Source organism: Candoia aspera, chromosome 3 (assembly GCF_035149785.1).
Source record: "Candoia aspera isolate rCanAsp1 chromosome 3, rCanAsp1.hap2, whole genome shotgun sequence".
Lineage (NCBI taxonomy): Eukaryota > Metazoa > Chordata > Lepidosauria > Squamata > Boidae > Candoia > Candoia aspera.
Window position 1 is genome coordinate 29,589,473 of NC_086155.1, and position 72,089 is coordinate 29,661,561.

The 72,089-nt window shown below is 38.2% G+C and overlaps 2 protein-coding genes across 5 annotated transcripts in view; one reads left to right on the top strand and one right to left on the bottom strand.

Moving 5' to 3' along the window:
* Positions 1-5,727: 5,727 nt before the first annotated feature.
* NCOA6 (nuclear receptor coactivator 6) lies at positions 5,728-52,178 on the top strand. 2 transcript variants are annotated; one of them, XM_063297206.1, is made up of 15 exons: positions 5,728-5,841; positions 7,658-7,794; positions 9,461-9,743; positions 12,347-12,502; positions 13,462-13,584; positions 14,588-14,716; positions 15,920-16,756; positions 24,762-24,908; positions 25,576-26,695; positions 36,059-36,180; positions 39,194-42,166; positions 44,567-44,620; positions 47,401-47,437; positions 48,374-48,522; positions 51,591-52,178. In XM_063297206.1, the coding sequence occupies exons 3-15, from the start codon at positions 9,509-9,511 to the stop codon at positions 51,635-51,637; spliced, it is 6,129 nt and encodes a 2,042-aa protein (XP_063153276.1). In that variant the 5' UTR covers positions 5,728-5,841; positions 7,658-7,794; positions 9,461-9,508; the 3' UTR covers positions 51,638-52,178. The 2 variants fall into 2 exon arrangements, with proteins under 2 accessions (XP_063153276.1, XP_063153277.1); XM_063297207.1 differs by having other exon boundaries at positions 36,059-36,123.
* A 10,880-nt stretch (positions 52,179-63,058) lies between these two features.
* The window catches only part of TP53INP2 (tumor protein p53 inducible nuclear protein 2), a 16,911-nt gene continuing 7,880 nt past the window's right edge, over positions 63,059-72,089 (bottom strand). The window contains exons 2-4 of one of the 3 annotated variants that reach the window (XM_063297209.1): positions 65,457-65,495; positions 65,147-65,285; positions 63,059-64,162 (exon numbers count right to left, since the gene is read on the bottom strand). In XM_063297209.1, the coding sequence (XP_063153279.1) occupies positions 63,913-64,162; positions 65,147-65,285; positions 65,457-65,495 (428 nt within the window). In that variant the 3' untranslated portion in view covers positions 63,059-63,912. Of the gene's footprint in view, positions 64,163-65,146; positions 65,496-72,089 lie in introns of all 3 variants that reach the window. The other 2 variants (XM_063297210.1, XM_063297208.1) reach the window with 2 other exon arrangements.

Sequence of the window (72,089 nt, forward strand, 5' to 3'; positions counted from 1 at the left end):
CACAAGTTACAAAATTATTATACTCGTTTCATGTGTAGGCCTGTATATATGCATTAACAGTGTTCCTAACCTACAAATAAAGAATGAAACTTACCTCTTTAATGAAGTTGCCTGAATTTGAAATAATTTTTTAAACAAATTGTGATCTCCAGGGAACCCCTATTAACCTCTCCCGGAACCCTAGGGTTCCATGGAATCCTGGTTGAGAAATCCTGGTCTCGAAGAAAGCAAGCAAGCAAGAAGAAAAGGTATTTTTGCCTGGAGAAGAGAAAATTCAGGGAGACATGAGAGCTTTCTTCAGGTATCTGAAGGACTGGACATTAGCAGGCAGAATACACTTATTCAGTATTGTTCTAGAAAAGAAAAATGAAAAACACTAAGTTTAAAATTACAAGGAAGCAGATTTCAACTAGGTGAGAGGAAGAATATCCTAGCTGTACGAGTTGTTCAGCAATGAAACAGACTGCCTCAGGTGATAGTAGATGCTCCTTCACCGGAAGTATTTAGGTGAAGGTTGGATGGCCATCTGTTGGGGAAGCAGTAGTATTAGATTCTTGCCTTGGAGAAGGGGTTGAACTAGATGATTTATATTACAGGTAGTCCTTGTTTAGCCACCGCAGTTGGGACCAGCATCTTGGTCATTAAACGAAGCCATCACTAAGTGAAAAATCACATGACAGTGACTGTGCTTACAATTTTACTTCAGTTTTCCTTTGTTTTACAGCATCAGAAGGATACAATCCCAAACAGCCGGGTGAGCCCAAATGGTGGGGAAGGTTTCCTGAACTCAATTCATGAGGAAGCCACATAAAAGGGCAAACCTTATAGCCCTTATTCCCCACTCCCCTGCCCTTTGGAATGCTCATCCCAGTGCTAGGATAATTAACAAGAAGGGAATTGATGTTCGTATTTACATTCATTGGAGAGGAAGGGATTAAAAAAGAGTAAGCAGGCACACAGTGTGGGAGACTCATTAAAAGGAATGCGCTAGTGCTGGCTGTGTGTGTAGCAGGCTGTGATCCACTTAGGAGGCAAAAAAGTAAGGGTGAGACTGACTAGGGTCTTGTCAATTTCAGGCAGCAGCTGCTAGTTGGGGGGGGTTCTAATCAACTAATTAAGGGCACAGAGCTGAGCTAGTTAACTTGCAATTAGCACCGAGTAGCACTTTTTAGGGAGGTGCTGCATTGCAGAGAAAAGCAGCTCAGGAAGACATAGCTTGCTTAGGCAATCTCTCTGCTCTGCAAGGGGGAAGAAAAAATGGGTCAAGCACAGGACAGTGCGTACTGACTGACTGTAAGGGTGAACACAGGACAGAGATACGCTGTGAAGGTCATCAATGTGGGCATTGGTCACAAAGTTACCTTTTCAATCACTTTTGTAACTGAACGGTCACTGTCTGAGGCAGTTGCTAAATGAGAACTACCTGTATGTGAAACCCAGTTGGTCTTGTGAGAGTACACGTAGTTCTTGCTTACTGGCCATTCATTCAGTGACCATTCAAAGTTATGACAGTGCTGAATAAGGAGACTTGCGACTGGTTCTCGAAGTTGTGGCTGTCGCAGCATCCCCACGATCATGTGACCACCATTTGCGACCTTCACAGCCAGCTTCCAACAAGCAAAGTCAGTGGGGAAGCTTGCAGGAAGTGACAGGTCACGGTCATGTGATGTGCTTAACCTGTGGTGATTAGCTTAACGACTGCAGCCTGAACTACCTATATTAACTGAGACAGTAGAAAGGAATGAACATTCTATTTTTTTTTTAAGTTTGGTGAAAAGGATAAACTCAAATTTTCCAACGAAAGTATATGGGTTTTTTAAAAAAAGCAATTTACTAGTAGTTTCAAAAAATAATTAACCATAATATCAATGTTCTATTATACTAAATGTTCAGAATCTGAGAAAAATAACTATGCCTTGCCTCTTCTCTGATTTCCTCCCCCTCCTTTTTTGTATTCTAGTTGCAATGCAATATCTTCAATAGAAATTTGGTAATGATAAAGTGAAAGATGTATATGTTTATCTCAATATATTAAGAATGCAACTTTTTCACAAGAAAACTTCCATGGGGGTGATTTTCCTTCCCTATTTTGCATTCCATGTTCCTATGTACACAAAAACTGTTAAAGAAATAATTGCAGAGAATAGAACATCCATAAATACCCCCCCCCATCTACATATAAGCTTATTCTTAGGAATGAAAATTATCCATATAACACAGATAAACCTTTCCTGTTCCTAGTTTTTGCTGGGCCAGATTTGGGTGGAGAATGTTAACTGGTAACACAGGTTAATGTAACATGGCTTAATGCTGATACAAGTAGTCCTTGCTTGCCAACCCTAATTGGGACCTGAATTTCCATCACTAAACAATGCGGTCATTGGGCAAAACATGTGACTGCACCACTTAGTGACGGCAGTGTTGGTAGTCCCAGTTACAGTCATTAGACCAGGACTGCGCTGTTGTTAGGCCAGGACCTCATGCTTCTCCTGCCCTGCTGTGCTTGCCTTCACTTCAGCTCCCTCCACCTGCCTATTTTCACTCCATCTCTGCCTCTTTGGCTGCCCTGCAGTCTGCTGCCTCCGCTGTGCTGCACTCTGCCCTGCACCCTTGCCACCCTGCACTCTGCTGCCGAGGGAAGGCTGCATGACACCAGCAGTTGCCTTGCAAAGTGCCATGCTGGGTACACCTCATCAGCAGTGGGAGGAAAAGGATGGCAAAGATCAGCTGGGGGTGGCAGAGTGCAGGCAGCAGGATGGCAGGGGCAGTAGAGGGCAGAATGGCCAAAAGGGCAGAGATGGGGGGAGATAGGTGAGGGGGGAGTTGAAGTGCACCCTATAGCCATAAATGTGGGTGGGCTGCCAAGTGCCTGAATTTTGATCATATGATTCTGCAGACACTGCAACGGCCATAACTTCGAGGACCAGTTGTAAATACCATTCGTTCAACACTGTCGTAACTTTGAATGGTTGTTAAGTGAGGACTACCTCTACTGCATTCAGAAAAATACTTCTAAATATTTTAATATATGCCATCATAGTAGGTCATAGGATGAAGCAAAATTATTCTGACATTGACACAAGACCAAATATATGTTAAATATGAATGTGGAGGGGCAATCTTTCTATGCAGCAATTTCATACATACCTGATTGTCAGGACTTTTCTGATTAAGGGAGAGCTGGTAACATCCTTGCTTTTTCTCTTAAGATAGGCAAAACCTGGCATCTCTGGATAAAAGAACGTTACCATTGAACTTCAGGCAGTTGCAAACCACTTGGGATTGCTTTGTACAACGATGGGAAAATGAAATCACCCCTTTTTGTTTTGTTTTTATTTCTATAAAAAGTTTTGTAGTTATGACTCAAAACACTTTATACAAGAAATGTTCTATGAAGTGCTTGTGTAGCTGCTTGTCAGCCCTTGGAAAAAACATAGAACAGTCTTAATGAGAGATGTAGCTGTACTTCCCTTGTGTAACTTGGCTGTTCTTATTCAGTTTCTGGACAAGCAATTTGGTAATTTGATTTGCTGTTGTTTGGTTTACATCTCCAATTTAAAACTGGTTTTGGTATTTTTATCTCTGGTCTTGGAGTTAGTGCCACTCAGAAGATATAATACGGGGTTAGATGGTGAAATTTTATGACGCATGAAAAGTAATAAAAAGTCACCTTCTAAGAGAAGCTTTTCTTGAAAACATAATACGTGGGGGGAAAACCGTGGCACATATTTTGTGTGTATGCATGTGTGTATTTCTTTTTCAGGGTAAAACTTTGAGCTTTACAAAGCTATTACCACCTAAAATGTTTGCTAAGCCAACATTAATAAGTATTATTTTAAATAATATATATTAAAGAAGTTCTGAAAATCAGTCTAAAGTAAAAAAAAGAGTAGGTGAGCCACTAGATATTTCATGTATCTCTAAATCTTTTCATTCAGTTCTCTTTTTTAGAGACCGTTATATTTGGTATATCTATCTAAGTTCGATGTGTTTGTTCCAGTAGTAGTAAAACCTGTTTACATGTTCAACAAATCAGGATTGCTAATAGTATGGAATCACTTTTGCTTTGTTATCAAGCATGCACTAGGAGGTATGGCCAGTGGATGCACCAATAGTAGCAGTGATTTGCAGGTTCCTGGATACTAGTTATCATGCATTCATTGAACATGAGAGGGGGGTTGCCTGATTATCCTCTTCTTAAAATATCTCGCAGTTTGTTTATGTCTGAACAATGGTTTGAAACCTTATGAAAGAGGATGGGAATTTTGAGTAGAGAAAGATTTAAATACTTCTCCCTTTTCTGTTGTTTTACTACTCTAATGAGGTTTTGGTTTCTTTAAAAAAAGCTTTAGGCATTATTTGTTAGCATTATTTGTCAGCAGTGATAGATAGCAACTGGCCTGGAACATGAATTCATATTTCACAAGTTTTCTACAATTCTCTATTCATTCAACAATACAGGTAGTCCTCAACCTATGACCGTTCAGTCAGCAACCGTTACAGGTTACGATGGCACTGAACGAATGGTGATTACAATCAGTCCTTGGAGTTCCGGCCATCCCAGCACTCCTGCAGTCACACAGTTGTGATCTGGGTGCTTGGCAACCCGTTCGCCAAGCGCCCTGCGATCATGTGATTGCCATTTGCAACCTTCCTTGCTGGCTTCCCCAAAAAGTCAAGGGGGAAGTTGTCAGGGAAGGTCACAAGTCACTGGGGTAAGTCTCCCTCACCCGCGCACCCTCCCCCAGCCCCTCTGCGCTCACACCACGCTGGCCACTGGTGCACCCCTAGGCACCCTCCCTGACCTGTGCTGCACCCCCGCAACCCCTCCTGAACCACATGGTGCCTCTTGTGCACTGTCAGCCCTCCCAGGTAAACCAGACAGGAAACACAACCAGATGAGCTATTTCTACGTTATTGTTAGGCTACATTAACAGAATTTTGCAAATCTGAAAGTACAAATCTCCTGCTGTCCCTTTTTACTGCCTGATCAGTTAGGGTAGATCCTTTCTAAGTTTCTTCATCTGTCTGTTACTCAGTCGCGGGCTTCTCCCTCTTTTATCTGATCATTCCCTAGGTAGCATCTCTTCCCCCCCGTCTTCCAAAGTCATTCTCACATTCCATTATATGTACCCTCGTGCACCCTCCCTGACCATTCCACAAACCCTCCCTGTGCCATGCCTCTCAAGCATCCTCCCTGACCCATGCGGTGCCTCACATACCCTCCCTGGCCATCTCTCACACCCTTGCACCGTGCCTCTCACACACTCTCCCGGTGCTGTGCCTCTCGTGCAACCTCCCCGACCTTCCCCTGCACCCCTGCACATCCCTTTGCTCCTTCCCCTACCCGGCAGCAGCCACTTACCTGCCTGCTTGGGACTTGCAACTTCCTGCCAGCTTCCCCACTGACTTTGGTTGTGGGAAGCTGGCAGGAAGTTGCTTTGCCTAACGACCATGGGATTCAGTTAATGATAGCAACCAGGACTGCAGGGATTGCCGTTGCTAAGCATTGCAGTTGTACTTTATGACTGCATCACTTAGTGATGGAAATTCCAGTCCCAACTGCCGTCATAAGTCAAGGACTACCTGCAACTGTAATATAATAACTGTAATGTAATAACCTGTAAGAAACAGCCTTGAAGTAATTTGGTTTACTATTTTTTTGTTTTGAAAGGGGCTTGTGGAAAATTAATTGTTTCCTTTTCTTGAAAATAAAGGTCCTTATCCAAGGACAACAGGACCTCATCCAGAATCTAATCCAGCTTTAAACTATGTTGAATGATTTTATGGATAATGCAATGGCTACTCAATTCAAGATGATTGTGGATTTATGACTAACAGGTATCTAACCTCATAGAAAAGCAAATTTATTTGTTTTATTTAAACAATTTATATGGCTGCCCATCTCCCAAAAGTGACTCTGGGAAGTGTACAAGGGTTTTTAAAAAGCAACAATTTAACAAATATTAAAATTTAATAAATACTAAACTAATAGCAAACCATTGATATTTACAATGTGAGATTTTATTTTGTATATATAAAAAACAATATAAGTGCCTTATATACCACTATTGTTTATTAATGAAATTATTGTAAGTGACATTGTTCAATAGAGAACATTTGGACTGCTTAACTTTGTACAGTGCATTCATTAACTTAAGCCTTGTAGTGTGCTTCAAATTACAGTTTAGAAGCTCAGACCTGTACACAGCTACCTCACCTGGGAATAAGTACCATAAATATCAGTGACACTTACTCCAGAGTAGATAAGATTACATTTTAAGTGAGTCATTATTAACATCAAGGAAGGAGACCTGAACTGTCATTGACCTAGAAAAATGATGAAAATTATAATTTTTTTACACAATAGAACAGGGACTGCATGGATTTACATTTATAGGATTTATAGAACCTAAAATCCATCAATTAAAGCTTGATGCAAAAGCCTTGCACTTTTAATTAATGAAGCTGTGTTCCAAACTTTCAGAACAAAATAGATCTCACCATCCTATCACATTAAAAAACATTTTTTTTAATACAACGTGTGCAGAAAGCTCTAGTATGTTTGGGAGGAGATATACATTTTATTATTATTATTAAACAATTTAAAGTCAGAATTCCTTGCCAAACTATAAATCATCCTGAAATATACCAATAGGTCTAGAACTATATTCTGCCAACCCATAGGTTATAGTGTGTAATTTATTTATAAAAATAGGTATAATGGGTGTAGGGAAACTTCTTTGAGTGGGAATTGGGAAATATTAGTTTTATTATTAGAAAATAATTATGGTTAGCTCTTTTTCTTAAACACTCTTTTGTTTTTACCAAATCTTTCTTTAATGAAAATGGAAGCAGGATATAGCCAAATATTTTGACCATCTCCTAAAAGCATGCACCAGCATTATCTGAAAAAGTTTTTAAAAATAACTCAAACAAAGCACAGGAATAACTGTTGCTTTTTTTCATCTAAACTGGAAGTGAGGAACCTGTATCTTCCTAATATTGCTAAATTACAATCCAGTCCCCTTCAGTACTGTGACAAGCGGTGATGGATGCTGGAAGCAATATCTGAACCAATATTTAAAGAGTTACAGATTACTTAATCCTATCCTGAATTACTGGGATAAATAGTTGGTGCTGATATTGTCAACTTTTTAAAATCCAATGTGCATCATTAAAATTCCTCTGCTTGAGGGCGTTCAACATTCAGCAGTGCACTGATGATGTTACCTAGTTGGGTAATGAAACATCTGCAAGCAAACAACCAAGTTTAGAGAGCACCTAGGACTCCACAGTTCAACCCTGAGCTACATATATTATCTTCTATTGGCATTCAACACCTCTCAGTTCTTAACTTCTAGATCAGGAAATCTTTGCTGGTTTAACAACTTTTGCCTCTTGGAGTGTCATTCTCTACCAAGAAAGTCTTCTCTGCATTTGTAGATTCTAGGAATTGGCTAGACATAGGATATCAATTGAATTTTTGAAATTCAGATATAATTTTGGAACTGACATATATGCTCCTTTTAAAAACATGTCTTTAATTTTCCATTTGATTTAACAATAATGTCTTTAGAAAAGGCATGCATGTGTTTTATTGGGTATTACTTTGATACAGAACTGAGAAGGTAATTTTAATTGGATACATTTATAGGTTTGTCACAGGTGAAGAACAAAGAAGATTGGATTTCCATAGTATGTTCTAGCAAATCAGCAACCTACGTGCTGCTATGGCTCAAATGTTATGGACCTGTTTCAGTTCTCATCAAGCTTCTGATGCAAGATCTCCTGGTAGGCTGTTTTTTCTTATTAACCACATCATTCATACTCTGTGATTAATAAAAAATACTTGCCTTTTATATTACTTGATATTATTAGCTAAGATCTTTCTTGAAACATATGTTCTCCAGGAATGAAAATGTATCTCCATCTAGTAAAGGTAAAGGTTTCCCTTGACGTAAAGTCCAGTCTAATCCGACTCTAGGGGGCGGTGCTCATCTCCGTTTCTAAGCCTTGGAGCCGTCTCCATCTACTCCTTTATTAATGGCTGTACTTAGCAGTGATGTCCAGTACGTGTTTATTTCCTATAGGGATGGATGGATGGAGATATATATATATATATATATATATATATATAATTCAAATTTATATTACTGCCCATCTCCCCCCAAAGAGGGGGACTCTGGGCGGTTTACAATAAAAATTGTGGACTAGGTACCTATTGGTGGACTAGATACAATATTATAGAGACAGTGGTGGCAATTCTAGTAGCTTCTCAGCAATTGCAGATGGCAGCCCATGGTTGGTAAGCAGTGATATGTTAGTTCATTGTAGTCATTTACAATAAGATTCTCAGAGTCTTCTTTGGTCAGGTTTATTGAAAGGGAAAAGGAAATAAGATTACAAAAATCTTGGCAACTGAATGTGTTTATATAAATACCCAATTTATCTCAATATTCATTAAAGCAGTGCTTTTTCTTCCTAGCAACCAGCTGATTCACTAGGAAGGTAGCTACCATTCTCCTGATAAGGAAATAATGTGCAGAAGTCCTGTACTTGTAATATTTTGCAGATTGCCATCCTCTTCCCCAGATTTTGAGAAATCTGTTACATTAGTATAGGAACACTTTTTGGATAGATACCTGTTCCTTCCACCTTGGATAAAGGTTTATTACATTAGTAGCATATCAAAAATTCTCTAGTTGCTCAGTTCATTATCACTTTATTTAATTTTTCATAATTATTCTAATGTAGTTATCTGTATTTTTCTTTTAGAAAAGAGAAAGGGACATTTATTTTGAGTGATTTTTAGTGAACAATATATTCTGAAAACATAAAATGGAAGTCACTCTCTCACAGCCCAACCCACCGCACAGGGTTGTTGTTGTGGGGAAATAGGAGGAAGGAGGTATGCTTGCCGCCTTGAGTTATTTATAAAAATAATAAAGGGATAAAAATAAAATAAAATAAATACATAAATAAGTGATACTAGAAACAGAACATTATTAAGTGGCAATGGTAGCACTTTAAGAAGCTTTCATATGCTAGAGTTTCTTTTCCTTTCTTTAAACAAGGAAAGTACAGGTAGTCCTTGGGTTATGATCATTTGTTCAGTGACCATTCAAAGTTACAGCATTGCTGAACAAATGGTGCTTACAACTGGTCCTTGGAGTTCCAGCTGTCACAGCATCTCCATGGTCACGTGTTCTCAATCTGGGCACTTGGTGCCCAGCTCACAATTACAACATCTCAGTGAGCCACGGTCACATGATTGTGATTTCCGATGTTCACTGCCGGCTTCCCACAAGCAAAGTCAATGGGAAAGCCAGCAGGAAGTCAGAAGTCACAGCCACTTGAGGTCCTTGCTTATTGACCCACACAGTCCTAATTTAACAATGGCAACTGGGACTGCCGGAATTGCCGTCACTAATATATATTTTTTTCTTTTCTTTCATAGATTCTCCTTAGTACCTGATTAAGTTCCAGTGCAGGATATTATATTACCATGGTTTGGGGTGACACACCCAATTTAAAAGATAATTACAGTTCATTGTGCTCCTCAGTCATGGAAGAACTGAAAATGGATCTTGATTCTGTACAGAAAGAAGATGGTGTAAAACATAACAGCCCTTCTGATGATTCTACAATCTTTGTAGCTTTTAAGGGAAATATAGATGACGATGACTTCAAGCAGAAATTGGGAGTCATTTTGGATAATGTTCCTGGCCTTTTACACATGGGTACTTACTTTCTTATAATTTGAATTTTAATATTTGCTTTATATATGTAAATATGTTTGTTTGTATGTGTGTGTGTGTGTGTGTGTATGTATGTGTGTGTGTCTGTGTGTGTGTGTGTGTATGTATAGAGAGGGGGGGGTTCAAATTGCTCCAGAGAATTGGACTACTGGAATTTTTTTTGGTAAAAAAATACTGTATTGTAACCATTAGGAAGGTCAATAATGCTACCATTCTCCATTTTTTTTTAACATATACTGTTTGTTTACTAACCCATATGAACTGCTATGATGAGCAGCTACACATTTTATTTGCTATGAGAGGCGTCAATGATTTTTGAGGTTTTCTCTTTTTTAGATCTGAAAGCAAATAATACTTCATTAATGGATTTTTCTTATGTCATCCTCTGTTAGATGAAATACGTTCTTGCAGTTGCTCCATTTTTAATTGCTTTTTTATTTGAATCAAGCAATATATATGATATCTGAAACATTCATATATAAAACCCATCAATGTGTAGGATCTTAAGAATAACAAACATTTTAAGCAATCAGTATTTCTACTCCAAATAGATGCATTTCATTAAGCAAGCTCAAATCATTAATTTCTTGTTTTGGAGAAAAGGCTTTCTGCCGCACATTCAAAAAACATTTTGAGGAAATGAAATTATCAGTTATATATCTTTCCTAGGCTTAGCTGTCCTAAGAGAAAAATAAGGACATATGTTGTAAAGAAAATAAACCTTTATGTATGCATAATAAAGTATTCCTTTCCAGTACAAATTCTTAAGCATTTGTTGTCAATTTCTGAAATGTTCAAGTCTCCCCACTGTTTTCCTCAGTCCATCACAGCAATAGCATCAAAGGAAGACTTCTCTCTGTTTGTCATAACTGAATTTACTTGATTCTGTTCATTTCTTTTCTTCTTTATTTGTCAAAACAAAAGACAGAAGAATTTGGATGTTGTGGATATTCTGCTTGTATTTTGAGCCTATTATCTGAACCTTCCTTTATAAATGTGCTAATTGAAGGAGCAGATTACTTCCATGGACAAATACTTGGGGAATGCCACCCTGTTGATTTATCTGCATGTTATCAGGGCTTTAGCGGTCAAGTTATTGTAATAAGTTCTTGTGACTTTGAACTCCTGTGTTTCAGTGTTCAACACTTTACTTAACAGTTCTGAAAGGCTTCATGAAATGATTGATTGTAGCAGCAGCCCATCTGCAACTGCCAAAAATCCATGTCCTCCATACCCAAAACAAAGATCATCATTCAGTCTTTCCCCAGGTCTCGCAATATATACAGAGAACTCCCTTACCCACCTCCATTACCATATTCTCAGTTTAATTTAAGATGATCCTCTCATTAAAGGCAAGCCATTTAGGGAAAAATACTAATTTTCTTTTCAGATAAATATACCTGTAGACTGGTTTATATTCTGGTTCCTAGTTGACCCAGCACCTTCTTCTCAAGGCATCGAGTTTGAGTAAATTGGGACAAATCTGCGCTACAGTTCACTTATTTTCTTCAATTCATCAGTGCCCATCTTGATTTTTTTTCTGGGCAGTCTTTTCATCAGTAAGGTTCTGTTATTGATTACTGTGGCTTGTGATTCTTTAAGGAAGGGTTTCTTACATTATGTTCTGTGAAATATGTGTTTCCCAAATAATTGGATGGTGTCATGAGTAAGGATGGCGAGCAGGGGGCTCCCATCCAGACTGTTAAGCGCATGCGTAGCACTGAGAAATTAGGTAGCCATTCAAAGAGACACAGATCGGGACCGCCTTAACCTTTGGGGTTTATATGGCTGGGTTTTTCCCACGCTTCTTCAGTTTGTTAGGATTCCTGTTATGTACAAGCAATAAAACATTAGAGACCAGTTCCTTGTCTCAGCGTGTTTCCTGGCAGTTAGGACAGATGGTGTGCTACCAGCTGAAAATTTTTTAAAAAATCATGACTAGAAGACTTTTGGATAAAAATTTATAGAGAATATAAGCTTTTAATTGAAAAGTCATGTTTTCCTTCAACATATCTGTACAAAAATAGATTTTCAGTAGTCTCTGCAACCAAGGCCACATACCAAAATAAACTAAATAGCATGCTGACTTCCTTTTACAAATCTGATGACATAAGTTTATGTAATATAAATTATATGCAAGCTCACACAACCTAGCAAGATGCATTAAATGTAAGAGAATACAGGTATAGATATCTTCTGCCAATTAAATCTAGCTGCTCATGGAAGCCAAATTTCTACAATTTTCACTCTTTAACATTGCTTCAGATAGAACAAGTTATTGAGATTGGATCTACAAAAGTTTTTTTTCTCATGCATATAGGTAGATTCTTATGAAGATAGCAGCTAGCCTTAGTTTGAGAATTAACCACAGTAATTTTCTGTTACATTCAATGGTCTCATTTATAAACTAACCTAGAGTCGCTGAGATATTTTCTTAGTCTCTTGTTAATAATTGTTTTTAGAGAAAAATACCTGTCTTAGTAAGAAGCAATTAATAAAAGTGAACAAAGCTTTCTGACTCCTAATCTCATATATGCTGGGTTGCAAATCTTCTAGTTTATTTTCTTTTTTTATTCTGTAACAAGAATCTAACAAGTTAAAATTGAAGAAAGTGGAACCCTGGAACAGTGTACGTGTTACTTTCAATATTCCTCGTGAAGCAGCTGAGAGGCTACGAATGCTAGCTCAGAACAACAACCAACAACTTCGTGACTTGGGAATTCTGTCTGTCCAAATTGAAGGTAATTAAAACTACTTTGTGGTTGTGGCTGAACCTTATAAAGTAATGCAGCTAATTTTCTTTATGCATTTTTGTTAGCTTTTTAATAATTTGATTAAAACAGTGAGGCCAAATAATCTTTTGGGATAAGCTATACTCTCCAAAATTCATTTCCTATCCCACATCTGTATTGTTAATGTCATTAATGTGAATGCTAGCTATGAAACAGGACCTGCTGCAGCTCCATGTCATTTGTGGTTATTGGATAAGTGGGAGAAATCATCTAATAGGTAAAATTAACATGATGCATGGCATTAAATTATAGTCTTGAGAATAAGGTTAGGAAATGTAATAGTAGTGCTGTAGTAATCTTGCTTTCTGTGACAGCTTTCTCTCTTTTTTCTACATATCCTTTGTCATCTAAATATCATTTGAGTAGTTCTAGGGAGAAACATGGGCTGCCAATACAATTAACAATTGTTTTTAGAAGTGACAAGAATATCAGTGTTTATAGGTCCAATGATACCTAGATCATCTATATAGCTTTTTGCACAATGCCATCGTTAATGGAATGAAATTGTTTTGAAAAACAGTTGCTCTGTTTGAGTGATACATGAATTATTGGGCTGACCCATTCATTACTAAAAGAAAAGAAAAATGGTGTTTTCCCTTCAATCAGTTGAATGGAGAAGCATTTCTAGGAGGTTTTGCATATGCAGCAGAACATCTGCACATGTAACAATTGAAGGAATTGATTACACACCCAAAGTGAAGTTCTCCTGTGGTTTCTTTTTTTTTGGCAGGGGGGAGGTCAGGAGTTGCAAGAAACCTGCTAGTCCTATCCTCTCCAAGCTAGTTGTTTCAAATTCATATGCTTTTAACCTGCATCTGATATAAGACTTTTGAGCTTTTTAAAAAAGCTGTTTTTTAACTTCCTGCCACATGAAAGCCGCATTTATATTCTCTAATTATTGCTCTCAGGTGAAGGTGCCATCAATTTATCATTAGCTCAAAACAGGGGTCAAGATTTAAGGATTAATGGGCCTGTTGGACAAGGCAACTCAGTACGAATGGAGACAGGATTTCCTATGCCAGGAAGTCAAGGCAAGTTCAGTTTTTAAAATTTAGACAGATAATATTCCATGAAATTTGCAAATAGCTTATTTAACAACTCCAGACTATGCCTTTCTGCTTGATATTTCCTTTGACATACAGTATTTCTTTCTGGAGACATGCTAGTGAAAAAATGTAATACAATGTAATGAGATAGTGGTATGTGGTAGATTGGAAGCACAACCAAATGGACTTGGGTAATTCAGAAGTGGATGTCAGCTATGAAGTAAAAATTTGATATAAATAAACAGCTGATTGATGTGATGCAGTAAAAATAAAGCATAGCTCAATTACAAGAAGATAGAAAATATAAGGAAGAGGTGAAAATCTGGATTTTAGGTTCTATAAAAGAAATACAGGAAAGGATCCCTTCATATAAAATGTATAGACACCTCAGAGAGAGAAAGAAAAAAAAGTTCTTTGGAAAGTTTAAATTGTCTAGGTCATAAATTACATTAAGAAGCATATGGATCAGTGGTAGTCTTTAGGAACAGAAGCGCATAGATTGTTGGTAATGCAAGTATTTTGTAATTCTGTTTGTAGTTAATGAGTATTCAGAGATCACTATATAGGTGAAAATGTATGCGGTATTGCTGGTGAAAATCCACTTACCACATTATGAACAAAGGAAGATACGGATTTGTTCTTTCTTTGTTGGCCTTCAGCAACTAAAGTGAAATACACTTTTGTACTAGAAAACAGGAAACTCATACATTAATCGTAGAGTGTGGTGTTTATGTTTGTGAGATATAGACCTGTGTGTGGTCTAACAGATATATATGGTTATGTAACAGCTTGGGTTTTCTTTTTCTTTTTCCATTTACTTAGATCCAGTAGGAAATGTTTTGCCATGGCTTAATGAGTCCAAACTATATTTCAGGAACGAAACCTTTCAGTGATGAGTTTTAAGATGTTACCATTTTATGTTGTTATATTTTGATGTTGTAATGCAATAACTGCAACTTTACACAATACAATGTGTTCACATTTCTAGGTTTAATTCGAATAAATAATCCTGCATCTGTGATGATGCAACAGAGTGGGAGTGTATCATCCTCTATGATGACAAATACGGTTAACACAGAACTGCAACCCAGAACACCTCATCCGGGATCTCAGTCAGGTAGTTAATTTACACACTGCAAATTCTAAATGCCACTATTTTTCGTGTTGGTAAATATCTTCATGGAAAAATATGTGTGTAATCTTTCTCCTGTTCTTAATTAATTTAGAAATATTTTGCATGTACAGAGAAGCATTTCTGCTTGAGCAATATAGCCCCAATGATTTTTTTCAATTGTGCTATCCCAGTACAACAACTGCACGCTATTCGGAGGACTACTTAATACTCAGAAATGCTGTGGTAGATGATTTAGTGGGATGGGTGGAAGAAAAGCCCCATTTCAAGAGCAGAATTGCATTCTTGAACCACGTTGCAATCTAAACCAACCTTCCACCGAGCTAGAAAAAGTACAGAAGTGGCAAACTCAGTGATCAGGAGGCTCAAACACATTCCCTGCAAGAAAAGGGTAGAATACCTGAGATTCTTTAGTGGAAAAGAGTGACTGAGGAGGGATATGATCAAGGTGTAAAATCATGTATGCATGAAGAAAAGAAACAGGGAGAACCTTTTCTTCCCATGTCAAAACAATGATCTGAGGTTATAGTATGAATTGATTAGAATAGACAAAAGAAATAAGATTTCCACGCACAGTGCACTATTAGGATAGATTAATAGAAGGTAAGTCTTTGAAGACTGTTAGTCTTTAGACTCAGTGTTACTTCTGGGTTGGAGGTAGCACGCCTTCAGCTATTAGTTGCAATGGATTAACAGTAAGAGAGGAATATGTCTCTACCTGCTGTTTGAGGGAACCCCAGAGTTTTCTGGTAGGCCACTGTGACAAACAAAATTTGGATTAAAATTGGTCTTGGTCTAATTGAGCAGGGCTGTTCTTACGTTCTTCCCAAATGCGGTGTTGTGCTTCTACTGTCATCCCTAGATAAGATTAGAAATTATGGGTCCAACGGTTTGGAAGACATTAGACTGAGGAAGGTATTTACCAAAGCCGCTGTCCACTTTTATGAGTGGAGTGAGCATTTGCTTTTGAATTTTCAAATATTTGTACAGATTTTATATCGATACTAACCTCTAACACCATAAAATTTGAGTGAAAAATTATTGAAGAATGTTACAGTGGAGGGAATGTATATAAAAGAAGATGGAATATGCTTGTTCCTCTGAATAATTGTAGAGGTATACATTTGTTCTGTTGCTACTTCTATGGAACTAGTTACCAATGCCTTTTCTTTTTCATTTTTTTCATAGACACAGTGGATCCACTTTTATCAAGCCTCACTATTCAACAGCAGAATCATCCATCTGGATCTGTGGTGCCTCAGCTCCATTCAGTACAATCAATTCCTGTTAATAGGCAAATAAATCCTGGCAACTTTCAGCAGATGCAACCTCAGCAGCAGATTCAGCCACAGCAACAACTGCATCCACGCCCTCCTCAACAGCACCAACAGCAGCAACAGGCCATTCGACCTTCATTTACAACCCCAGCTCAAGTTCCAGTTCCTCCTCCTGGTTGGAACCAGGTGCCTTCTGGAACAGCTCAACTTCCTCCATCCCAAGGAACAATGAGTACATTGACAGTTAACCAGGGTTGGAAAAAGACCCCTTTGCCTGGACAAATGCAGCAGCAAATCCAAACCAGACCCTCATTAGCAACAGTACAAACACCCTCTCACCCTCCACCCCCATATCCCTTTGGAAGCCAACAAGCTTCTCAAGCACACACAAACTTTTCTCAGATGAGCAACTCTGGCCAATTTACTGCTCCTCAAATGAAGAGTCTTCAGGGAGGACCCTCACGGGTTCCTACTCCACTACAACAATCCCACCTGTCCAGCAAGTCTCCTGCCTCCTCTCCCTCATCTTTTCAGCAGGGTTCTCCTGCATCTTCCCCAACAGTTAATCAAGCACAGCAGCAGATGGGACCAAGGCCTCCCCAAACGAATACCCTCCCCCAGGGATTCCAACAGTCTGTAAATTCTCCTGGTCGTAACCCTATGGTACAGCAGGGAAATGTACCTTCTAATTTCATGGTGATGCAGCAGCAAAACCAGGGTCCACAAGGTTTGCATCCTGGGCTAGGAGGTAAGTTATCCTGTTTATGGAAAAATGTTTATGCCAGTTTTTTATAGTAAATTGATATGTTGTAATTTCACGTGAATTTACTTGTCTCATAAAGCATTATATTGTCAGATAATAAATGCCAGAAATTTACCTGTGCAGGTTGTATTGTATCTGCACAGCAGGTAGACGACAGTGAATTTAAAATGATCTTTGCCCCAAAGGAAAATTACATAAATAGGGGTTGAACTGTGAGGATGTTTAGTTTGGCACCTGAGGGGAAGGGTACTTTTGTTTTTAACCATGGTTTTATGGATTGCTGTGAGCCACCTAGAGTCATTATATGAGGTAGGCGGCCATACAAGTCTTGTAAATAAACAAAGAAACAAACCCTGGAGTTGCCAACTCCAGCTGAAAGCAGTCCTGGACATCTTTTCTCTCAACAAATGTACATGTGTGTTAGAGGAAAAAGAGATGAAAAGATACGACGTGTGTGTATGTACACACACTGTATACATGCTAGCCAGAAGATGTGCCCCCCCCCATTACAGGTCCAGGACAAAAACAATAAATTAATATTAATTGAATTAATAAGTACTTACTAGAATTAATGTCCTGTAAAATAAGCAACCTGTTGTGTAATTAATGGTTTACCCATCTACATATATGGACCCAGCTTGTGTCTTATTTAAATTTCACCATGGACTTTATATGCATTTTTCCAGAGTCCTTTAATCTTGAAGAGAAAAGAGCAGCTGTTTGGTGAATGTAGGTTCTTACTACTTTAAAGGCAATTATTTTGAGCAAAAAACAAGTCTTCCTTAACTTCTTCTTGATTGATTATGTGCCATCAAGTCGGTGTCAATTCTTACTGGCCACACAGATTTTCTCCATAACCATCTGTCCCTACAGATTTTCCAGTGATGCACCCATCACCACTGTAACTGAGTCCATCCACCTTGCTGCTGGTCATCCTGTTCTTCTCTTTCTTTCTACCTTTCCCAGCATTATAGACTTCTCAAGAGAGCATAATGTGTCCAGAGAATGATAATTTGTGCCTAGTGATTTGTGCCTTGACTGAGAACTCTGGGTTGATTTGTTCAATGATCCATTATATGTTTTCTTTGTTCTTCAACACCAAAGTTCAAAAGCATCAATACTCTTTCTATTGTGGTTCTTCAAAGTCCAACTTTTGCTTCCATAGATGTCACAGGGAATACCATTTCCTGCAGTATTCTGATCTTTGTGGGTAACTGCCCAGAGTCTCTCTTTTGGGGTAGATCGGTGGTAACACAATTTGAATAATAATAAAATAAATAGACACATCACAGCATCTGAATATCTTTTCAAAGGACTTTATGGCTGCTTTAACCAGTGCTATTTGTGGCATATTTCTTGACTACTTGTTCCTTTACTGTTAATGGTTGATCCTAAAGGGCAGAAGCTATCACTTCAGTATCTTGAATTGTCAGTTCTAAGGCTGGTTGTTGTACCTTTTGTCATCAGTTGGGTCTTTACTTGAAGTCCCTTTTTTTTCACTGTGCTTGTTGACTTTTATTGCTAGAGTTAGCAGGTCCTTTTCATTTTCAGCTATCAGAGAAAGGTGTCATCAGCATAGCACAGGTTATTGATGTTTCTTCCTCTAATTTTAAAACCATACTAATTTTCTTCCAATCCAGATTCCCTTAACATGTATTCAGCATGTAGGTTGAATAAATAAAGGCAGAGTAGACAGCCTTATCTCATTCCTTTGCCAACCAGTCTGTTTCATCATGTCACGTTTCACATGAGGACAGTGAGGTGTTCTGGGATTCCCTTTTCTTTAAGCACCTTCCACAGCTTGACCTGATTGACACAAAGGCCTTTCTATAATCACTGAAGCACATACAGACTTATTTTTTATATTCTTTGGTTTTTTCGATTACCCAGTGTACATCAGCAATAACATCTCGTGTTCCTTGGTCTTTTTTAAAGCCAGCTTGAATATCTGACATCTTCCTTCCATGTAGGGCTCTAAGCTGTATTGGATGATCCTAGGCATTACTTTGCTAGCATGTGAAATTAAGGATATTGTACAATGGTTTGCACACTATGTTAAGTCTCCTTTTTATTTTGGAATTGGAATGTAGTTTGATCTCTTCCAATCTGTTGGCCGCTGTGTCAATCAGGTCAAGCTGTGGAAAGAAACACATTGCTGGCATAGCTTGGTTAGATTCTTTACTGATTCTTCTTCTATTGCTTGCCATATTTCTGTGGGTATTCCATCAGTTCCTGTAGCCTTCCAACCAGAGTGCTGATTTAACCTCATCTTCTAGTTTATTTATTTATTTTGTATGGCATAGCAGAATACAGCATTATTGCATAAAAGTTCACAGAACAATATATAAAATGTGTATAAAATATAAAACATTGAGACAGTAGATTATATTAAAAACATGCAATACAAATAATGAGTAAAATTATAAGTAGAATTAAGTTATGTATGAGCAGTTACTAGAGTGGCTAAGCCTATAGCCGTATATCTAGATCATTTAGCCATTGGACAGCAGTGCCCTTAAGATGATGTAGTTCTTGCAGGGAGCCAGGGAACCTTCTGAGGGGGCGTTCCATCGCGATGTGATGTAAAGTTTGTGGGACATTCTTGCAGCCACAGTTAGAATTATTGACCAGCCCCCATTTTTGTTTCCAATATTGGCACCTGCCATGATTAGTACAAATCCGCTTAAGCACTGTCCAGTTTTTCCCTGGGAGATCAAAGCCATAGGGGCGTTGTGCTGGATCAGACGCTAAGTTAAACAGATCTGCATTAGAAATTGCCCACTCCTGGTGCCATGCAACATAGACTAGCCTCCTCATGGTGCACCCTGGGCAACATGACTTGTCACGGCTAAATAGTCTACACATCTGGCTGCTGGACCTTACAAGGATTTCCCAGAAAGAAAAAGCAGCATGAACATCTTCTAGTATTAGAAGTTCTTGTAAGTAGGGAATATCTTCTATCTTTGAGGTTGGAACCTCCTTCTATGTTTAGAGATCCTTTGGAAGACTTTCCTTGTTTTTCCATGTCTGTTTCCATCTTCAGTTTCTTTACATATGTTGTATAGTACTACATCTTTTTCTAAAATCTCTTTAAAATGCTTTCCTTTCTGAGATTTTGGTCTTTCTTGGCTTTGGCTTCTCTTCTCTTCTTGGCAATTTCCATGATTTGTCTGATACCCAGTTTACTTTATTCTGTTTTTCATCTTTGGCAGCTCTTTTCACATTCATCCTTAACAATTTCTTTAAGTTCATTCCATAAGTTCTTCTGTTTCTCTATCAATGAGGTTCAAGACTTCAAAGCGGTTCCTGATGTTCTCCTTGAAAATGGTGGATATATGTTCAAGATCATACTGTGGAAACAGGTTGGCTTTCACTAGTTGGCTTTCTTCTTTAGCTTAACTTGGATCTTGCACATGAGCAGTTCGTGGACTGTTCCAAAGTAAGCACCTGGCCATGTCTTTAATGTTCTAATTTAACTCCTCCACCTCCTTTTAGCAGTAATAATTTCTATGTACTCCATTTGGTGATGTCCATGTATACAGACGACATTTTGGCTTTTTGAAGACAGGATTAGCAATGAAGAAATAATTGAAATGACAGAAATTGATAAGTTGGGGCTTCCTGTGGGGAATGGCAGACTGAGCGGTACTGATTTTTAAGCAGGCCAACGGTGCAGCATTTTCTCTGCACAGGCTGGGTCCCTGCAGCCTGAAGAATTCTCCGGGTAAGGAGAATCCAGGAAATCATCCACTTTGCTCTCCGGACAGCATTTTCTTGCAGGTGGTTCACGGAACGGAGTCCCTGTGATCAGTCTGTGACTGAGAATGCTGGGAGGCACAGATGTCATCAAGTTTGGGGCTGCACCAAAGCCGTAAAACGGGCACTAAATCTTGCCACCCCATTTCTAAAACGCCAAGGGTTTTTTTTGTTTGTTTGTTTATTTGTTACCGAAGAGAGGCCTTTTGCAACAAAGAAATGTGAAGCTCTTGGTGATTTTTATTATTTTTGGAATTTACTAATTTGGAAAGTTAGCCTTTTTAATATTTAAATTCTGATATTGGGATTTAAAGGTTTTTGCTCTTCTGTTGCCATTTTCTTAATGTTTTGAGGATTATAAAAGATTTACCTACTTTGTTGAATCTGCGTAGTTGAATTTTGAGCTATCTGCTTCTGCTTTCCTGTGAGAACGACTTTTGTTTACATCTTTTTTCTCCTGATAACACACTGTGGAAGAAATGAAAGCGATCTTTAAAGAACTCTATCTTGACATCACCCAAGGCCTGGATCATCTCTTAGAACTTGTGGAGTCTGAAGCCTACCAACAACTTGAAAAGGAAGACAAGAGTGAAAACTACTTTGAGAGTAGTACTCCTTTAAAGAAGAAAATGAGGATTAACGTTTCCAAGTCAAAAAGGGAAGGGAGAAAAATTGGACTGTGGAGAGTTAACATTGATTCTGAAGAAAGAAGAGTTTCAGGCACAAAGGGAGAGATACGATTGGCTGTGTTCCTGGAAAATAGAGATCAAGAATCAAGGCTGGCTGCTGAATTTGAGACTTGTAAGGGGACAGCTTTATGTGTAATACTGAGACATGTAAATGCCTTAGTCTATTTTGAAGTTGGATAATTGTTTAAATGTGTTTATCAGGATGGTCTCTTAAAGGTTTAGACTGATGTTTTTGTTTTGGGGATAATGATTTTACCTTGGGTAAAAGGATATTAAGCAAATGTAGATAATTTATTTTTTGTTATTTTAGTAGGCAGAGAGGAGTAAAATTTTTGTGAAGTAGGATAATATTTGAGCATTTGCTTATTAGGTGAATAATTATGTTAGAAAAGTTTTTTAAATTTTTTAAGAGGGGGAGAGAGTTTGTTTTAGAAGAGAAGGTCATACAGAGATGGAAATGCTTTATAGAACTAATGTTTATCTTAGTTTAAATTAGAGTAAGAGACTGATAATGAGTTACATACATCTTTGTTGTAGAAAGTCGGAAGCCACCACGTAATAGTCTTCTCTGTATTTTCGCACTTTTTTGGTTTTCTTTTTTATTGTCGTAGTCTTTGTTTCATTCTTTTTAGTTTTTATGTATTTTATGTATATGTTGAAAAAAAATTAATAAAGCTTTATTTAAAAAAAGAGACAGAAATTGCTAAGTTGTTCTTCTTCATTTCAGTTTCCTAAACCATACATTCCAACTGCATTTTCCTTCTATATTTCCAACTTTGGCATTCCATTCTTCAGTCACAAGATGTCAGGATGGTGCATCCTGCCATGGTACCAAGAAGAAGCATCCCGTCATGGGCATAAAGGGGGGAACCTCCTGCTGATCAATCAAAGCAGGAAGTATGGAGCAATTGGTGAAAAACCACCAAACTTGCAGAGTGGGTGTGAATGCGCACGGAAGGATTTTAGCTTAAGCGCAAGGCTGCAGGGATCAAAAGACTGTGGTGCGAAATTCAGCACCAAGGACAGATCAAAGGGAGAAATCACTCGCTTGAATGCCTGAGGTGGGGAAAGATCTGAAAATGGTGAAGGAAAGAGGGTAGGGGAACTCGCAGGATGCTGGTGGGGAGTGGGAAATCCTGACAGTTTAAACCACCAGCCACGCGGCTTTCTTTACTCGAATCTTTGATGTGTAATGGGTCTCTGGCTCTAATAAAGATTCCTTCATATTCCTAAGCGACTTGTGTAAGGAGTTCTAATTTAGTAGCCAAGGGATCAAGGGCATCACACAAGCAGCACATCTTGTTTGTCAATTTCGAAGTGAACTTGATCATAAAACGTCTCAGTTTCCTCTTCTTGGAGTATAAACTTGAATGATCATTCATATTAAAGCGTTGTCCACAAAATCTAATTGATATCTGATCATTGATTGTATTGTAGTCAAGTACTGTTCTTGCTATACCCCTCCTAACTATTCAAACAATGCCATTTCTTCTTAGTTTTTCATGTCCTGAATAGTAAACAGTGTGATTTTCTGACTAAAAGAGTCCAATCCCAATCCAGCTCAATTCGCTGATGCCTAAGATATCAATTTGTAGTCATTTCATTTCATCTTTTACTATGTTGAGCTTTACTGTATTCATGCTTTTTGCGTTCCATGTTTCTGCTGTAATTCTCCCTTTGCAGCATCAGATTTTCTTTTCCTGCATGACGTCATCAACTGGACATCCCAAAGGGTATAATCTAGCTGCATCATAAAAACCATTAGTATTCTGAAAGACCCTCCATTCTTCTTCAGTATCATGTTGAGTGCCATCCAATCTCAAGGACCCATCTTCTGGCACTATATTTTCAATCATTTTATATTTTCTATCCATTGGTAAAATTACAGGAGTGGTTTACCATTCCTTCTCCCAGGCAGTATTACCTGAGGGATCATCTCACCCCCATTACATCAACCCGTCCCACCCGGTTAGGCAGAGAGGGCATGTTACAGACCCCATCCATGAGAGAGTATGGATTGGCGGGGCCCAGGAAGAGAGCTGTGGCACCCACCCTGTGGAACACTCTTCCCCCAGAAGTGAGGCACTCCCCCGGCCTTCCAGAAAGGGGTGAAGACCTGGCTCTGCCATCTCGCTTGGGGTGGGAGGAGGAGTAATCAATCCTGGGGGTGATTAGCGCCCTGAAGAGGCCCCCGTGTATTCATGAATTTAAATTAAGAACTTTTAATATCTCCATCTTGGATTTTATATTTTATATTTGTATTTAAGAGGTACTGTTTTGATTGTATTTTGATTTGTATTTATTTTTAGTTTTATTGTAAACTGCCCAGAGTCTCTCTCTGAGGGAGCGGGTGGTGACAAATTTTGAAATATAAATAAATAAATAAAGGCCTTTGCCATTGGCATTAAAGGGAGATGGGAGGTGACAAAATTTGAAATATACTGTAAATAAATAAATTTGATGCCTTTGCCATTGGCATTAAAGTGATCATCCACCTCCAGCATCTTCCTATATCACCGCTGCTCAGTACAGGTGCCTGCTTGCTTTAGCTGGACAGCAGGAATGACCTTTATACCTTGGATGACCCTTCTGGGAATATAAACTCTTGACAAACATTCTCTTCATTCTTTTCTCATCCCTCTCAGGAACACTCCTTCTCCGTGATGAGGCAGCCCAGCAGGACTTGCGGGGAGGGGGGTAACTGCTTCTTTCTTTCAGATAAATTCAGTGTATGTTTTGTTTTTGTTCTTTATATGACTAGCCTTGTCTACCCTGTCTGAAACTAACTAGTAAGTTATTCTCTGAGTTGAGACAGGCCCCTTCACTCCTGGACTTCCGCAAGCAATTGAAAACCTGGTTTTGCCATCTTGCCTGGCGCAGGAAGGAGAGCAGTCACTCTTGGGGGTGGCTAGCTCCCTAAAAGGACCCTGTTTTACTTGGGATTTATAGAGAACTTTTTGCCATCAGATTTTTATTATATTCATTTTATTGTGTATCTTCATTTATTGTATAGTTTTATATTGTATTGTTTTAATTCTGTTTTATTGTAAACCGCCCAGAGTCCCTCCTATGGGGGAGATGGGTGGTTATAAATTTAATAAATAAATAAATAACCATAGATGTCTAATGCTCATCCCTACCAGATACCTGGCCACTCTTTGTTTATATTCTTCAAGGGACAAGATCCCACATCTTTTTTAAGCTGTTTGTTCAATATTCTCTCTCTCTCTTACATACACAAATATAATAAATATATAAGTAATGAATATATAAATATTCATTGTAATAGCATTTTCTAATGTGAAATCTCTGGGATTGCGATAATGCACCTTGTTTCGATATCTTAATATGTTGAACCAATTACTTACTTCTTCCTTCAGTAATAAAAGCCATTATTGTTACTTAACTTTTTGTCTAGTCCTATATTGTCTTTCATAGCTTACCTTCCAGATTCCTTTTCATTCTTTTATCTTTCTTCTCCTAGTACTAGAATATATTAGTCAATATTAATAAAAATCTTCTAATGAACATTACTTTCTGTCCAGGAATGCCCAAGCGTCTTCCAACTGGCTTTACTACAGGGCAAGCAAATCAAAATTTCATGCAAAGTCAGGTGCCTTCCACAGCATCAGGCACACCTGCAAATGGTGGCACAACCCAATTGCAAGCAAATCAAAGTGTGCAGCATACAGGTCTGTTGTATTTTGTTGGGTTACTTGTTTGATTTCCTAGGTTGTGGCAGCTACTGTAATGGCGGTGTAGTTTTGCCTATGATTGTCTATGACCAACAGCCATTTACAGTTGTAAACAAAACAAATTTTTGTATTAAATAATGTAGAACTGTCAACTTCTAATACGAAGTAAAGGAGATAAATGCAAGATACTCATTGGTTTCAAACATTTTTGCATTCCTTTATTTGGTCTTACAGATTTCAGCAATGATTAGACCTATGAATAGATTTATTAACTGAAGATAGGTATAACAGAGAGCCTATGAAAAACGGGAAAGGAAAAGACCATCCAGGTCTTTGTAGTTTGTTTAGAAACTTGATAGAGACATGTTAGAACATTTAAGTTATCCATAGATAACGTGTTTAGTGTTTTTTTCCAGTTTTCTTCAGTTGACCAATCTGTTGCATTTTAACTCTGCATGCTTTCATTTTGTGTTAATTAGCATAAATGTTAGTAGAAAATAAATATTAGAAATCAATTCTATTTCATCCCTCCTATCATATATTTCAGATCCTGCTGTCACAGATAATGCACTTGTAGCAGTATAATGGATGTTGAATGTATTTAGATATTGTCTATTAAGATATATGTATTGCTATTAATTCAGTTTATGATATGATTATTAAGGTGGTCAAGGAAATGGTCCTCCTCAGAATCAGTTACAAGTTCAACATGGCCCATCAAACATGATGCAGACCAATTTAATGGGACTTCATGGGAATGTAAGCAATCAACAGACAAACACCAATGGAGTTCCACAAGTTAATATAAGCAACATGCAGGGACAGCCTCCACAAGGACCACAATCTCAGTTAATGGGGATGCACCAACAAATAGTATCCTCTCAAGGACAGATGGTTAACATACAGCCTCAGGGGTCTCTAAATCCTCAAAACCAGATGATACTTTCTAGAGCTCAACTCATGCCACAAGGCCAGATGATGGTAGCTTCCCAAAACCAAAATCTGGGTCCATCACAGCAAAAGATGACTCCACCCAAACCAATGGTTCCCCAGCAAGGCCAACAAATGATGGCTGCACATAATCAGATTATGGGACCTCAAGGCCAGGTGCTGCTGCAGCAAAATTCAATGATGGAGCAGATGATGACCAATCAAATGCAAGGAAATAAACAGCCCTTCAATGCTCAAAGCCAGTCTAATGTTGTGACGGGGCCAGCTCAAATAATGAGAGGACCAACTCCCAATATGCAGGGAAACATGGTGCAGTTCACAGGGCAGATGATGGCTCAACAGGGCACTGTAAATAGTAATCCTTCTCAGGTAATGGGGATTCAGGGACAAGTTTTGAGACCTACAGGACCTGCCCCTCATATGTCTCAACAGCTGGGTGATCCCACCACTACAACCAACAATGATGTGAACTTGACACAAATGCTACCTGACGTTTCTATGCAACAAGGAAACATAGTACCTCCTCACTTGCAAGGGATGCAGGGAAACAACAACACATCAGGAAGCCAATTTGCTGGACATTCAATGCCTTTCAGTGCCCCTTTTAGTGGAACCCAAAATGGGAATCAGATTACCTGTGGACAAAATCCAGGTTTTCCTGTCAACAAAGATGTCACGCTAACAAGCCCATTGTTGGTAAACCTGCTACAGAGTGATATATCTGCAGGACATTTTGGTGTGAACAGCAAACAGAACAATCAAAATGCCAATAAGCCGAAGAAGAAAAAGCCTCCAAGAAAGAAGAAAAATAATCAGCAAGCAGAACAAATTAAGTAGGTTTAACATTTTTGTTTCCTATATAAGGTTTATTTCTCAGCTGAACATAGTCTTCAGTGTGGTAAGCTATTTTAAGCATTTTTTTTTAATTCCAAAGCAATGACAGGTTTTTTCATATAAGAACTTTATTTATTTTCAAAATACAATTAAAATACAAAATATAGAATATATAAAAGCTAAAGCATAGGACTAAAGAAAAAAGGAAGAACTATAAAAGTGCAAGCAGATAGAAAACAGAAACAGAAAGTGACTTCCAACTTTCTCCAATACAGATATAAATAAGTTTACATATATAATCTCTTACCATTGATTAAACCTTAGTAACATTATTTCTATCAAACCAAACCATTTAATCACTAAAACCCAAAATCAAAGCTTCACTTTTTCCTAACACAAGCAAGTAATCTAAAAGTGGTTGCCAAGTAGAAATAAATCCAGAAACAGTGTTTTCTCTTATTTTATTAATTTATTCGTTCGTTCGTTCATCAAATTTCGCCATTGCCCATCTTTCCCCCAAAAGAGGCACCCTGGGTGGTTATTAATGCTGTTAATTTGGGCCAAGTCCATTAGTTTAATAATCCAATCTTCCACTGTAGGTATTTGTGAATCTTTCCATTGTTGTGCATATAAACGTCTTGCTGCTGTAGTCATATATAAAAGCAAAGTCCCATACTGTTTCTCAAGCTCCTTCTCCATCAAACCTAAGAGGAACAGTTCTGTTTTTTTTTTTGTAAGGACACTTTGAGAATCTTTTGTATAGTAACACATTTGATCCCAAAATTTTTTAGTCTTCTCACAAGTCCACCATAGATGATAAAAAGTTCCTTCACCTTGTAAACATTTCCAACAGACATCTGTGACACCATTATACATTTTTGACAACTTATCAGGGGTTAAATACCAGCAATACATCATTTTATAAAAATTATCTTTCAAGTTGTAATTCGAATTTCAAACCTTTGTTCCACATATTTTCCCATTGCCCCAACATATTGTATCCAAAATTCTTAGCTCATTTGATCATACATTCTTTAACATATTCATCTTCCAGATTCATCCATAACAACAGTTTATAGATCTTTGTAATAACATGTTCATCATTTGTACAGAGTTCCATTTCAAATTGAGTTGTTTCATTAACAAATTTAAAATTCTTTTATCCATTTTAAAACATTCTGACAATTGCAAATAAGTAAACCAATGACATGTAAAACCTTCCAACTCTAACAGTTCCCTTGTTTTGAGCTTTGGTTCACCCTCTTCAAAATTTAACAAATCTTTACAATTTAACCAACTTGTTCTTCCCACATTTTCTCTTCTAACAAATGCTTCTTGAGGTGACAACCATAATGGTACATTAGGAGACAATCTTACCTTATATTTGTTCAAAACCCTCAGTATGGCTCTCCTAACAAAATGATTTTTAAAATCCTTATTAACTTTAACTTTGTCATACCACAAGTAGATGTGCCACCCAAATCTCAAATCATGTCCTTCAAGTTGTAATAATTTCCTGTTCTTCAAAGTTTTCCATTCCTTCATCCAAAGCAAACAACAGGCATCAAAATACAATTTTAAATCAGGCAAACCCAAACCTCCTCATTCTTTGGCATCTTGTAACAATCTATATTTAATTCTTGGTTTCTTGCCTTGCCAAATGAACTTCGAAATATCTCTCTGCCGTTGTTTAAATGGTAAATCTGTCATCAAAATCAGTATAGTTATATACAGTATTTTATGCCTATTGTTTTAATTGACTACTTTTATTGTAAACCGCCCAGAGTCCCTCTGGTGGGAGGAGATGGGCAGTGACAAATTTGATGAATAAATAGTCTGAAAAAGAAACAGCATCCTAGGCAAAACATTCATCTTAATCACAGATATTCTCCCCACCAAAGCAATGACAGTTTTGTGATAAACACTTTTATTTAAGGATTGAAGAAATAATTACCAACAATATATGTGTTTATGTTAGTTGTTAAAATCAAGAATTTGTGCCATACATGCTGACTTATTCAGGAGTCAAATTCTTATTTATGAGGCTGATATAAAAGTAATTCAGGAGCAATCACAAAAAAGAATGCTAAGGAGGGTCTTAATCAAGTTATCACCCAGAATGAATATATGTTTGTATTTCAAATATCTTCTTCACTACTCAGGATTTCAGTTCAGTATTTCAAACAATGAGAGAAGATCATTGGACCTAGTAATGGAGATACTTGTTTTGTATAAGATTATAACTGTAAACATTTATACCAAAACGCACTCAGCAGCATTAGGTCACAGCTATCCTGTATCCTCTTTTAATTTTGCCTCTCTTGTACATATCATCATTATCAGCATCATTAAAATGTTTAAAAATTGGAGTAGTTGACAAATGAAAATAAAACTACAGAAAACAAAAATAAAAACAATGCAATACAATTCTACAAACCTGTCAGCAGCACATGCTTTAAAAATGAATGAAATCAAACTATTTAATTGGCCCAAAGAACCACCAAAGTAAGGAAATTTCTTAGCAAGCGTTCTTGGATTTTATTTATTTATTACTTGCTAATGTTTATATGCTGCTTCAGTCCAGAGCTTTTAATCATCATCTTAGACATTATCTATTGGTGGCATCACTAGGAAGGCCAACATCAAGCATCCAACAGCTAAGCTGTTATTTGACAGCACAGGAATTCCCACTGTGTGTTCCAAACAAACTCCCTTTCATCTTGCTTAACAGGAATGCTTTACAACCTTTGCAGGGCTGGAATGGATATTTGCATTGATAAATAATATGTAGTTTTCTTTTTGACCTGAAAAAAATTGGTAGTCAAGCTAACTAACAATAACACTGTGGCATTGAGTTGTGCTAACTGCTTGATAATATATATAGGATTTTTGATGGGACAAGTAACTGTTTCCTTGTTATTAGTGCTTTAGGATTAGAATAACAGAAATACGTAACCATTTTCAGTTATTTTTACATTGTCTGCCTTATTTACATTGAGGAGCAGTAGATTTGTTCTCTTGATTAATAACTTATAATGTCCACATAGGATTTACCACACTAATAACAAAAGCTGTTCCTACCCACGTATATTCAGTGTACCCAAAGGGTTGGTTTGGATTCCAGTTGGCCCAGCAATTTTCCTTGTATAGTACAACACAGATTTCCAACTGTATATGTACAGATGGATTTATGTTTGAGGCAGAGCTTACACAAATTGGCTGATTTCTACAAATTTAATTTTCTAAAGTATGGGAGGTGTACATTAGGCAATTCATGCATACAAGTATACCTGTTAATACGTTGGCCACATCCAATTTTCTGTGTGCAGGTTTGGAAAGGCCATTCTGCAGACTCTGTCACACCATTATATACTGTATATGAAATTGCTTGGCCTGCTCATTGGTTTCCTTCAAAATAAATGCTCTCTTCTTTTTGAAGACTTAGCATATTATAATGATTCACTTCAAAGGTCTTTGCATGCAAAGAAGTTATGACTGTTACTAGTTTAATTGAAATTAAAACTTGCAGAACATTTTGGATAAAGTGTTAAAACTAGATAGAAAATGTATTACTCAATAAAAGTTGAAAACATATTTAGGAAAAAAACACCTAGATTGCTAACTGTAATAGAATATTGATTTATCTTTTTACAGAATGATTGGAAAAAATGATTGTTATTTTGATATGAAGGAAGAGCTATTACATCTTTCTATATGTAGTTTGATGGTTATTTTTTTTAATGGGCAAAGCTGTAAAAAGCATTCTTAAAAGTAGGGGTTGTTAACCTTTTTGTGCCATAGATGCCTTTGAGAGTCTGGTGAAACCTACGGTCCCCTTCTTAGAAAAATGTTTAAATGCTTAAAAGAAAATGCATAGATTGTATTAGAAAAGAAACCAGTTATGCTCCAATGCACTCTTTTTGTTGTTGTTGTTGTTGCTCCCCCAAAACTTTCAGAACCAATTTATGGTATATGGAGATAGGCTAGGAAGAATCCATTCTACTAGTGGAAAAGCACCATTAGATAACAATCCTATGTCTGCGTGGGCTAATTAAACAGTCTGAGGTACTGATAATGATAAGATGAAAGAAACAGTTTAAGGCACAGTCTCATATATAGTTACTCAAAAGTGCCATTAAATTCAGTTAGTTTAATGCATAGAATTGTAGTTTTTAATCTAGTGTAATACACACAGAGGCAACAAATGTGTATTTAAAGTGGTATCATTGTAAGTTACTTCAGATTCCTCTCTGAAATATCTTTATACTTATCAATTTGTGATGTTCAAAGTGCCTTTTTTAAATAATCGTTGTAGTAGCTAAATACTAATATGATTCCAGCCATCATTTAGCCAGTCACAATTGTTAACTTGACAGTTTTATTTTGCGGTAATTTAAGTTTGGGGATATGTTTCACATATCCCACATATAATGCATTGCAGTGATCCATCCAAGAACTTACAAAATATGAATAACTAAAGTTAAAGTTATCTCTGTTCAGGAAAGGTCACAGTTAGTATATCAAGTTTTCTATTCACTAGCATCTCTTGTGTGCCCGGAAATACTAATGAAAGCAACAACTTACACAGACTCCATACCTGATATTTTAAGGGAACTTTAACCCTCTCCAGAATAGTCTAAACACTATTTTCCAGGGTATTTAGCAACCATAATTTAATCTTATCTGATTTCCTAGTAGCTTGCTAAGAAATAAAGAAAAAAATCACTTAATACGATGGAAAGATCTGATTTTTTTTTAATCAATCCATTTACTCAGTTGCAGGGAATACTAGCTGCTTACACCTACCAGGTGAATTAATAAATGTGAGGCTGTATTACCATTATAGTACCGCTGTGGGACTATTAATTAGAAAATAATATTGTCTTAAGAGCTTTCTCAGTGATAAAATTTCAGCATAAATTGACATATATGGATAAGCTATTCTGTTTAGTTGGAATCAAGAAAGTAAATAAACAATGCATGCAAGAGAGAACTAAGTTTGGTATGCACGTGGCTGGAAGGAATGAATGGGCTTATTGTCCTGAAGTTTTAAAGAAAAAAGCTTCAAGAAATGATGAAGTGTTAATGGTTCCTATTGTATAATATAGATAGGATTCAAAACCCACTAGAACTTTCTAGCATTATGGTTATCTCAGCAATGGAAGGATTACTGTCATTTTGCCATTACAAAATGCAGGATAACAAGGCAGTGTGAAGCAGCCACCCTGCTGAAGCTAAGATGAACTAGGTCTCACTAGTGTCTGGGCAGAAGAGCAGCTGGGATCCCCAAGTATGCCTTCTTGTGTTTCGTGATAGAAAAAAAGACAGGATGCAAATGCACCAAAACAAATAAATAACAGTTCTCACATTATTTATCATTAGGCTGAGCAATAGAATACCAGGAGACACATTTATGTGTCACCCATGTATTTGCTCTTAACAGATTTCCTGACACAAAGTTGACATACTTTTATTAAAAAAGCAAAAGATAACAAAAGAAAAATGCAAGCATTACATTTGATACTTTTCAAATGTTACCAAACCATATGGTTAACAAAATTAATAACAAAAGCACCTTGTGTAATGTGTACTTTAAAAAAGAAATAAAAGGAGAATTTGTTTAAAATTTTATACACACACACACACACACACAGAATATCTTGAAGAAATTAGACCAGATTGTTCAAACATGCTCTTCTTTGCTCTCTGTTGAAAAAGATATAGTTTAACCATTGCTGCAGATCAAGTGTAGATACTTATTTTTCCAAAGTGATAATAATTATTCCTACTTCCAGAGTTATTTTATAATGGTAAGCTTCCTTTTTTCCTCTTCCCACATTTTTACATCAGCACAGAAAGAAACCAAAATCTTTGTATGTATCATACTACAGTTGCTTATTTAAATAGACTGTTTCCACTAAAGAAAATGGTCTCTGTCAGCAAAGCCAGAGAAGAGCTAGCTCTCCTAGCTGTGCATTCTGCACCCACTGTCATACTAGCATCTGCCTAGGACAGTTCTACCTGTTTTTTTTTTCTCTCTTCCAGAGACAGTGGCCCCCCAAAGGACCATGATTGGAAATCAAGGTCTAAAAATAAACAACATGTACAGATATTTCTTTTAAAGTCAACAAGAGGGAAGAGTAGTTGGATAAATGTTATTCAAAAACTCAGGTTAATTTAGCAGTCTATTTTATGGTGTCAAATAAAATAATGGGTAAAAGACATACTGCCTCATATAGGTAGAACACCATTTATTAAATTAATATATGCAGTAGTTTTTTTAGCAGTAAATGCTACAAGAATAACCAATGCAACTTGTAATTAATCTTCTATCTGTTTTAAGAGTACTCCGTCACAAAAGTTAATATGTCCATAAACCTAACTACCTGATCCTTTGAGTGACATATATATATGCATGCATACATGCATGCATACATACATACTGTACATACATACATATATAAAACTATGCCTGGCCCCAAATGTCAAACTATAGCTATAAAGCAGCCTTTCTCAACCTTTTTACGCTGGAGAAACCCTTGAAATAATTTTCAGTGCTCAGGGTACCCCTGTATAAAAATGGCAAAAAATATGAAAACTTCACAGTACAATTCAGTTCTAATCTATGCAATCCATGTTTTACCACATTTAAGACAACAGCAAAATGACAGGCCAGCATCTGACTTGTGGCATATAAAAATTATGCAGTGCTGAAAGTTCAAAAAAGAATGTTTATTTTTTTCAATCATAAACTCTTACAGAACCCCTAGCGACCTCTTGTAGAACTCCATCTGAGAAGGGCTGCTTTAAGGTATAGCAATAAAGCAAACACCTCAAAAATATCTGTCAGAAAATATTCTGTCAGAAGGAATGATGACAATGCCCTGCCTATTGCCTTAAGCCACCAAGAAACAAAAAAGAATGAACCGTGCATGAAAAGATTGTCTACCCTGATATATAGGTTGGGTTTTGTTTTTGTTTTGTGCCTTTAAGTCAGTATTGACTCCTGGCAACTGCCTGGACTAGTCCCTGCAGTTTTCTTGGCAAGATTTTTCGGACTGACCCAAGGTCACCCAGCTGGCTTCATGCCTAAGATGGGCCAAGAACTCATGGTCTCCTGGTTTGTAGCCTGGTGCCTTAAACCACTACACCAAACTGGCCCTCATAGTCATATATACAGTTGTAATCGAAATTATTCAACCCCCCCCAAATTATTGCAAATCAGGTTGATTGTCAAAATGTACAGACTTTCAGCTGTTTGCAACGAACAAATCAAACAAAAGCAATTGAAGTAGCTCAACACAACAAATGGTTCAAGTGGTGTCCCCAAATTCAACTAAAAATGCAACTTATAATGTCTTCTCCCTTCTCAAAATTATTCAACCCCCTGAATAGAATCCGTTACAACAGCACACATACAGTATGCAAAACAGGTGTTGTCTCAAGCACACCTGATGCAGCTAATCAAGGGCTTAATTAGTTGCACCAGGTGTGCTTGAGCTGGAACACATGAAATACCTGAAGTGGCTAGGGGCTTGTTGACTGTCACGTTTGACTGCATGTTAGAAATACCGTATGGCTAATTCAGAAGAATGATCCAAAAAGGTAAGAGAAGAGATCATCGACTTTCACAAACAAGGAACAGGATACAAATAGATAGCGAAGGCACTGAATGTTCCTAGAGACACCGTTGGAAGCATAGTTCACACGTTCAAAGTTAAAGAAACAGTGGTTACACTACCCGGATGGGGCAGAAAAAGGAAGCTGTCAATGGCTGCAGCCAGATTTCCGAGAAGGCAGGTTGAAAGAAACCCTTGAGTGATTGCAAAAGACCTGCAGCAAGGCTTGGTGGCAACAGGCACTGAGGTTTCAGTGAGCACAGTAAGGTGCGTACTAAATACAGAAGGTTTCCATGCCAGAACTCCAAGATGTACACCACTACTGACCCAAAAGCACAAGAAAAGTTGGTTCTAATATGCTCAAAATCATACAAATAAACCACAGAAGTTTTGGGATTCTGTTCTGTGGAGCGATGAAACAAACCTGGAACTTATCGGCCCGATGGATCAGCAGTATGTCTGGAGGAAGAAGAATGAAGCATATGCTGAAAAGAACACTCTGCCTACAGTTAAGCTTGATGGTGGCTTGGTGATGCTCTGGGGCTGCTTTGCATCTTCTGGCACTGGAAACCTGCAGCATGTAGATGGCAAGATGGATTCATTGAAGCATCAGGAAATCCTAGGAGAAAACATGCTGTCTGTAAGCAAGCTGAAGCTTGGGTGTCATTGGACCTTCCAACAAGACAATGATCCCAAGCATACCTCAAATTCCACTAAGGCTTGGATGTAGAAGTAGTCCTGGAAGATTCTACAGTGGCCATCACAGTCACCTGACTTGAACCCCATAGAGAATCTCTGGTGGGATTTGAAGAAGGCAGTTGCAGCATGCAAACTCAAGAATATTACTGAACTGGCGGCCGTTGCTCATGAGGAATGGGCTAAGATTCCTCAGGAATGCTGCCAGAAGCTGGTGTCTGGCTATGCATCTTGTTTGCAGCAAGTCATAACAGCAAAAGGGTGCTCTACTAAGTACTGAAGATGCTTGCCATGAAGGGGTTGAGTAATTCTGAGACTGGAGAAGTCATTATAAGTTGCATTTTCAGTTGAATTTGGGGACACCACTTGAAGCATTCATTGTGTTGAGCTACTTCAGTTGCTTTTGTTTGATTTGTTCATTGCAAACAGCTGAAAGTCTGTACATTTTGACAGTCAACCTGATTTGCAATGGGGGGTGAATAATTTCGATTACAACCATATGCTGTGTTAATTTGGGGAAAGGGAGTTTGGTTTCAGGGAGAAACAATATAGTTGAGGGTTAAGGGAAGCATGTGAAAAATTCCTTTTGCAATCTTATATTGGATGAACCAAAGTAATGAAGAGAATAAGCTATAATTGTATTAACAGCTGGGCAAAAATAACATTTCTTAAATCTAATAAATTAATTATAATTAATTGATAATATACTTTTGTTGTTGATGTACCTTCGAGTTAGTGTTGACACCTGGCAACTGCCTGGACTAGTCCCTGCAGCAGTTTTCTTGGCAAGGTTTTCGGAAATGGTTTGCCATTTCCTTCTTCCTAGGGCTGAGAGAGAGTGACTGGCCCAAGGTCACCCAGCTGACTTCATGCCTAAAATGGGCCTAGAACTCATGGTCTCCTGGTTTGTAGCCTGATGCCTTAACCACTACACCAAACTGACTCTCTCTACATTATAAACAGATATAATTCTATATTGATAAAATATATTCATAAAGTTAAAATAAATATTACACTTGCATTAGTCATGCATGTTTCTGTCTTTAGTGCTTCAGAATCACGTCCAGCTGGCCTTGAAGAAGCAGAGCAGCCATCATTACCAGGAGAGCAAGGTATAAATTTGGATAACAGTGGACATAAGCTTTCGGACTTCACAAACAGGCCTGCAGGTGATAAATATATTTTTATGACAAATATATTTGTTTTATACAATAATGTTATTTGCAGTGTTTTAAAGATGTAAGCTTAACTATTAATACTGATCCCAAATGTTATTTTCCTGCTATTTCCAACCCCTGTGGGGACTGGATCCTATGTCATACTTTATTAGGGGCACAGCAAATGGTCCATAAATAAGTAGGAAAAAAAAGTTTCCTTCCAGCATTATACCCCCCACTCATAAACAACTGATAATTCAAAAAGATATTGCCTGGAGTTAGATAGCACTATTTGAAAAATCAATTCTCTTATTGTATATTTCACTGTTACGATCAACATTCATCATCGACCTCTTTCTGAGTAGGCTTCCTCTTTCTGAGAATTTATCCAATTCCCTTACGTTCAATGGTTATTCACATATCCTACATTAACACATTCTATAAGTTAGATATGCCTCAAATACAGAAATATTTTCTCCTAACTTTTCTAATTTGGGTGCTAATTAATTTATTTGGCTAACTCCATATTTTAATACTAATAACTTGATAGGAAAAGATAAAAATAGTTTCTTAATACCATGCTTGTTTTTATAAACTTTTATTATTTTTCTTCTGACATCCTTTACCAGTCTCTTCTAAGCAGCAACACAAGCTTTCAAAAGATGCTCCAACTGCTTCATTATCTTACTTTTTCTTAATCTTTTTCAAATAATTATACAAAGATCAGTCTCAGTTGTATTCCTAATGTTGCTGCATTAGAATCTTATGTATGGTTTTAATAGTAAGTACTGTTTCATTATACATTCGTCAGTTTCATTTTTGACATGTACTAACTAGATGTTTTTCATTGAACTATCTGCAGTGACCTTTAGATCTTTCCTGGTTAGCCACTAGTAATTTGGACCTTATTGATTAGTACAGTCAGGACCAGAAATATTGGAACAAGGATAACTGTTTTGGCATTTGGCCTCTGTACACAACCACATTGAAGTTGAAAGGAAACACACCCGATGGGAGCAAAGTCAGGACTTTCAGCTGTAATTCAAGGGCTCTGACAAAAGTGGGGCACAAACCATTCAGGAAGTACAGCCAGTGGCATACACACACACACCCATCATTGATGGCTCAAAGTAATGGAACAAACCAACATCATTACAAACATAAGGATTGCTTTTAATACCTGGATGAAAATCCTTTGCAGTCAATGGCTGCCTGAAGTCTGGAACCCATGGACATGACCAAATGCTAAGTTTCCTCTCTCGAGATGTTTTGCCAGGCCTTTACTGCAGCTGCCTTCAGCTGCTGCTTGTTTGTGGGTCTTTCTGCCTTCAGTCTTGTCTTCAGTAAGTAAAAAGCATACTCTGTTGGGTTGAGATCAGGTGACTGACTTGGCCATTGAAGAACATCCCACTTCTTTGCCCTGAGAAATTCTTGGGTAGCTTTTGCTGTATGTTTTGGGTCATTATCCATCTGCAATATGAAGCAGTGTCCTATCAGTTTGGCAGCATTTGGCTGAATCTGAGCAGAAAGTATAGCCCTATACACTTCAGAATTCATCCTGCTGCTTTTATCAGCAGTCAGGTCATCAAGAAACACCAGTGACCTGGTTCCATTGGCAGCCATACATGCCCATGCCATAACACTGCCTCCACCATGTTTGACAGATGATGTGGTATGCTTTGGATCATGAGCTGTTCCTTTCCTTCTCCATACTTTTCTCTCCCCATCATTTTGGTGCAAGTTAATCTTGGTTTCATCAGTCCAAAGAATCTTATTTCAGAATTGGTCAGGCTTTTTTAGGTGTTTGCTGGCAAAGTCTAATCTGGCCTTTCCATTCTTGAGCATTACCAGTGGTTTGCATCTTGTTGTGAAGCCTCTGTCTTTACATTCATAAAGCTGTCTCTTGACTGTAGATGTTGACAATGACATGCCTACCTCCTCAAGAGCGTTCTTGACCTGGCTAGATGTTGTGAAAGGGTTCCTCTTCACCATGAGCAGAATTCTGCGGTCATCCACTTTAGTTGTCTTCCGTGGTCTTCCAGGCCTTTCGCTGTTGCTGAGCTTGCCAGTTAATTCCTTTTTTTCAGGATGTTCCAGACTGTTGTACTGGCCACTCCCAATGTTTTTGCTATCTCTCTGATGGGTTTATTTTGTTTTCTCAGCCTAATGATGGCTTCCTTCACTCGCATGGACACCTCTTTGGACCTCATGTTGAGAGTTCCAGTGAACAGCTACCAAATGCAAATGTAACACTCAGAACCGCCTCCAGGCCTTTTATCTGCTTGATTGGTCATGGGGTACCCAGGAAACAGGCCACACCTGGCCATGCAGCTGCTTGTCAGCCATTTGTTCCATTACTTATGAGCCACCAACAATGGGGGTGTATGCATGCCACTGGCTGTACTTCCTGAATGGTTAGTGCCCCACTTTTGTCAAACCCCTTGAATTACAGCTGAAAGTCCTGACTTTGCTCCCATCTGGGTGTGTTTCGTTTCAACTTCAATGTGGTGGTGTACAGAGGCCAAATGCCAAAACAGTTATCCTTGTTCCAATATTTCTGGTCCTGACTGTATATATATAAAGAGTTGTAAGATGGGAGATTTTGCCTTTACTTGCATTTCTTTACATTAAGCCGTATTTATCTTTCTGTTGATTAGAGGTCTCTGCATTCTTAGATTTTTTTTCACCCTAAATAATTGACGGGTTTGATGATCTTAGGGGGTCTTCCCTCAGTTCAGATAGTTTGAATAGCATCAGTCCTAACACAATCCAGAGACAGTGGGGGGCGGTAGAAGGATCCACAGCTTACTTCTCTCCATGCTTCATTTAAACCTAGTGTTCTGCTTTTTGTAGTTTTTATTCATTATCTTTTCCACCAGGTTAAATGTAAGGGTTAGTAAGTTCTTGCCTTCCTGCCTAACCCATGATTACTGTTTAAAAAAAATGTTGTTATATGCTGTAACAAAGAGACAGATTTTCATAGCAATTTGTGTATTTTGATAAGTGATTGTTTTTTTGTTCATAGGCTACCCATCTCAGCCAATTGAACAAAGATCACTTCAGCAAATACCTCCTCAGCTTTTGCAGCACGGGCAGCAGCAGCAACAGCAACAACAGCAGGCACCACCCACATCTCAACAGACACAGTCTCAGCAGCAGCAACAACAGATGATGATGATGCTCATGATGCAACAAGACCCTAAATCAGCCAGGCTTCCTGTTTCCCAAAGTGTCCATCAGCCTAGGGGCTCTCTGAATGTAGATGCACAAAGAATGGCAATGCAGCAAGGGGGCAACATGCCAGTTATGGTTAGTCTGCAAGGTCCTGGTATAGTGCCTCCATCTCCTGATAAGCAAAGAATTCCAATGTCAAACAATCCAACCCTAGTGAACAATACACGGAAGATGGTTTACACAGATAATACACAGAATCCTACCAGCTCTCCACTGGGAGACATTTCATCAGTTTCTTCTGTTTCTGAAGGAAATGGACCTGAAGCCCCATCAGCCTCAGGACCTCAAAACACTATAGCATCCCATTTAATAGTTTCACAGAACCAGCTAGTGATGGCAGGGCCAAAACCTGGACCTTCTCAGATGTCAACTCCCCAAGGAACAAGTCCTCAACAGCAGTCTAATTCTCTTCCAGGCTCACATCCTCATCATTTTCAAAACATTGCTACCACATCACAAACATCAAGACCTAAAACACCAAACAGGGCAAGCCCAAGGCCATACTATCCTCAGACTCCCAATAATCGTCCACCAAGTACAGAACCATCAGAAATAAGTTTATCTCCAGAGAGGCTCAATGCTTCTATTGCTGGTCTCTTTCCTCCTCAGATTAATATTCCTTTGCCTCCTAGACCTAATCTTAACAGAGGATTTGATCAACAGGGTCTTAATCCAACCACTTTGAAGGCCATTGGCCAAGCACCCTCAAATCTCACAATGAACAGCCAATCCAGTTTTATTTCCCCGCAGACCCACAAGTTGGATCCAATGGCTATCAATCCAGGAAAACAAACCAATGTAGGTGGGGCAAAACGAGCCAGTCCAAGTAACAGTAGAAGATCTAGTCCTGGATCCAGCAGGAAAACTACACCAAGCCCTGGAAGGCAAAACTCAAAAGCAGCTAAATTAGCTTTGACTTCTCAGCAGAATCCCACACATATGCACAACATGGACTTACAGAGAAATATGATGGTTGGTCCACCTTCTTTGCAAACAACTATGCCTGGAAATTTTCAAAATAATGGTATGTTAACTACTCAGAACCCTGCAATTCCCTTATCAGTTATGACTGGTATTTCAGAAGATAACAAAGAAAGCTTCAGTGTCCCTCAAGACAGTGTATGCCAAAATATGCAGGTTGTCCCAGTGAGCAAAGATCAGCACAACATTGAACTGAAAGGAGTTCCCAGTCAAGAAATCAAAATATTGGTACGTGAAGAGCAACAAAAAAGAGAGATGTCTCTCACAGAATCTTCTAAACTTCCCAGTCTAGAAGAAAATAACACTATTATATCTCCAGCTATGCGTGAAGCACCAACATCCTTAAGTCAACTTCTTGACAATTCTGGAGCCCCTAATGTTACTATCAAGCCTTCTGGACTCCCTGGCCTTGAGGTGCCTCCAACAGTAACTTGTGCGGATGAATTTAAAAAGGTGTCTGGCATTCCCCCTCCCCTACAGGATTCCTCTTCTAATAAAGACTCTATTTGTTCCCTAAATTTACCTGCAAATACAGAAGCTTGTTCAACACAAGTACAGCAAGAGCTGGGAGACATAAATTCAAGTGTTTCACAAAATATGTCACCAGTGATACAGAGACCTATCAGTTCTACTTCTCTCTCTACATCACTCCCACCCAATCAGATAACAGTATTTGTAACTTCCAATCCCATTACATCATCATCTAATACTTCAGCATCATTGCCCTCTCATATGCAGCCCACAATAATGCCTACTGTTGTCACCATGCCTAATGTTGGTAATAAAGTTCTTACTTCTGAAGAACAGACAGCAGTTCAATCTAATGCTCGACCTCAGTTCATTACTCCAGTTTTTATAAATTCATCCTCAATAATTCAGGTTATGAAAGGATCTCAAGCAAGTACAATTCCTACAACCCCAATGACTTCTAATTCTAGTTTAATATCACAGCCTGTTGCAGTTGTTGGTCCTTTACATTTGTCCCAGAATATAAAGTTTTCATCAGGGCCTTCTCCACCTAGCTCTTCAACTAATACTCCCGTCTCAAGTATGTCAGCAAACCGACCATTGGTTATTAATTCACTAACATCTCCTATTCAGCTTCCGTCTCCATCAACTACTTCAATCATTTCTTCACATCCTTCCAGTCACCTAAATAAAGATTTTAGCTTAGAGGAGATAAATTCTCAAACTTGTGCCTCTGTTGATCCATGCACAGAAACAGCCTCACAGTCTGGTGCTGCTGTTTCTCCATCTCATGCGCATAGCCCTGGGTCTTCCATCAACAGGCGAAGTCCAGTTTCAAATACTAAGGGGAAGGGCAAGGTGGACAGAATTGGTCAGTTTTTGCTGACAAAAGCGTGCAAGAAAGTCACAGATGTTTTTGATAATGGGGAAGAGCAATACGCTGTGGAGGGAGAAATGGAATGCCAGGAACGAGGTGTTTCAATTCCTAACAGCATGGAGATAGAACAGTCTGTAGAAATAGAAGACAATATTGTGGCACCTCCACCCCCCACTCTTTTGAAACAGAGCACTTGTGGAACTAGTAATTCAAATGTAAGTGATACTGCTGCTATTCCTGCATCTGTATCACTAAGCTTACCAGGTGGCACTCCCTCCACTACTGTACTCTCAGTAGTAACCGCTCCAGTGATGTCTGAAATCTTAACTTCAATTCAGAATGCTAATGGTAACCCTGGTAGTGTATCAGATGAGCAGATTGGGATTGTATCCGAAGATGAAAAAGTGGAAACCCGCCATGAATTACCACATAATATGGGTACGTATCCAAGGTACTTGTTCAGTCTTCCTTGCCAAAATAATGAACAAATAAATGCATCTATTTGATATTCTTCATATAGGAGTTTCAGCTAGATACATTTGGGAAAGAATACTTTGTTTGCATATGTTTGAGGCCTGAAACTTTGGGAAAATTGGTAGGAGAATATTTTATGAAAAACTTGCAGCTCAGCTGAAATGTAACAATATTGTCTAAAACTCTGGTTTGAAAAACTTCAGGCATACTACTGCTCCAAGATTTAAAGCTCATAATATTAATGCTAGCACTGCAATGATATTTGTCTGGATTATTAAACAAGTAGCACTGTCACAGTGAATTTGGGAAAAATCTTTTAAGTATCAAACTTTGCTTATTTCTTCCTTCTTATCTTTGATATCAGGTGAAACAAAGTAATAAATGTTTGAAAATCCATACAAATGAAAATAATGTGAAAGAATTGAGAGAATTTTATTTTCGGGCTCGTTTTCATGGTGGAGCTAGTGCTATCCACCAGTCCTTGAGCTGATGGAAAATGAACTGATACAAAATGTGTTTCCTGCTCTGGTGATTTGTATCCTACCACAAGCACAATGCTGGCAAATTGTGCTGTCCTTATTTACAATGTTTGGAGTATGTTAAAGACAGGAGTTGGTAAATTCTCCAGCTTTGTTTTATCTCCTTTCCCACTGTATTGTTATGAAGGATTGGATAGGAAGCATCCATGGAAGGGAGGGAGGGAGGATACAGAGTTGATGAGACCCTATTTGAAGCATTGGAACCAGTTCTAAGGATTGCAGTTGAGCATTAGAAAAAGTCTCCTAACTGCAAGAACAATTTGACATAGAACATAGGGGACATGGCAGACTTTCTTTCACTGGATATGCCCAAACCATAGCTAACCAACCATCTGCCAGGGATGCTTTATTTTGGATTCCTGCACTGAGCAGGAGTTCAACTCAATGGCCTAAAAGTTCCCTTCTACTTTTGTAGTTCTGTAACTCTGTATTTTGAAACAAGTCTCCTTGAATTTCGTTGGCGGATGCCCAGGTACATTTACACAGGCTGTAGCAATAATGGATAACACTACTGAAGAATTAAGTTGTACTGTAAAGATTAATGGCTTATTATTTACTCCTTAATGACATTGGCCTGGATTTTGAAATCTGTGGGCAGCACTTCATATAGTGGACATTGTTGCTGGTGGAAGGAGGAAGGATACATTTTTTTCAATTATTTTTGTATGATGTGATTTTTCAAATAATTGTGGGAAATTAATGAAAAGCAAAGAAAGTGGTAAAAGGGCTTGTAAAGGGAAGAATGAATCTATGTAAATAGCCTCTCCATTTCTGCAAACAGGAACTTTTGCTGGATTAAAGGGCTTTCCATATTTCAAATACTGTCCTTTGATAGTATTCACAATCCAAATTTGAGTTCTCTAAACATGAGAGCTATTGTTTTAGCACAGGAATTTTGAATACTGCATATTTGGATATACAGTACTTAAAAAGAATTTGGATGAGTACAATGTCACTGATGGTTATCTTCTAACCATCAGAGCATTGGCTTGTCCTTGTAATGCTGTAAAAATTTCAGAAGTAGATACGGGCTGAGAATCAGTTTAGTGTAACGATTAAGGCACCAGGCTAGAAACAGGGAGACTGTGAGTTCTAGTCCCCCATTAGGCACAAAGCCACTGGGTAACCTTGGGACAGTCACTCCCCTTTAGCCCTCGGAAGAAGGCAAAGGCAAACCGCCTCTGAAAATTTTGCCAAGAAAACTGCAGGGACTAATTGAGGCAGTCACTGGGAGCCAACACTGATTCAGAGCCCCCCCTCAAAAAAGATGTGGGTTGCTTTCTAGTGAACAGAAGCCAAAGTATCCTCCATGAAATTTGAATAACATCTTTTGATGATTTCTATTTAATTCCTAATTTGCACTTGTCAGAAATTAAGATATTTCTAAGGATGTGGTCACAAACACACAACGAACACATATAAATACACATATATAGAGATTTGCAGTAATATTTTTTTTGGATTTTAAATAAAACAGTATGGTAGATATACCAGTATTTCAGCCTTTAATATACCAAAATGCAGTTAATTCATATACTAGTTTTAAGTTTTATCCATCACTATACAAAATGTTAAGAAATCTTGGAGATTTTTACATTTAGCACATTATTTTTATAGAGTTTTCTCTTGATGGTTTATGGTATTCCCGAAACATTGTAGAACAGAATTTTCTGTTTCAGGAATTTCCATTCATGGAACATCTATATCTTGCAGCATAAAATAAATCTGTTTTTCCTTCCCTTGCGTGGTCTTAATGGATTTTATAGATATTCTTGTTTCTTGAGATCATAAGGTAGATTGATTTTTTTTTATTTTTTTGCTTTAGCATCTTCATGTCAGGCTCTAAATGCAACACCAGAGAATACTATTCAAAGAACAGGTAAGTTTTACTTTAGAAAACTGATGTATGACTTCATGAAGCTGTTTGTGTGTATATATTTATAATATACAGAGTATACCAAAAGTCAGACCCCGTAGGGCAGTCGCAATGTTTTATTAATTTCATGAATTTATATTTATTTCCAGAGAAAATGTTACTGTACTTAGGATTGTTCAAAGGTCATGCATCAAAAGAATAAGGAAGTGTTTGGAAGAAAAAGGCAATCATTTTGAACATTTGATGTAATTTATGTAATAAATTGTCAGCAGACCCAACTTTTGTACACCCTGCATATATTATAATTATACATTATATCCATTACAAGAATTGTATATACAGTACATACAGGAATTAGGCCTTCTGCCTTCTGCTTGAGATTCATATGACCCCCCCCCCCCACACACACACACCTTTTTTAAATAAGCCTTCAAGACCTGGTTGTTTCCCCTGGCTTTAGGTCGGAGTGGATGATGGACCCAGATTCAGTTGGTATTTCATCTCCAGAGTCCTCTTTTTTTTACATTTTGTACCTTTGTGTTTTCTATTGTTCTTTTTGTAAGCTGCCCAGAGTTGTGATACATTGGGGGAGGGGGGCTATACATTTTATAAGTAAATAAAATCCCTTGTATTTTATGTATATGCAAAATTGCTTTTTATCTTATATTGGATCAGAAAACAGTTCCTCAGACAAAGGGTTACATTTAAAGAGTTTGAAAATAATTTATTTGACTTTAGTTACAAGGTAACTAAATATCTGCCTCGTGTGGCGCAGAGTGGTAGGCGGCAGTATTGCAACCGAAACTCTCCCCACGACCCGAGTTTGACCCCAGTGGAAGCTGCATCCTCGGGTAGCCGGCTCAGGTCGACTCAGCCTTCCATCCTTCCGAGGTCGGTTAAATGAGTACCCAGCTTGCTGGGGAAGGTGACAACTGGGGAAGGCAATGGCAAACCACCCCACTATAGTCTGCCAAGGAAACGTCGCGAAAGCGGCGTCCCCCCAAAGGGTCAGACATGACTCGGTGCTTGCACAGGGGACCTTTCACTTTCACAAGGTAAAAATACTTTGATTATTGCAGATGGATGTGATTTGGGGATTTCTGAACAAATTATTAGGATTGTGCAAAGCATTTGAAAGAGGTGATTTGCAAAGTGTGTTTCCTGAGCTAATCCCCACTTCTAAGCATCAGAGCAACTGCATACTCTAGAAAGCTCACTATGCATTCTTTGAAGACTTTCTCTGACTATCCATGTACAGTATGTCCACGTGTGCATGCACTACTTCCACTGCTTTAATATTTTGAGGAGGAATAGTTCATTAAGGCAGTGTGCTTTCTCAAGCACCTCTTTCAAATGTATGCACAGCCCTACAAATTATTTTGAAACAAATAATAACCAATGTTAAAGGAAGTTTGACCCAACACAAATAAGAGCATATTTTTATGTATGTTATGGAAGTAAAAGAAGCAAAAAAATAAGCCTTAGTTTGTCTTCTGTGTTGAATCCTTGAGCAATTGTCTGTCAGTTGGTGAAATTGAGTGGTGAAGTTTGCTGGGTTCACATTTCAAGGATTAGATTGGAATTCTTAATTGTCTACTGTGACAATTTTGCAGATTACTGAGGATAAGCCTATTAGAATCCACACTGGTTTAGATATTTCTGTTGTGGCATTATCAGTGGAGTTGTGTAGTACACATACAAGTCAGGTTTTTTTGCAATCATTTCAGGTTTTATGGCCTAAGGAAGTGGGCAAGTTGTTTGAATCAGTCCCACCAAGTGTAGGTTCAGTCTTTGCCCGCTTTAGCTGATAATGCCTCACAGAAAGGGATTTAATGCCTCATTAAATTAAGCTGTGGTACCTGCTACCTTGAAGAGAATTGGTACCATGACCTCTTCTAGATAGAATCTATCTGGGCAAGAGTTACATGAGAACTAATACACCTTTATTGGCAAGGTGCTTCAAAAATCAGTTTGAGACATTCTGAAGGAACATAGCTCAGTTTGGTTTCTGGCCCTCAGCTGGAAAGATTTAACAAAACAACAACATTAGCATTATACACAGACATTCTTGAGCAAAGCTAGAGCATCACATGCAAACACAACTTGAGAATATGGGTTGGGAATGGAACTTAACTCATAATAATTGTTGCTCAGGGCAGAACAGACAGAAGCAGAAAAAAAAAATCTAACGCACAGCTATACAGTATCATACCAAATTTTGATTAAAAGTTTACAGGGTCACAGTTTAAATCTCCAGTTAACTTACAAGTAGTGAAGCAGAGAAGGATTCTGAAATCTGGTGAACTAAGCATAGTTACTGGAATTTGAAAAGGCCTTAATTTTTTAGATCAACATTTATTTACATATTACTATCCCACCTTTATTTTTTTTATATAAATAACTCAAGGCGGCAAACATACCTAATACTCCTTCCTCCTCCTATTTTCCCCACAACAACAACCCTGCGAGGTGGGTTGGGCTGAGAGAGAGCGACTGGCCCAGTCACCCGGCTGGCTTTCATGCCTAAGGTGGGACTAGAACTCACAGTCTCCTGGTTTCTAGCCCAGCATCTTAATCACTAGACCAAACTGGCTCTCTCCATATAATGCATATAATCCATATAATGCACGAATATTCTGCTTTATACATACTTCTGTTTATTATAAATTAATTATTATTGTACCCATTACTTATTTCAAGCAGTAATCCTAGAAATTATTTTCATACACACACACCCACATGTATATACTTAGTTGATTAGAATAATTCTTTTTTTTTTCCAGATCTGGAAGCGAATCCTGCAATTATCACTGGCCTTTCGTAAGTAATTAGTTATAACATGATAGCAAAGAATAAATCTTTTGGTGCAAGTTTATGTGAATATGGGTTTACTGTGTATCTTAAAAAGGATGCTTTGTTTTAATTTTTGTTTTTGGCCATATTTATTCTTGATTCCCCCCCCCTCCATATCAAACAGAGAAGTAATGCAAATAAAGATCTGGTTCTTACAAAGATTTGCATGTGAATTGGATTTTGCATCCCAAAGGTATTCTGTTTACTGACATAGACTAAAATTTTTGCAAAAAGGAATTCTTTCCATAGCGGCAACAGTCTTCTAAGAACTGTGTATGAAAAAGCTTAATGCTCATAATTTGTCTTGCAGTTAAATGTAGTAAACCAGGTAGTCCATCCCTGGATGAAATAAAAGTCTTTTTTAGCTATTTCTGTGCTTTTTATTTTACTTATTTTTATTTAAAAGACTTATGTGGCTGCCCATCTTATATACTATAAGCATAGATTTTATAACAATAAAAACATAAAAAAACAATAAAACCACCATCAAAAACTCCCAGCACTCCAAAAACAAAACTCCTCCATACATCAACACCTAGATTTACTGGGCTCCAGCCTCACCCTAACCCAATGCTGGGGGAAGAGCCAGCTCTTCGAGGCCTGCCTTTTATACATTTTTTTAATGTCCAGAAGACAAGAGATACATTTTGTCTCACTCTGCCGCAGTGAAATGGTTACTGGGCCTAACATTGTGTCCCAAATGCAGTTTGTTCTTCATTGCCTTGGAAGATTAGCCTTGGGTTGATGAGTACTATCTTTGGTTAAGTTATAACCTACTAGCATTTGTAGAAGCATTTACAGTTGAAAAGTTATGCTGACACTGCGTTGCTTATAGGTATCATTTTGTTTTTCTTACGTCATGAATTGTTTGTAAACACACAGCTATTATCTCCCTTTTATCAGTAATGAGCCAAAGGAGAATTGTGAAAAATCTAAAACTCCAAGCAGAAGAAATTCAAGAACAGAGGAATCTGCAGTAATACAGGAGACAATGGAGAATGGTCAGCGCAAGAGGTCATCGAGACCAGCGTCAGCATCCAGCACTACAAAAGGTAGGGAAGAAAGTCTTTGAGCAAAGAAGGTGGATAAAAATTGCATTCAGAACATTGATTTTATATGTAAGTGTGGTATTGAATTACAGAAATGGGAACAAAGCCCAACCCACCTCACAGGATTGTTGTTGTGGGGAAAATAGGAGGAGGAAGGAGTATTAGGTATGTTCGCTGCCTTGAGTTAATTATAAAGAATAATTAAGGTGGGATAGAAAACAAATAAATACAATGTATCCAATTTTATCTTTCCTTCCTGTTGTCTGTATCTAGACTCTTCTATAGTGTTAAGTACAGTACTTGCAAACAAAACAAATGGCTTGATACAGTTGCATGCAAAAGTTTAGGCACCCTGGTCAAATTGTATGTTACAAAGAATCCCTAAGTGGACAAAAACTGACAGAATCCCTACTTGATACAGAGTTATGCACGACATCTTTTCTTCACTTTTATACAGGTTCCAAATAAGAAAACATGGATATGGCAATAGCAGAAGTTTGGACATTCAGTTGAGTCAGTATTCCATTTTCTAGAGTAAAGATGTAAATGGGCCCCCCAGAGGTGACTGACTTGTAGACCTACAGTTAGGTTGTTTGTTTGTTGAGAAGTCTGTTGATTCCTGGTGACTGCCTGGACAAGTCCCTACAGTTTTCTTGGCAAGACTTCAGAAGTGGTTTGCTATTGCCTTCTTCAAGGTCACCCAGCTGGCTTTGTGCCTAAGATGGGACAAGAACTCCCAGTCTCTCGATTTGTAGCCTGTTGCCTTAACCACTACACCAAACTGACTTTCACAGTTAGTTAGGTGAAGACAATAATGCTTTGGCAGCCAGTGGCACAGAAAATACTGTGCTGATAAAAGGAAGAATGGATTTAGCTTAAATATCAACATATCCTAAACACTAATATCCCACAGTCAGAGAAGAAGTTGAAGCTGAAAATGGTTGGATATTTCAGCAAGACAACAATGTGAAATGTATCTTCAAATCAGCTTTGACAGGCACAACGGAAAAAAAGGTAAAGCCTTTGGAATGACCTTCAATGTCCCTTAGGTAGAACATTGAAAATCTTGAAGGAGATCCCAAACATAGAGTATGTGCAAGGGGAGCTAAGAATATTTTTGAACTAGAAGAGTTCTGCAAACAAGGACTTTCATCTGGCTATATTAAATGTTTGGAAGCAGTTATTTCTGCCAAAAGAGGTGTTACAGAGTACATGCTGGCAGGGTGCCCAGACTTCTGCACCTGCCATATTGCCCTTTTAATTATTTTGAATCTGTAAACAACTGCACATAAATAATAAGCATGTCCTTACATATGCAAAAAGACTTTGTGTTTAACTTTGTACTGGTAGAGGTTGTGTAAGTTTCTGTTCATTTAGGAAGTCACTGAAACTTATAGTTTTACTAGGGGTGCCTACAGTAAACCTTTGTTAGAAAAATGTTAAAAGGCTTAAAATAGTTTATAATGCACAAAAATTATATCTCCATGGAGTCCTTGGTGCTCTCTGTGCTTAGTTGTTTGCTTGCAGACGTTTCATTATCCGACTAGGTAACATCATCAGTGCTTGTGAGTATGGGGTTTGCCCTCTGTTTATATACTATGAACACCATCTAGCAGTCAGAAGACATGATGAAAATTCCTTAATCTCACAACACATGGACAGACTGAACCATAGTTTCAACTGGGAAACTGTCAGTACCTTAGGCCAAGCTAAATCCAAAAACACTAGGGAATTCCTGGAAGCTTTGCATTCAGACAAAGCCATTGATAGACACATAGAGATAAATCACATTTACACATCATTCAAAAGAGACAATGAAAACGCTAAGAAGGAAACAAAAAGACCAGAACAAATCCTCTCCAGCAGCCAACACCCAGATAAGCAGAGATTAACACCAGACAAACAAACAAGCAGAAAATAATACCCTGTCAAGGAACTACCAAGAAGATAACCACATCCCCAGCAACACTGGCAGGGCAAGCTATTGTATATAAACAGGGAGCAAACCCCACACTCACCAGCACTGATGATGTTACCTATTCAGGTACTGAAATGTCTGCAAGCAAACAACCAAGCTCAGAGAGCTCCAAGGACTCCACACTTCAACCCTGAGCTACATATATTCTCTTCTATTGGAATTGTACCTCCATTGGGGAAATCTGGCTTTGCAGAATGTATAAATTAATTTTACTTCTCAAACTTACATATAATCACCAGTATATAATAGGCAAATCCTAAGCTATATTACAGTATTGAAACCCAAATATAAAATCCAGTATAAGTCTTTAGTTACAAGAGGTTCAATTCACAAAGATTCATATGTTAATTTTGTGAGACAGCTGCCTGCTGCTTCTCACAGAAAATGAGATCCCCAAAGGAAACTGTTCCCCTCCTCTCCCCACACGCAATGATGTATTTGGTTTTTTAAAAAAATATTATTTAAATGAATAGATATTATCATTCCCATATGGAAAATAAAATAATGGTGTTTCATATAAAATTACATTCTATGGAGTGTCCTGTTCTCCAATAAGAGGTATCCAGGGATTTTCTAAGGATCATTACACAGTGCATATCCTTTTTCTGTTAACATTATGCCCATCATAATATAGAAATATTGCTTTTAACTACAAGAAACTTTTATACAAATAACATTTTCAGCAGGTTTAGGAGGAAACAGAATCCTGGTATAACTGTCTCATTTGAAAAATCAGTAATCCTCTTTTTCCATTACAGTGCTATGCATGTTGTAAGACCTATTTAAGCATAGTAAACTTCTGAATAAGATTATATCAGTAATTTATCCAGATATAATTATTTGCTCCTGGTTTGTACTTTTTTATAATACTGTGATGAACAACATCATATATGAAATTTTAAGTTTCTAGCATAGACTTGTATTCAGTGAACTAAATAAATTTAAAGTCTTTATTAAGAACTTGGTGGACTATTTATACAGAACAGAAAATCATAGAATAATTTATATAATGATGCCCTGTGTTTATTTTATGAATATGTTTACTCTTGAATGGTTCTTGAATAATCTTTTCAAACTAATTTCCCTTCTATAGAAACAACTGCGGGTGCTATGCAGTCAAAAAGAAGAAAATCCAAATGAATTACTGAGTGGATTTGCAAGATGTATAAATGTGTGAATTTTACTTAGCAATTCAAGTTCTGATTTCTTGCTGAATTTTAATAGAACTACAATTCTGTACAGAAATTAATTTTATTATATGTTTCCAATAAATGCAAACTTTTTTCCCCTCTAAAGATGTAATAATGGGAAGGTATCAGGCTATTTGTTAAATTTTCTGGTTTTGTAAAGTCTTGCTTAGCACATCAGATGTAGCGTGTTGTAAAAAATCTCATAATTGTAAATTTATTTCTATGTTTTCACTTTTCATAGGACAAACTAGCGTACAGGGTTGTCATTTTTTTAGACATTAAAATATTGTATCGTGCCGTTTGTCAAGTACTGTATGTGAATAGCAATTGAAAGGGTTGTATATGGCCCAATCTTGGAAATGTAAATAGTTTTATTATATAGTAGGTTTGATGTATTTGTTGTAGACAAGGACCAGTGAAACAAAATTAAATTGGAGGATTTGTGAAATGTGGATTATCCTAGTGCTCTAAATAAATGTCATTGACTTATACTTCATTTTGTAGATAAATTATTTTGCCTCTACATCCTTTTGCATGGGAAGAAGTTTACTGGGGAGTTTCAGAACAGCACGGAACATTTCATTTCTTTCTGGTTCTGATCTGCAGTCACTGCTATCATAATGCTACAGGAAACTTGGATGGAGCACTAAATCCAGTCTAAGCATTATACTCATTTCTCCCATATTCTTTGCAAGATGAAATACATCATCAGATAGGGTTTTTGGAGAAGAGGAAGCCTTGGTTCCTACAGTTATTCCTTCCCCTATTTATACTGAAGCTTCTTTATTTCTGGATGAAGAACAGCAGCCTTTTGCAGCCAGGGAGATATGCAGTATGGCCAAAGCATAGCGGCAATTGGGGACACTGCACTTAAACAATAGAAAATTGGTTTGTTCTTGTTAAACTCCAGGTTTCAGGTATCTTTATAATTACACCAGAGCATACCACAAAATAGTTTGAGGCAGTTGTGTCCTTTTTACTGTCAGTATATTGCAGATGCAAAAGCAGGGCCATCTAAATATTGGACAACCTCTTTTCATTAGCAATATTTGTAATAGAACCAGCTAAACCCATGGATTAGAAGGCTGGTGGTCTCAAACCTCTTCTCCCAGAAGTCCTCTGGGTCTTAAGAACCTGGTCCCACCTTCTGCTTTGGAATATTGGCCTGATAGTTCCCACTGAGGATATCTGTCTTCTAAGGAGTGCTTTACCTGGCTTTATCCACCTAACCCTTGGGTATATGAGAGTTCTCACAACTGCAGATACGTAATAAGTACTATTGTTGCATAGTAAGATGTTTACAATGACAACCTAAACCCCAGTTTGTCTTGGCCATGATTTCTGTATTTTTTGTGGTAGATACTAATGTACTGAAATAAATAAAAAGGGAGGACGGAGGTGCAGAAGGCACATATACAAATCAATACAGCATAAGGAAATATTGTGCATTTTTGTGCATTTCTATTCTGCCTTGGTCAGCTGCACCTAGAATATTGCATCCATTTCTAGGTATTGCATTTAAGGAAAGACATTGACAAACTACACTGTGTGCACAATTACTAGGCAAGAGAGTATTTTGACCATATCATCATCTTTATGCATATTTTCCACCTCCAAGCTGTATAAACCTGAATGCTTATTGGATAAAAGCATATCTGGTGATGTGTAATTGGGTAATGAGGGAGGGTGTGGCCTAAGGAGATCAACACCCTATATCAAGGTGTGCATAATTATTAGGCAGCAGCTTTTTCTCAGGCAAAATGGGCCAAAAAAGAGATTTAACTGACTCTGAAAAGTCAAAAATCGTAAAAAGTCTTTCAGAGGGATGCAGCACTCTTGAAATTGCGAAGATATTGTGGCGTGACCACAGAAACATCAAACATTTTGTTGCAAATAGTCAACAGGGTCACAAGAAATGTGTTGAGAAAAAAAGACACAAATTAACTGCCAAAGATTTGAGAAGAATCAAATGTGAAGCTACCAGGAACCCATTATCCGCCAGTGCTGTCATATTCCAGAACTGCAACCTACATGAAGTGCCCAGAAGTACAAGGTGTTCAGTGCTCAGAGACATGGCCAAGGTAAGGAAGGCTGAAACTTGACCACCACTGAACAAGATGCATAAGTTGAAACGGCAAGACTGGGCCAAGAAATATCTGAAGACAGATTTGTCAAAGGTTTTATGGACTGATGAGAGTGACTCTTGATGGACCAGACGAATGGGCCCGTGGCTGGATCAGTAACAGACACAGAGCTCCACTTCGACTCAGACGCCAGCAAGGTGGAGGTGGGGTACTGGTATGGGCTGGTATTATTAAAGATGAGCTAGTTGGACCTTTTCGGATTGAAGATGGACTCAAAATCAACTCCCAAACCTACTGCCAGTTTTTAGAAGACACTTTCTTCAAGCAGTGGTACAGGAAAAAGTCTGCATCTTTCACGAAGACCGTGATGTTTATGCAGGACAATGCTCCATCGCATGTATCGAAGTACTCCACTGCGTGGCTAGCCAGTAAAGGCCTCAAAGATGAAACAATAATGAGATGGCCCCCTTCCTCACCTCACCTAAACCCTATTGAGAACTTGTGGGCCCTTCTCAAACGGGAGATTTACAGTGAAGGAAAACAGTACACCTCTCTGAACAGTGTCTGGGAGGCTGTGGTTGCTGCTGCACAAAAAGTTGATCGTCAACAGATCAAGAAACTGACAGACTCCATGACTGGAAGGCTTATGACTGTTATTGCAAAGAAGGGTGGCTATATTGGTCACTGATTTTTTGTTTGAAATGTCAGAAATGTTTATTTGTAAATTTTGAGTTGTTTGTTTATTCTCACTTTAACAGATGAAAACAAATGAGTGAGAGAGAGGAATTTTCATTTTTCATTTAATTGCATAATAATTCTGCACACTAATAGTTGCCCAATAATTGTGCACACATAGATATGCTCCTAAGAAAGCCAAAACCTCACTTTTACTTTCTTAAATATTCAGGTTTGAGGCTTATTAACATCTTGGATTGACCGAGAGCACTGTAGTTGTTCAATAATGAAATTCATCCTCAAAAATACAACTTGCCTAATAATTGTGCATGCAGTGTAGATTGTGTCCAGAAAAGAGCAGCAAAATGATAAAGGATCGAGAAGGAAAAAATGTATGAGTATCAGTTGGAGGTGGTATGTTTAGCCTGGAGAAGAGAAAGTACTGGGAGACATGTTACTTGTTTTCAGATATCAGAAGAGCTTTAATACAGAAGACAGGACTTAATAGTCCAGAGTTGTTCCAGCCAAAAAATGGATTCAATTACATGGAAGTAGAAATTGGGTGTTTTTTTAAAAAATAAAAACTAACAGTAAGAGATGTTCAACAATGAAATAAACTGGTGAGGTGGTGGGCTCTCCTTTGCTGGAGGTGTTTAAACAGAAGCTAGACGGTCATCTGTCAGGGATGCTGTTAATGGATTCCTACACTATGGTTTAGAAGTTAATGTGACTATATGCAGAAATGAATTATTATGCTGCCCAAATGTAATTAGATCTAGTAAGCATTAGTGCAAAACATTTTAAATTTGAAATATTTTGAGCTTGGAGCACTTAATGGTAAGGTCAGAACAGATTTGAAACACTTATGATGGGATCAGAAGAGCCTTTCATTTTATCTACACATTAAGCTTGTGAGGGAGTGACAGCTTCAGATTCATTCATTCCCCCAAGTACTGGGCTAGGAAGCTATGAGAACCCATTTCAGTGCATTGGACATGAGTTATTGCCTATGGTGTAGCATGCTTTTATAATTTTTTAAAATTATACTTCAGTGTTTTGAACTCTATTAGCCACCCCAAGTCATTTGGTGACGGGACAGACATAAATTAAAGTGCTTGACTTCTATGACAACCAGCCTAAAATATTGCACCTTTCATTCATCTGTTTATAGAACCTTCCTTCAAAAATCTAGAGGGTCATACAGGGTGGGGTTTGTTTGTTTGTTGGCAAACACATCAGTGTTGTTCTTAGTGAACCATGGCTTCTGCTTTGATATTCTTCCATGAATTCCACATTACCCAAGTGCATTTTTGAATACAGCCAAGGTGAAAGAGGCCACCAGATCCACTTCTCCGTCTTCTGGCTAAGATCAAGTGTAGATAGACCTGCAGATTCTTGATACTGTTTGGGGTTCTTTGTGATTTCCTGCAATGTTCTTTGACTGATTTTGATAGGCTAGCCATTTTAGGGAAGATGTTGTTATTGTCCCAACTTTTTTCCATTTCAGGACCTTGTCTCTGACTGTGAAGCCATGAGCTCCAGAGCTTTAGAAATGGTTTTGTAGCCTTTTCCAGGCTGATGGGTATCAATTACTTTAAAAAGTAACCAACATGGTTTTCAGCAGGGCATCAATGGGTCTCTAGAATCTGTGTAATGAGCAATTCATTGTAAAGTGGGGAGGGGGGGGATTTGCAAGACTTATATAGGGCACAGCTGGTCCAAATCAGCCCTGATTATTTAATAAAGTATTCACACAATTGACCCTCATTGGTCCTTTAATTGAATTGATTGACTAGGGAGGCAATTTTTCACACTGGCACATTGCACTGGCACATTGCATGTTAGATTACTTTGTTTATGAAATAAAGGGAACAAGCACCAACATTTGGTGTTACCTTGTCACTCAGACTCTCTTTAATAGCCGCCACATGAAGCTCTGATAACCTACAGTGGCAAAGATGTGCAAAAATTTAGAAAATTCAAAAAGAGATAAAGACTTTTTCATAGAACTGTCTATGTCTACATCTGTATATTTTACTACTACTAAATTCATATACTTTAGGATATGAAGATTAATAACAGATTCACACATTTTAAAGAATTTTCCATCCAAATCAAACATTTTTGAAACATGTATTTTTAAGGTAACAACACAATTTGTTTTGTCCCTGAGTCCATGCTATAGATTTTCTAGATATAAAGAAAAAGACAAAAAAGCTAGAACTCAGCCTGTCTTTCGAATCTGTCATCACAACAGTCCCCTACTCATTCAAATCATTGCATAGCTAACTGCAACTTTAAATGTTGAATATTAATAATAATAATGCATGATAATGTCTGCATCCTCTCTCTGACTTATTTACATGTATTTATATACACGTACTCTATAAGACATAGTTTTTAGTTTTTAAGCACCCTTCTGTTGACTTAATATTATAGCCTCATGTATAATTGTGATTTTCAATATCATTATTGGAATGAATCATTCATTTGGCAAAAGAGGACCAATTTTTGAATTGCAGTCAAAGTGACATGATGCAGGCATTTTACAAATGTGTTAAATGACAGTTTGCACAACAACTGAAAGTTTTTTATTGTTAAGCATTTGGAATTTGCTCTGCAATAGTGAGTATTTGTGTTTACACAGTAACAACAGGTGCAGATTCCATTTTATTCTCAGAAGCCAAATACAAGGTATAAAGTTGATGTTTATTATCCCCATTTTACATATAGAAAATCAGGGCAAGGGGTCTCATTCTATCCATCATGGAAACAACAGCTGGAATTTCTCTTTCATGGAATCAACTGCAACAGAAAAAAAAATTGCTGTCTGCCTGTTCTCCTTACTGGGTCTACACATGTTGTTCTGGTTATATTGTTGCATGTTGGGAAGCTTTGCTGCTTAGTTTTCAAACGGTGTTGGATCCAATTCTAAATGAAAAAGAGAAAGCATTTCTTCATTTTGATCTATGTTGCTGGAATGTATTTTTGGAGAACCAGGGTAAGATATGATTTTTTAAACAATTTGAGTTTCTAGGAAGCTTAGCTCCGTGATTACACCTTCATTTCTTCTGCATTGCAGGAATCTAAAAATTGTCTCACTGACCAGACCAATGGTCCTGCTTCTTACTAGCACGCAGTAAACAAAACAATCTGTCTCCAGCAATAGCCAGGCAGAACCTTTGGGAAGGACATGATGTAAGAGCCCTGTAATTTGCTTTCAGCATCTTTGAGCATCAGGCACATGATGGAACCTTGCTGCTGTAAACATATTTAAAGCATGTCATGCTTCAGTCTGGTCTGTGTTAAATCTATGAATCTGGTAATCTTCTACCACATAACCTGTGTGTTGATTTCCTAGTTGTCTTTACAGCACACAGCAATGGGAATTAAATTGCATTGTTGTAAGATAAATGTTCTCACACAGAGACACACACAGGCATATATATTTGAACTTGCCAATGGGCCAATCACTCTCTTTCAGCCCTAGGAAGCAGGCAATGGCAAGATTTCAGAAGTGGTTTGCCATTGCCTGTTTCATAGGCTTGAAGGAGAGTGACTGGCCCATTGGCAAGATATGTTGCCAACATGCTTTATTGATGATCCCACACAAGTGTTCTGGGAGAATGTGTGGTTTGGGCAGCATTTAGCAAACCTTGGCTGATCTCAAAAAAGCTAAGCATGGTTAGGCTGGGCTAGTACTTGGGCAATTACCAGCATATCCAGTGGCTGTAGGCTAGACTGGGAAGAAGGCAAAAGCAAACCAACTGACAAGAAAATAGCATAGACATATCCACTTAGGACCAGTTCAACTCAAGGGAGACTTTTTTCTATATACCATGCCACTCAGATTCCAATGTTTGAATCAATTCTTAATCCCAGTAATTTGAAGGTAATTTAAAACAGCACTTGCAACTTGGTACCAGCTAATTATGTATGTTACCTATGGAAGTCACCATTTGGGGAACGCTACTGGTCCACAACTAGGGCTATGGTCAAACATAATGCATATTTTAGTGAAGTTTAAAATAGGAAGCAACACCCTGGACGTTGGAGCTGTCTTTGGGTTTCACAAGTGAATCAAATTATTAAGTGTCTAATGTTAGACCTCCTTAAACTTCTGTGACAGTAACTATTACATCAATGGAACTGATTGTAATTTTTCTTAAGTATTAAGTAGAAGGGAGAGGCCTGGGAAGCATAAAAAATTGAAAGGATTTATCTCTGTTGATCTGTAGAAATGGAACTTTCTAAGGTTGGGTTTAAATATCTCACCAGAATTTGATATTAAGGTATTTAGGTAGTCCTTGGTTAACAATGGCAATTGGGACTGGAATTGCTAAGTGATGCAGTTGTAAAGCATGACATCACGTGACCACACCACTTAGCAATGGCAGTTCCATCAGTTCTGGTTGCCATTGTTAAACAAGGACCATACGTGACTGCAGCTTCTGACTTCCTGCAAGCTTCCCCATTGACTTTGCTTTTCTGGTTGCCATTGTTAAACAAGGACCATACGTGACTGCAGCTTCTGACTTCCTGCAAGCTTCCCCATTGACTTTGCTTTTGGGAAGCCGGCAAGGAAGGTCATATGGTTGCTGAACAAATAGATGTAAGCTGAGGATTGCGCATATAGGCTCACCAAAATGTGTAATCTATCCCTTAAATTACCTCAGAAAGTTATATATTCAAATATCACATTAGAAATTCAGTTTCCCTATCTTAAAATTGATAAATCCCTTCATGGAAATCTAGGCATCAAAATTGAAAATTTACATGTTACAAGGAATTTTCCCCTTGAATATGTTTGAGTTACACTGATAAGTCATCTTGATTTCCCCATTCCCAGAAGCTGCTGCTACAAAGGCATTTAATGTGGAATCAAAGAGGATAAAAGTTGTAAGCACAAAATTAAAAGAAATTATAATAGCTTGCCTTAATTACATGTGAAGGGAACCAGCATATCCTTTGATTACTGTAATGTTGGTATATCTGACTCAGCCTCATCATATTTTTTGCTAACTCTATTGCATTCTCAATAAGTCATAACAGAAGCAGAAGATGCAGTTTGGGAATACAGTTGGTCCTACTTCAACTCCAAATTAAATAAATTTACCCTGAAATCAGTATCATATTAACTGCATTTGCCATTTACATCTTCTGTATCTCATGAGTCAGTCCTATGGCTTCCTGGAGAAGCATGATCATTAGCACATATTAGCAAATATTGATACTACTCTCTTGTTATCTTCTGAAGCAAAGAACCAGAATGCTGACATGGTATTCTTGGCTGCTATCCTAGAGCTCAGGAGCTGGTGCCCAGTAAAAGATAAGGACTGCCAGTAATCAAGTTTTAAGCTTCTGGTTCACTGCTATTAAGATTCCTTGCCAGGTCTCTGTAGCAGTAACTGGCTAATACCAACAACTGTTCAAGGCAGAAAAGCCAGTCCATTGGAGGTAAAGGGTGGATTTGCCATCAATTTTATTACGATAAGGAGTAAGTGATTAACACCAGCTAATTCCTTTATAATCAGAATGAGCCATTCGGAATCTAAGTTCAAATATCTGAAAATATTTGAAAGCAAATAGGTGGGAATGCTAGAACTGGGAAAGAAGCCAATCTTTTAGTATCAGTTGGATCTCTATTGTTTGCCAAGAGTTTTTCATAGCTTTGCACTTTTTAAACATATATTTAAATGAGTTGTTTTAATTTTAGATATGAGTATTTAGAGTTACCGTTTTTATTCCTGGCAGGATGGCATTCACCAAGGACATAACTGAATGGGTACTGTTAGAAAAGTACCAAGATAATGGAGGTCTGCCTCTACTTTAGACAGAAAACATTCTGTTCAGTCATTCCATGTAAGCTTTAGATATACAGACTGGGATCCACAGAACTACATAGCTAATTCTTTTACCACAAGGACTTTTGTTCTTGGACCATAACTCCATTCTTCCAAGAGCATATAACAAATTACTTTTGTAGTTAAGAGTCTTCAAAAGACAATTGTAATATGAGGATTTGTCATTCAAAAGAAAAATATATAAAAATCATGATATCTATGTTCTTAGATGCATCTAAATTATCCCTTAAATACAGAGATACCAGGTAAAAGAATAGAAATAGTAATATATTTATCACATTTTTACTTGTTGAATTATATTGATATGAAGTTCCTGCATTTTAAGGGACAATACTATCTCTTTGTGTATCCATTTTGGTATTTTTTTTTCAGATCTGGTCAATAAATGTGGCAAAACTGGATTTCTTTTGCAGTGCCAATAAACCCTCCCTTTTACTAAACTCAGATTACATTTCAGAAGAGGGTTTGTAAGGTTTTATTTTAAAAAAAGACTATCCATAGCCTTAAATTGTTCTGAGATAAAAGTTCCTACAATCAACACAGTAAATAAATTTAATATGGTATCTCCATCATATTGGAAAAGTATTTTTAAGAATAAATGTTGTGGCTGAAAAACAGGATGTGAATATTCTCATTTTCCTGATTACAGGGAAGAAAACACAATGAATAAGAAAAGTTATAAATGAAAAAGTGATTTCACTTTTTTGAAATCTTACCTACCTCTTTTGTGGCTTTTTAAAAGTGATTATATTTAACTGAGCAACCCTTGTCCAATACAACTGCAGTGATATCTAGTTAACTCTGAAATAATGTTGATTTGAAGAGCTAATCCCCATGTTTCAGACAGGAAATAATACCAGTGTTGAGATGGTCTTTAAAGGGGAATCCAAACTTTCAAAATCTAGGCGCACGTTATTCTTTAGAGCAAGGTGGACAACTTGGTGCCTGTGGACCCCAGTGTGCCTACAAATGTTCTCTTTGTTACCTTCAGATTCTTGCCCCCATTTTGTAAAAGATCCCTAGAAATTAAGTAACTAAGGATAGGAAGCTAGCCTAGCACAAAGCAAAGCCCCAGCCTCAAGCATCACCTTCATTTACCAGAATTCCTCTAAGTTCCATTCTTAGAAAATAAAAACAGGGTGTAGTTGCAGCAAAAACCTCACTGACCTTCTCAATTGGAAAAAAAAAGTTATAGGAAGTGGGATGGTGGGAAGCATCCTGCACTGCTAGAGGGAGTAACAGGGAGCAACTTTGCCAAATTGTCATCTGGTAGATGGGTGTTTTGTGACCAGCCACACCCTCGTGGAAGTTCTTTTGTGAGAACCCGTGACAAGCTTTCAAAATTCTAAACCCAAGTAGATTTCTTAGCCCTACTTTAAAGGGCACTTCTGTACTGAAGAGCCCACACGTCTCTTTGGCTTTCACTTATTTAACAGTTCAACAGCCTTTCTCGCTTGATGTGTAGTGTAAATCTATGTATTAATTAAGTCACTGGCATTTTCTCTTTAATACAGGCTTCCCTATATATGGTGCCTTTCAAATATGTTGGACTACAGCTTCCATCACCCAGTATGGGCCTTAGCCAGGAATGTTGTAAACATATGGTTTCAATACATCTGAATGGCACCAGATTAAAGGAAGATCACTTTAGTAATACTCCATATGAAGGCTACTAGTTCTGTTCTTTCTTCTATCCTTTTCTTCTTTATCTCAGTTTCTATCACTATTTTGCCAATCTTTAAATTACTACATAATGAATGTACTCAAACCAAGAGGATCCCATTTCAGTCTTTTGTTTTGAATTCATATATTTTTCCCTCCTTACTTGCAATTTTTCTTTCTCCTAAGATCAGAACAGATTTCTCTTACAAGAAGCATCATGGAAACATATATGAAAAAGCCGCAAGCTTGTAAATTTGTATGTTTGCATTTTGTTTTAAAATTTATTTATGGATACACCAGGCTCTTTGCTCCACCTGATTTTAATTTAGATATGTTTAATTTAAAAAAATTATCAGAAGCTGGCATGCTGCAAAGCAAAAATACCAGCGTCTAATAAGAATGCCCCTGGGTCTCAAGTAGGTCCTGTAGACATCCTTTAAAAATCCTTAAAAAATAAGGATTAGTGGGTAGCTACAACTATGCTTATACTGAAGAACACCCACCTGCCTATTAAGGTAAGCTGGGGTAGTGGGGAGCAAATTCCCCAGTTGGCTTCCTGATAAGTGGGTTTTTGTGAGCCATCATGGGACCTATTTGGATTTATCATGGGAACTCGTCCCTTGGCACACCGTGTTCTAAAAGTGCCCCAAAGCTTCCAAGTGTGTCTCTGAGCCCCCAAAGGTTGTCCATCCTGTCTAAATACTTGATCATGAAATTATAGAGCCATTAATAGTACTGTAAGAAACTCCTTGGTAGCCTTGTAAATAATTAGATGAAGGAAGAGTACTTTGAGAAATCCACTGTAGTCATACCTCTTAGCCCTTTTCATAACCACACATCCTCTGTAGCATTTGTAAATTGTTAATGCTAATTGCATCTGCTAAAATGGGTTTTCAAAGTTGCAGCTTTGCATCATGTGACACTTCTGAATAGAGAATTCAGGTTCTATCTATATTCCATTTGAAGTCAATGGCAAGACTCCCAGAGATTTTCATTATATTGCCTTGCAACCTTAAGGCAATTAAGGATATTCCTTATTCCTTGAAAATTCATGAGTAGCCACTACATCAACTCAGCAAAAGAAACAAATATACAAATTATTTATTTTTCAGGGAAGGAAATATGTTAAAATACATGTCATTAATCTTTAACTTGGGAGCTGTTAGGCTTCTTGTTTCTTTGTGTTCCATTTTGCACAGGAACCTGGTATCTCCATTTGTGACATCACAATCTGTTGGTTGTTTTTTTTTGTCATGAACGTGATGTCAAAAAGAAAGGCACTGATGTCACAGGCTCTCTAGTGCAACAACAAGGGATGAAAAGAAATGACAGGGCACCTTGTTCCTCCTGTAACTTATTTAAATTAAAATAAAGGTGATATATTCACTGGAAGCACCAAATTAGTCTAACACCGGCAACCGCTACAATAGCCAGTGTGTGAATTCATGCTACCTAAGGACCAAGAAACACACTCACACAAAGAAACATGGTTTCTCTTAATAACCAAGATACATATACAGTATGTTTCTCCAACACTTAAAAAAAACCCCATATATTGGAGTTTCAAAGTTGACTTGCTGTCTTGTTTCTTAATGTTAGCAAGGCATGTTGTGTTTCATTCACTATGAGATCCAAATCAAAATCTGGAAATAGGATGTAGAATAGGAGATGGGACATTAAATGCAAAAAGGAAGTCATTGATCAGAAAATGTATTTGTTGCTAAAAATAGGGTAGGGAATAAAGCTCAAGAAAAGCCCACAAAAGATCTACCATTTAATGTTGCCAGTTCATGAGAATGTAGGAAATTCTCACAGAGAGGGACGGTTAATTTCAGAAATGAGTGAAGACAACCCTCTTGGATGGAAAAAGCATTGTGAAGAACTAGTGAAGCTAAAAGTTAAAAGGATAATGCCCCACAGTGTAGACTTCCTGAAGTAGCTTAATAGTTGTACTGGCGCTGGCATGGTTGGTAGACAAAGTGGCCTCGGGGTTTGGCCCGTTGTGGGCGGCACTCTCTGGCACGGTTCTGCCTCTTCATGACTTTCTGGCTCAACTTGTGCTTCTCTGCCAACTGCTTCGCCCTCTGAATCCGACGCACTTGATTGACCTTCTCCAAGATGGCAGCCTTGGTGGCAAGAGAAGTGGAGTGGTGCGGGGGATGGCGCTGTAAACGGTTTTCAGGTACTTCCCTGCAGAAAGAAAGGCACACAAGATTGAGGTTGACCCAGTGCTTTTGATATAAGGCCCTGTTTCAAAGGACAAAGGATACATCATTTTCCCTAAATAGCAAAAGAGTGATTCATAAAAATTAACATAAGCAACTCACTCGTAAAGGTGATAAGGAACAGTCTACAACAGTCTACAACACAATGCATGACAGCTGTATGCACAGACAATTCATAAAATCTCCCTCCTACTTTTTTCAGGGGGCAAAATTATTTTACTATGGGTCTGTTCAGGCATTCAATTCAACCATGCACTGAAAACCATGGGAGAGAGAATGATGGCCTCATGCACAATGCATCCAGGCAGCAGGGGGCACATTTGAGCACAAATCTGCTGTAATGTACATTCACTGTCCTCCATAGGTAGCAAAATTCCTGGGTAGCATCTCCAAGAAGCAGAGAAATGTAACGATGTGAATAAAGTTAGCAAGTGCTTCTCTCCTCTCTATATGATTCTAATCACAGAGAGGAATCAAACACCCAAATAGGAATAATGTCATACTTGTAGGCATATCTGGGGTTCACAAGTATGCATAGTACTCTATGAAAGTTGAAAGTGTCTGAATATACTGTATATCTAGTTTGCTACATCAGAGAATCCATCTGGAAAAAAAAACCCCAAAATTTAATTGGGAGGGTGACATTCCATCCAGCCAAATAAAATAGGAAGTGTTAGTCAAATCAGAACTTAGCAGTATTTGCAAGGATAACATTCCTCAAGCATTCTTTTTACAACAAATCATATAACCCTACACATATTTACTCAGAAGTAAGTCCCACTAATTTCACAGAGGCAGAAGAAGAAGAAGAAGAAGAAGAAGAAGAAGGGAGGGGGAGGGGAGGGGGAGGGGAGGGGAGGGGGAGGGGAGGGGGAGGGGAGGGGAGAGGTTCTTCCAAGTTGTTGCAGTTCTCTCTTGGATGCAATTCTCAGTCCTGTCCTGAACTTACCTCTCCTGGATGTTCTCCTCAGGATCCTCCCTTTCCACAATGATGCTGCTGCTGGTGGTGACATATACAGACATGCTGGGATGCTCAATCAAGAGGTCCTCCATGGGGCTGCTCTCCATATTGACAGGATCAGGACCTTCTGCAGTAAAACAGGGGGGAGGGGTAACAAACCAACTCTCATCCATCAAGCAGGGGTCAGGCTGAGAGGGCATGGACCTGCTGACACAGTCACTGAGGGAGTGGGGTGAAGACGTGGTAGGTGGAAGGGACCCATGGCGGCAACGGGAAGCGCAAACAGAATCCTTCTCACCTACCCACTGCTCAGTGCCAAGACTTGAAGCCAAACTATCTAATAAGAGATGACAGCAATCACCGGCCACACAAAATGGGAACAGCCAGAACAGCAGCAGCAACAACACAAACAAAATTCAAAAGAAACACCATAGTGCAAAGCCATTCAACAGGAATGCATGGCAATGCAGGGTGCGTAGGAGTGGGTTACAGGAGGGAAAATGGTGCACACATTCAATATATTCAATGGATGGGAAGGAAGAGGGAAGGGAAGGAGAAGAGAAAGGGGGGCATTATTAGTGCAAAAGATACCCCAAAGGCATTGGTGTGACTCATCCTGAAGTCTTCCCTGAGGAGGACTGGCCCAAGATGTCCAACTATCCTGTGACTCCAATACTCGGCATCACTTGCAACTGCAGCTGTGCACCACTTGTGATGTGCTTTCCAGCATCCTTTGCCACAAATCTCCAATTGTGTCTGCTGTTTTATTTGTGGCCGTAAAATAGGTCTGCTTTGGTTGCTTGTGCAAATACCCCAGTTTTGGAAGGCTGGAATTATCATGTTGCATTAAGGAGGGAGATTAATATCCTGAAGCAAAGCAGGTGGTAAGTTATGGTACTGGGTTATTAAAATACCAAAAAGGCATAGAGTAAAAAGAGTATTTGCAAATAATAAAAATACCTAAATCTCTCCTAAAGAGTAAAAATCAACTGCTGATGATCTACAGATGCTAATATCTTTAAATGTGTGCTAATCTAAAATTAATGAGATTACAGAACAACTTTATTTTTGAATAAGGAACAAAGAATAATCATAGAAGGAAATTTGGGAACAGAAAGGGTGGTTTAAAATCAGTTACATGGCATCTCCAGCAGGCAAGGATTTTTTAAAAAGTGCTTCCCTGAGTAAAACATGCTTTCTATCTTATCCTATTAAAACTGACCCAATCGCCAGGCACTGGAAGAGATACTCTTTTTTTTAGATTAAAGCAATAATCCCACACATATTTAGAGAGACCTATCAGCCTCAGCTGCACAATTTTAACAAATACTAGACAACCCTTGATCCATTGGGTCATCATTTCAGAGATATTTCCTTACCAGATTCCTCAATGCCTTCAACAATGGCAGAGCTTCTAATGTGCTGCCTTCACTGGAAAAATTCTTTAAAATTCAGGGAGATATTCAGAGATGTACCAATCGAAGCAAATATTTGTAGCTCAGGGTTGAACTGTGGCGTCCTTGGTGCTCTCTGAGCCTTGTTGTTTTCTTGCAGACGTTTCATTGCCAGACTAGGCAACATCTTCAGTGCAAAGAGGGAGTGGGCCTTGCTCTCAGTTTATATACTGTGGCTTGCCCTGCTTGTGTTGGTGGGGGTGTTGTTCTCTCCTTGGGAATTCTTTGATTGGGCTGTTGTTTGCTGCTTGGTTGATTGCCTGAGTTAATAGTTCCTTGATTAGGGTGTATTCTGCTGTTTGAGTATTCATCTGGTGTTAATCCTAGTGTTGATTTTTGCATATCTGGGTGTTGATTGCTGGCAAGGGAGAGTACTGGTCTTTTGGCTTTTCTATTGTCTCTTTTGAATGGTATGTAAATATTGTTTACCTCTATGTGTCTGTTGATGGCTGCTTTGTCTGAGTGCCAGGCTTCCAGGAATTCTCTGGAGTTTTTGGATTTGGTTTGGTTTAGGATGCTCACAGTTTCCCAGTTGAAACTATGGTTGAGTCTGTCCATGTGTTGTGAGATTAAGGAGTTCTCATCGTGTCTTCTGGCTGCTAGTTGGTGTTCGTGGATGCGCTCTGCTAGTCTTCTGCCTGTCTGTCCTACATAGTGGCTGTTACAGTCTTTGCATTGCATGTTGTAAATAACTCCTGTTTTTCCTTCTTGGGCTATTGGGTCTTTTGGGTTGCTTAATATGTTTTGAAAAGTTCATAACTCTTCAAAACATATTAAGAGTTCAAAACTCTTCAAAACATATTAAGAGTTCAAAACTCTTCAAAACATATTAAGAGTTCAAAACTCTTCAAAACATATTAAGAGTTCAAAACTCTTCAAAACATATTAAGAGTTCATAACTCTTCAAAACATATTAAGAGTTCAAAACTCTTCAAAACATATTAAGAGTTCAAAACTCTTCAAAACATATTAAGAGTTCAAAACTCTTCAAAACATATTAAGAGTTCAAAACTCTTCAAAACATATTAAGAGTTCATAACTCTTCAAAACATATTAAGAGTTCAAAACTCTTCAAAACATATTAAGAGTTCAAAACTCTTCAAAACATATTAAGCAACCCAAAAGACCCAATAGCCCAAGAAGAAAAAACAGGAGTTATTTACAACATGCAATGCAAAGACTGTAACAGCCACTATGTAGGACAGACAGGCAGAAGACTAGCAGAGCGCATCCACGAACACCAACTGCAGTCAGAAGACACAATGAGAACTCCTTAATCTCACAATACATCGACAGACTCAACCACAGTTTCAACTGGGAAACTGTAAGCATCTTAAACCAAGCCAAATCCAAAAACTCCAGAGAATTCCTGGAAGCCTGGCACTCAGACAAAGCAGCCAACAACAGACACATAGAGGTAAACAATATTTACATACCATTCAAAAGAGACAATAGAAAAGCCAAAAGACCAGTACACTCCCTTGCCAGCAATCAACACCCAGATATGCAAAAATCAACACTAGGATTAACACCAGATGAACCATCAAACAGCACAATACACCCTAATCAAGGAACTATTAACTCAGGTGATCAACCAAGCAGCAAACGACAACCCAATCAAAGAACTCCCAAGGAGAGAACAACACCCCCACCAACACAAGCAGGGCAAGCCACGGTATATAAACTGAGAGCAAGGCCCACTCCCTCTTTGCACTGAAGATGTTGCCTAGTCTGGCAATGAAACATCTGCAAGAAAACAACAAGGCTCAGAGAGCACCAAGGACGCCGCAATTCAGAGATGTATCTACCTTGAAAATAGCCCATGTCATTCATACTGAACTGTATAGCCCAGTCAAACATCAGGAGTTATCCACAGGAAATGTTTTATGACATTTTGTATTATGTCATAAAATGTTTTATGATATTTTTACATCATAAAATATTTTATAAAATTTGCCAGATTTCTATTCCACAGGAGTCATGGGTTCCAGATTTTGGACACATTCTGCAAGTTAGCCCATCTGAGGTACTTTGGTTCAAAAATGTTTGCCCTATGATGCACTGTCTCACCCAGTGAAAGATTACAAATTATTAAACAGATACGAGAGCTTTAGTAGTATATAGATAGATTGTGCCAAAATTTGTCATATGATTTCCCATTTTCTTCTCCTTTGTTCTCAGGGTGTTTTAGAATCTCTTGGAGATGTTTGTGAGTTTCATTTATTGTTGTGGGATACTGTACAACTGTTTTCTGTTAGATTACCTCTCCACCATTCTGCAGCTTTCCCAGCTGCCCCTGCTTCTTGATTTAGGAAAACCTCCATAATCATGGGATTAACATGGAAGAAGCCAGAGAAGCTGCTCTATCCAGAAAATCTTCACTGAAATTTTAGCCTCATTTGGAAATGAAAAATAAAATTAAACCCCCTGTGTTAGTCTTAAGCCCTCCTCGCTTCTGACTCCATTGCCTGTTCCCTTTCAGTAGAAACCATACAATTGCCCAGTGGAAGAAGGCAAAGCCAAGCAAGGGTGCTCCTTTTTCTTCCTCTTCTCCTCACTGCCTGCACATTTGAAAAGGACCAGAGAACAAGGCAGGAAGCTTTAGGTATGCCTAGCACACCCCTACCGAGCATGACCTTGGACTCCTTTTGCTGTCACTCCTTAGAGGAAGTCTAAGAAAGATGGCAACCCATCAAGTATGCTGAAACAGCAAAAAAAAAAATCTTTGAAATGGTGACAAAGTTTCAGCAAATAAGGAAGTAAATAAGGCTACATCTTAGTCACACAAGGTGAGAGGTCTGTAAAAATGGAGAAGTAAAAAAGGTCTAGGCGGACCAACATATAACTGCTTCAGAAGGTCCCTTCTCTACTAGAGTTATGCTTCTTCTTGATTGCTGATCAGAGGGACTGAGCTCATGATTTCACAAGAGACACAGCAGTTGCTATTTCCCCCAGTTATCCTAAAATGGGGAAGCTTTGCTGCTAGCAAAAACGGCAGAGCAGCATGAAGTCCCAGCACAGCAAACTTAAAGTCTTACAGAAACAAACTGACATTACACAAACAGTTGTCTTAATTTTCCTAAGAACACTTTCTGTGTAATAGTGCCAGTGGGGTGTAGCGGTTAATATACTGAACTAGAAGCAGGGAGACCCACGCTCTGGTATGCCCTCAGTTACAGAAGCTCACTGGGTGATTTTGTGTCAGTCCAGGGTTATCTCTGTGGAAAAATAGGAGAAAGGAGCATTATGTATGCCATCTTGACCTCCTCTAAGAAAGGTGGGATAGAACATACATACATACATACATACATACAGGAGTTCTATCCATGCAGGGTTGGGCTGATTCTCTAGCATAGCTGTTCTAACATGACCTACTCTGGAATTGCAACAACTGTTTTTTAAAAATGCATTTTTGCTAGATTGTCAAATCATATCCTGGTGAAGATGAAAGAAACACCAAACGCTGGATGCTGTAATTAAGATTTTGATGGAACTTGCTCTGAAAAAGAAGAATCTTCAAATGATGGGACAAACATATTCAATTTTGCACGAATTTCCACCATTTTTAAGGAATTCTCTAAAAATAGAATTTAAGATTGTGCAGTACTTCAGAATTGATTCCAAGGAGTTCTTCAGAACACACAGGGCACAAATGTATTTTCATTTATTTATTTATTTGTTTCTTTTTTATCCCGCCTTTATTATTTTTATAAATAACTCAAGGCGGCGAACATACCTAATACTCCTTCCTCCTCCTATTTTCCCCACAACAACAACCCTGTGAGGTGAGTTGGGCTGAGAGAGAGTGACCGGCCCAAGGGCACCCAGCCGGCTTTCATGCCTAAGGCAGGACTAGAACTCTCAGTCTCCTGGTTTCTAGCCCAGCACCTTGTCTGCAATGCTTTGAAGCAACTCTGTCTTCTCCCTCATTTGCTTTACTTAACTTTTTCCAGTTTCAGAAAAAAAATGGGGCTGCTTTAAAGAGTTTCAAATAGATGCTGTGTTTCTACCCCACTTGCTTCAAAACACTTTTTGGAATTAAATGCAAAGTATTATACAGCTGTATTAAGCATGTAAAGCTTATATGCCAACAGGTCTATCAAGTTGGAGGATCAATAAGTTTGCATTGCAAACAACCAGATTCTCTCCCTGCTCCCGCATAATGTCATCTGAGGTCCTTGTACAAGGAAAAACTGCCTGGCTATTGAGATGTCATGCTTCCAGCATAGGAACTCACATTGAAAGCTATGATGGTGGCACCCTAGTTATGCAGCCAGGCCATTTTTCTTCCAGTTGCAACTATGGTTGTATGTTGCAGCAGAGTCTCTACATGGGAGTGGGGGTGTGGGTTGTGGGGAGAATAATGGCTCATTTTAGCCCAGAGTCTGGGAAGGAGGACAAAGCATGTTTGGCCCAGGCAGTTTACATAAGCAGAGAAAACCAAGCTGGACAGTTTTTTTATCGGGCCCATAAAATTGACTAGAAAGATGATGGTGAGGTTTGTTGATAAGGTTGCTTCTTAAACCTACTGGAGCAGTGTTTCTCAACCTTGGCAACTTTAAGATGTGTGGACTACCCATCTAGCTGGCTGGGGATTTCTAGGAGTTGTAGTCCACACATCTTAAAGTTGCCAAGGTTGAGAAACACTGTACTCGAGAGCTCCCAATTCAGGCAGCGGGAGCAGAATTAGCCAAGAGTTCCCACAAGCAGGAAAGCAGGCCATGTCTAAGCCCCCAGATTGTCTATTGTCACAAACTGCAAAACAGACACTTTGCTATTTGAACGCTGCCATAGCCGAGCTGGAAAAAAATGCGTTTGGCTGTCAAGGAGGGTGATGTCATGGGAACATGGAAGTGTGTTGCTATGTCAGAATTGATGTAAACACCACTTGTGGAGAACCCTTGGGAGTAGTTTTTCAGGACACAAAGGCAGCTGCAGTTAAGAAAGAGATGTGGGGCTGGATCCCACACTATATTTCTGCACAAAGCCTAAATGAAAAGTATTAATTCTTTATTGTCTTTGCTTTTTCCTTGCTGTCTCCTTCTCTTTTGCAGTCATCCCCAATCTGATATTCTAGAAATCTTTGCCACCTAAATCATAATACTTGTAATCATGCTAATAAGGAATATACTTTGCTCCAGGGTGGGGCATGGTTGTTAAAGTCTTGGGGCTGATCCACACGACCAACTTGCCCAAGGTGAGTATGGGCCACTGACTTTCTGAGGGCAGGAACAAATCTGTATTTCTCTGGATTACCATTAATCTCAATGGGACATAGCCTGAAAAACTGCAGAGGCTTTTTCCTTGATTTGTTGGTTTAAAAAGTTGCAAGATGAGGTTTGGAGATATCAGTGTCATAAGATTAACTCTTTTGAATGGAAGCTACAATTTAAATTATATCAAATTCTGTTTTTGTTCTGTCTCTTGGAGTTTTTCCCCTGGCATGCTACTCAGAACCTAGTGTGGTCCTGGGTTTG

Bases quoted from the DNA above. Each gene is read 5' to 3' on its own strand.
- NCOA6 (XM_063297206.1), top strand. From the start codon at position 9,509: ATGGTTTGGGGTGACACACCCAATTTAAAAGATAATTACAGTTCATTG. The intron at 16,757-24,761 runs GTAAGTTATCCT...CTTTCTGTCCAG, and splicing joins TTTGCATCCTGGGCTAGGAG to GAATGCCCAAGCGTCTTCCA. The intron at 26,696-36,058 runs GTAGGTTTAACA...TTCTGTCTTTAG, and splicing joins CAGCAAGCAGAACAAATTAA to TGCTTCAGAATCACGTCCAG.